The 72,089-nt window shown below is 35.7% G+C and overlaps 2 protein-coding genes across 2 annotated transcripts in view; both read left to right on the top strand.

The window, feature by feature from the left end:
• Positions 1-16,381, top strand: part of LOC142234052 (esterase B1-like) — a 21,961-nt gene extending 5,580 nt beyond the window's left edge. Inside the window, exons 3-6 of the mRNA XM_075305123.1 lie at positions 6,150-6,300; positions 14,531-15,082; positions 15,167-15,336; positions 15,640-16,381. Of these exons, the coding sequence (XP_075161238.1) occupies positions 6,150-6,300; positions 14,531-15,082; positions 15,167-15,336; positions 15,640-16,179 (1,413 nt within the window). The 3' untranslated portion in view covers positions 16,180-16,381. The remainder of the gene's footprint in view (positions 1-6,149; positions 6,301-14,530; positions 15,083-15,166; positions 15,337-15,639) is intronic.
• Positions 16,382-20,112: 3,731 nt separating this feature from the next.
• On the top strand, positions 20,113-51,922 carry LOC142235835 (esterase B1-like). The gene is made up of 6 exons (XM_075307090.1): positions 20,113-20,135; positions 29,070-29,385; positions 37,320-37,470; positions 41,168-41,719; positions 41,787-41,956; positions 51,254-51,922. Exons 1-6 carry the CDS (start codon positions 20,113-20,115, stop codon positions 51,800-51,802), a joined length of 1,761 nt encoding a protein of 586 aa, XP_075163205.1. The 3' UTR covers positions 51,803-51,922.
• Positions 51,923-72,089: the final 20,167 nt, after the last annotated feature.

Genomic DNA, 72,089 nt, shown 5'->3' with positions numbered 1-72,089 from the left:
ATTGATCGGTTCAGATTTAGATATGGTTAGGTTAGGTTATGTGGCAGCCCGATGTATCAAGCTCACTTAGACTATTCAGTCCATTGTGATACCACAGTTGTGAACTTCTCTCTTTAGATATAGCTGTCATATATATTTATATTTTATTAACGTATTTTCTCAAAATTTCTGGAAGCCAAATATTTTGGGGCTTTCGTAGGATATGCAAAATATCAGCCAAATCGGTTTAGATTTCGATATAGCTCCCATATATATCTTTCGTCCGATTTGAACTTATATGACCAAAAAAGCTAGAGTTTTGTCCTGATTTGCACAAGGAGTACGTTTAATAGTATTGTTAATTGTGCTAAATTTGGTTGAAATCGGTTCAGATTTAGATATAGCTCTCATATATATCTTTTGTCCGATTTTGACTAATATGGTCTCAAAAGCCAGAGTTTTGCCCTGATTTTCTTCAAATTGCACAAGGAGTACGTTTAGGAGTATCGTTCAGTGTGCCAAATTTGGTTAGAATCAGTTCAGATTTAGATATAGCTCCCATATATATCTTTCGCCCGATTTAGACTCATATGGTCTCAAAAGCCAGAGGTTTGCCCTGATTTGCTTCAAATTTTGCACAAGGAGTACGTTTAATAGTATCGTTAAGCGTGCCAAATTTGGTTGAAATCTTTTCAGATTTAGATATAGCTCTCATATATATCTTTAGCCCGATTTCGACTAATATGGTCTCAAAAGCCATAGTTTTGCCCTGATTTGCTTCAAATTTTGCACAAGGAGTACGTTTAAGAGTATCGTTCAGTGTGCCAAATTTGGTTGAAATCGATTCAGATTTAGATATAGCTCCATATTTCCGATATTCCCCGATTTACACCCATATTACCACGGAGGCCAAAATTATTCTGCCATTTACGTTTTTTGCTGAGATAGCAGGATTATTATTCTAACTATGCATATCAAATTTGGTCAAAATCGGTTCATATTTAGATATAGCTCCCATATATATGTACGCCAGAGTAGGGGAAATATGGTAGAATATTTCATATTTTAGACCCATTTTCAATGGGAGTTTCCTCCAATTGACTCGATAGTTTCCACAGAGAATACATTTAATATGCTATTTAAGTGTGTCATCTTGATCTAATATGGCCAAAATACCCACATTTTACACAAAATTCTGTGATGATTTCCCCATATCGTAGTCATACTCTACACACTGTAATGCCAAACTTTCCACAGAATGGTCGAATTTTAAATAATATATCACAACGCACAATTGACCACAAATCTTGACGAGATTTAACCAATATCCTTATAAAATCGCCACTGCTGAGTAGGAAAAATTTTAAATATTACTCAAATTGTCCTATATCTCGAATACATATGTATCGCCCGATAAATCATAAATGCTCGTTTGTACAATTGCATCAAAATTGCTCTAGCTTTATATTTCCCATATTTTTATAACCTGCTCCACACTGTGGAACAGGGTATTATAAGTTAGTGCATATGTTTGCAACACCCAGAAGGAGACGAGATAGACACATGGTGTCTTTGGCAAAAATGCTCAGGGTGGGCTCTTGAGTCGATATAGCGATGTCCGTCTGTCCGTGAACACATTTTTGTAATCAAAGTCTAGGTCGCAGTTTTAGTCCAATCGACTTGAAATTTGGCACAAGTATATGCTTTGGCTCAGAATAGATCCCTATTGATTTTGGAAGAAATCGGTTCAGATTTAGATATAGCTCCCATATATATATTTCGCCCGATATGGACTTATATGGCCCCAGAAGCCAGAGTTTTACCATAATTTGCTTAAAATTTTGCACAAGAAGAACAATTAGTACTATAGTTAAGTGTGACAAATTTTATTGAAATCGGTTCAGATGTAGATATAGCTCCCATATATATCTTTCGCCCGATATGGACTAATACGGTCCCAGAAGCCAGAGTTTTACCCCAATTTGGTTGAAATTTTGCACAGGGAGTAGAATTAGCATTGTAGCTATGCGTGCCAAATTTGGTTGAAATCGGTTCAGATTTAGATATATCTCCCAAATATAGCTTTCGCCCGATTTACACTCATATGACCACAGAGGCCAATTTTTAACTCCGATTTAGTTGAAATTTTGCACAGGGAGTAGAATTAGCATTGTTGCTATGCGTGCCAAATTTGGTTGAAATCGGTTCAGATTTAGATATAGCTCCCATATATATGTTTTTCTGATTTCGACAAAAATTGTCAAAATATCAACATTTTCCTTGTAAAATCGCCACTACTTAGTCGAAAAGTTGTAAAAATGACTCTAATTTTCCTATACTTCTAATACATATATACCGAGCGATAAATCATAAATAAACTTTTTCGAAGTTTCCTTAAAATTGCTTCAGATTTAAATATTTCCCATATTTATACCCTGCTCCACACTGTGGAACAGGGTATTATAAGTTAGTGCATATGTTCGCAACACCCAGAAGGAGACGAGATAGACACATGGTGTCTTTGGCAAAAATGCTCAGGGTGGGCTCCTGAGTCGATATAGCCATGTCCGTCTGTCCGTCTGTCCGTGAACACATTTTTGTAATCAAAGTCTAGGTCGCAGTTTCAGTCCAATCGACTTCAAATTTGGCACAAGTATGTGTTTTGGCTCAGAATAGATCCCTATTGATTTTGGAAGAAATCGGTTCAGATTTAGATATAGCTCCCATATATATAATTCGCCCGATATGGACTTATATGGCCCCAGAAGCCAGAGTTTTACCCTAATTTGCTTAAAATTTTGCACAAGAAGAACAATTAGTACTATAGTCAAGTGTGCCAAATTTTATTGAAATCGGTTCAGATTTAGATATAGCTCCCATATATAACTCCCATATATATGTTTTTCTGATTTCGTCACAAATAGTCAAAACACCAATATTTTCCTTGTAAAATCGCCACTTCTTAGTCGAAAAGTTGTAAAAATGACTCTAATTTTCTTAAACTTCTAATACATATATATCGAGCGATAAATCAAAAATAAACTTTTGCGAAGTTTCCTTAAGATTGCTTCAGATTTAAATGTTTCCCATATTTTTTTACTAACATTGTGTTCCACCCTAGTCCATTAGCCGACTTAAATTTTGAGTCTATAGATTTTGTAAAAGTCTATGAAATTCTGTCCAGATCGCGTGTTATTTAAATGTATGTATTTGGGACAAACCTTTATATATAGCCCCCAACACATTTGACGTATGTGATATGATATTGAAAATTTAGATCTACAAAGTGGTGCAGGGTATAATATAGTCGGCACCGCCCGACTTTAGACTTTCCTTACTTGTTTTTTACTAACGTTATGTTCTACCCTAGTGCATTAGCCGACTTAAATTTTGAGTCTATAGATTTTGTAGAAGTCTATCAAATTCTTCCAGATCGAGTGATATTTAAATGTATGTATTTGGGACAAACCTTTATACATAACCCTCAACACATTTGACGGATGTGATATGGTATCGAAATTTAGATCTACAAAGTGGAGCAGGGTATAATATAGTCGGCCCCGCCCGACTTTAGACTTTCCTTACTTGTTTTTTACTAACATTGTGTTCCACCCTAGTGCATTAGCCGACTTAAATTTTGAGTCGATAGATTTTGTAGAAGTCTATCAAATTATGTCCAGATCGAGTGATATTTAAATGTATGTATTTGGGACAAACCTTTATATAGAGCCCCCAACACATTTGACGTATGTGATATGATATTGAAAATTTAGATCTACAAAGTGGTGCAGGGTATAATATAGTCGGCCCCGCCCGACTTTAGACTTTCCTTACTTGTTTTTTACTAACATTGTGTTCCACCCTAGTGCATTAACCGACTTAAATTTTGAGTCGATAGATTTTGTAGAAGTCTCTCAAATTCTGTCCAGATCGAGTGATATTTAAATGTATGTATTTGGGACAAACCTTTATATATAACCCTCAACACATTTGACGGATGTGATATGGTATCGAAATTTAGATCTACAAAGTGGAGCAGGGTATAATATAGTCGGCCCCGCCCGACTTTAGACTTTCCTTACTTGTTATACCCTGCATATTTCCCACATTTTTATACACTGTGGAACAGGGTATTATAAATTAGTGCATATGTTTGCAACACCCAGAAGGAGACGAGATAGACACATGGTGTATGTGGCAAAAATGCTCAGGGTGGGCTCCTGAGTCGATATAGCCATGTCCGTCTGTCCGTGAACACATTTTTGTAATCAAAGTCTAGGTCGCAGTTTTAGTCCAACCGACTTCAAATTTGGCACAAGTATGTGTTTTGGCTCAGAATAGAACCCTATTGATTTTGGATTTTCGCTATTTTGATTTTTTGCTTAAAATTTTGCACCAGAAGAACAATTAGTACTATAGTCAAGTGTGCCAAATTTTATTGAAATCGGCTCAGATTTAGATATAGCTCCCATATATATATCTTTCTCCCGATATGGACTAATACGGTCCCAGAAGCCAGAGTTTTATCCCAATTTGGTTGAAATTTTGCAATAGGAGTACAATTAGTAGTGTAGTCAAGTGTGCTAATTTTTATTGAAATCGGTTCAGATTTAGATATAGCTCCCATATATTTCGTTCGCCCGAATTACACTCATATGACCACAGTGGCCAATCTTTTACTCCGATTTAATTGCAGTTTTGCACAGGGAGTAGAATTAGCATTGTAGCTATGCGTGCCTAATTTTGTTGAAATCGGTTCAGATTTAGATATAGCTCCCATATATAGCATTCGCCCGATTTACACTCATATGACCACAGAATCCAATTTTTTGCTCCGATTTAGTTGAAATTTTGCACAGGGAGTAGAATTAGCATTGTAGCTATGCGTGCCAATAGGAAAGATTATTCAACCTAAATATTAGGATACCTTATTTAAAGAAAAATGGGAAGAAATAATCTTTAAATTATATGTACTCAAAAAAAGTTTACTTGGATCCAAAGATGGGAAGGTCAAAATCTTTGGATCCAAGTAAACTTTAAGGATTTTGGTATCGATTCCGAGCCAAACATCCGGCTTCTTAAAATAAAGAAATGTTTTAGACACTTATCTGGCTTTAAATCTAGGATCAATAAAATTTTTCTCATTGATCGAATTGTCATTCTCTTTTCCCGGTATATTATAAAGGATACTTCAAAGTAAAAATTGTTTTCTTAATCCCCCCAAAAAAAAAAGGCTTTAAACCAAAGATGCAAAATCCTCAAAATTAGTCTTATGGCCTGTTCCTGTATATCGTACGAAAGCTTTCTTTCGTATTTCAAACGAAAGAAAATTGATTTTTGTTCTTCTATTTCGAAAGGCAAGTCAATTCATATTTTGTTGTCGAGCAATAAATGAACATATACAACAAAAAAAGTGAAAAAAGTAAAAACATTATTAACATTTGAATGAATTCCCAGACCAAAAATTTGATAATACTCATTTTTGATATTCAATGTCTTCTCATACAACCGAAACGAACTTTCAAAAATATAAAAACTCAAATTCATTCGAATTCGAGTGACTGCCTTTCTTTCGAATGGGTTTTCGTTCGATATACAGGAACAGGGCATTAGTCTATATTTGAAGCGTTTTTATCTTAAATCTAAAGATACAATATTTCAGTTACGATTTCTGTAAATTAAAAATTAAGGGAAATTAGCCTTAGTTCAAAGAAATACGACTTTAACGAAGGGACGCAAATTTCCAAAACAAAAATGTTTGAAGCATAGATAATAAACTTTCTTTTATTTAAAATTTCATTATTTTAAGGAAATTTGTTCATAATATTATGTAAAATGCGCATCCTAAAATTTAGGTTGCGTAATCTTTAATACCACGTAAATATGTATGTGAGATATACCCAGCAAAAACTGGTTAACCACTAGGGCACCGAAATATTTTCCTCCAATGACATGTCTGTGTAGAAGTTAAATTTGTGTGTATAAGTGTTTACTGAATTTTGCGCAGGCTTACCTTAACTCATACCTGGTGTTTTTGCTGGGTTGAATCTTTGGATTGAAGATAAGAAAGCATCATAAACAAGCTAATACTTATATTGAGGATTTTGCAATTAGTTGTCAAAAACATTTCAATTTGTCAAAACTAATATTTTGTTTTATTTGTTTTCCAGCTCAAACCAACTAAACCTCGACCCATAATGTTTTGGGTTCATGGCGGTGGTTTCTGGTTTGGAGAAGCTAACACAGAATGGTATGGTCCGGATTATTTCATTGAAAAAGATGTGATTTTGATAACATTTCAATATCGCCTTGGAGCCTTAGGTAAGTTTCATAACTTCATGAATATAGTTGAAAGTGGCTATCCATATAAAGTATATAAAACCGAAAGTTTGACCAAATAAACACCACCATGGATCGCATAAAATATTTTTCGTAACGAACTACATGAGCATCTATATGTCGGCTTTTGTTACGTATGCCGTTTGACTTTTTTCATTTCCTTGGAAGTTCTTGGTTTACAAAATTACGAAAATTATATATATTTTTTTTGGTTTAATTTAAATACAAACAAGTATATTCGGCTGAAAGTTCGAGCAGGTCGACTCTTATGTACCCTTCACATGAATTGCGTAGAAAGTTGTATCATAGACTGTCATCCATAATCAATTTTCGCATGGCAATTACAAAGCTAAATTTCAAACGGAAATCAAATCTGGGTATCGGTTCATATGGGAGCTATTTATAATTATGAACCGACATGGACAAATTTTTACATGGTGTTTAAAGGTCACATACTAAACCAACGTAGCGAATTTCAACCGGAACGGATTAAATTGAAGTGGATAGCTTTTTTCGTTCGGAAGTTGTGACAGCGTGATTTCAACAGTGGAACAGACGAACATCGCCAGGTCAACTCAGAATTCCACCACGACCCAGAATATATATAATTTATGGGATCTTAGACCAATATTTCTATGTGCTAAAAACGGAATGACAAAGCAAAACAAGTACATACGGCCGCAAGTTCGGCCAGGCCGAATCTTATGTACCCACCACCATGGATTGCGTAGAAACTTCTACGAAAGACTGTGATTTAGTCCATACATGGTATATATTAGACAAAAAAGTTATGTATAGTTAAGTCTACAAATAAATATGGGGGTCGCTTATTTGGGAGCTATATACAATTATGAACTTGATATGGACCAATTTTTGTGTGATTGGGGATCGATTTATCTGAGGGCCATATATAACTATAGACCGTTATGGACCTAGTTAGGCATGGTTGTTAACGACCATATACTAGCACAATGTACCAAATTTCAACTGACTCGAATGAAATTTGCTCCTCCAAGAGGCTCCAAAACCAAATCTCGGGATCGGTTTATATGGGGCTATGTACGATTATGGACTGATATGGACCACTTTTGGCATGGTTGTTAAATATCATATACTACCACCACGTACCAAATTTCAAGCAGATCGGATGAATTTTGCTTCTCCAAAAGGCACCGGAGGTCAAATCTGGGGATCGGTTTATATGGGAGCTATATATAATTATGGACTGATAGGAACCAATTCCTGCATGGTTGTTGGATACCATATAGTAACATCACGTACCAAATTTCAACCGAATGGCAAGAATTTTGCTCTTCCAAGGGGCTCTGGAGGTCAACTCTGGGGATCGGTTTATATGGGGCTTATATATAATTATGGACCGATATCGACCAATTTTAGCATGAGAGTTTGAGGCCATATATTAACACCACATACCAAATTTCAACTGAATCAGATGAATTTTGGTCTTCCAAGAGGTTCCGGAGGTCAAATCTGGTGATCGGTTTATATGGGGGCTATATATAATTATGAACCGATGTGGACCAATTTGTGCATGGTTGCTATAGACCATATACTAACATCACGTACAAAATTTCAGCGGGATCGAATGAAATTTGCTTCTCTTAGCGGCCTCGCAAGCCAAATCGGGGGATCGGTTTATATGGGGGCTATATATAATTATGGACCGATGTGGACCAATTTTTGCATGGTTGTTAGAGACCATATACTAACACCATGTACCAAATTTCAGCCGGATCGGATGAAATTTGCTTCTCTTAGAGGCCTCGCAAGCCAAATTTTGGGATCCGTTTATATGGAGGCTATACGTAAAAGTGGACCGATATGGCCCATTTGCAATACCATCCGACCTACATCAATAACAACTACTTGTGCCAAGTTTCAAGTCGATAGCTTATTTCGTTCGGAAGTTAGCGTGATTTCAACAGACGGACGGACGGACGGACATGCTCAGATCGACTCAGAATTTCACCACGACCCAGAATATATATACTTTATGGGGTCTTAGAGCAATATTTCGATGTGTTACAAACGGAATGACAAAGTTAATATACCCCCATCCTATGGTGGTGGGTATAAAAAGCATACCCGGTTCCCGGATTAACCCGGATTAACTTTGTCATTCCGTTTGTAACACATCGAAGTATTGCTCTAAGACCCCATAAAGTATATATATTCTGGGTCGTGGTGAAATTCTGAGTCGATCTGAGCATGACCGTCCGTCCGTCCGTCTGTTGAAATCACGCTAACTTCCGAATGAAACAAGCTATCGACTTGAAACTTGGCACAAGTAGTTGTTATTGATGTAGGTCAGATGGTATTGCAAATGGGCCATATCGGTCCACTTTTACGTATAGCCCCCATATAAACGGACCCCCAAATTTGGCTTCCGATCGCTCTAAGAGAAGCAAATTTCATCCGATCCGGCTGAAATTTGGTACATGGTATTAGTATATGGTCTCTAACAACCATGCAAAAATTGGTCCAAATCGGTCCATAACTACATATAGCCCCCATATAAACCGATCCCCCGATTTGGCTTATGGAGCCTCTAAGAGAACCAAATTTTATCCGATCCGGCTGAAATTTGGTACATGGTGGTAGTATATGGTATCTAACAAGCATGCAAAAATTGGTCCACATCGGTCCATAATTCTATATAGCCCCCATATAAACCGATCCCCCGATTTGGCTTGCGGAGCCTCTAAGAAACGAAAATTTCATCCGATCCGCCTGAAATTTGGTACATGGTGTTGGTATATGTTCTCTAATGACCATGCAAAAATTGGTCCATATCGGTCCATAATTATATATAGCCCCCATATAAATCGATTCCCAGATTTGTCCTCTGGAGCCTCTTGGAGGAGCAACATTCATCCGATCCGGCCGAAATTTGGTACATGGTGTTAGTATATGGTCTCTAACAACCATGCAAAAATTGATCCATATCGGTCCATAATTATATATAGCCGCCATATCAACCGTTTCCCAGATTTGATCTCCGGAGCCTCTTGGAGGAGCAAAATTCATCCGATCCGGTTGAAATTTGCAACGTGGTGTTAGTATAAGGCCGCTAATATCCATGCCAAAATTGGTCCATATCGGTCTATAGTTATATATAGCCGATCCCCAATCATACAAAAATTGGTCCATATCGGGTCATATTCATGGTTGCCACTCGAGCCAAAAATAATCTACCAAAATGTTATTTCTATAGAAAATTTTGTCAAAATTTTATTTCTACAGAAAATTTTGACAAAATTTTATTTCTATAGAAAATTGTGTAACAATTTCATTTCCATAGAAAATTTTGTCAAAATTTTATTTCTATAGAAATTTTTTCCAAATTTTATTTCTATAGATTTTTTTTCCAAATTCTACTTCTATAGAAAATGTTGTCAAAATTTTATTTCTATAGAAACTTTAAACTTAATTATATACGTATTTAATCGGCCTCTTTTAGTTTAATATATACTACTTATGGACTACCTTGTAATTTAGAAGACGGTGTTAGGAAGTTTTAAGATACCTTGCCATCGGCAAGTGTTACCACAACCCAAGTAATTCGATTGTGGATGACAGTCTTCAGTAGAAGTTTCTACGCAATCCATGGTGGAGGGTACATAAGCTTCGGTCTGGCCGAACTTACGGCCGTATATACTTGTTTGGTATTGATTCTGAGCGGAGAATTGAAGTAAGGATACCTTTAAGACACAATTCTCTTTTAAATTTGAGTTTTGCGTACTTGATTCTAGGAAACAAATTTTAATTTATTACTGTTTTCAATTTGTTTCTTCACACTGAAAAAACAAGTTAATGTATAAGTTAATGCTTATGTTTGCAACACCCAGAAGGAGAGGAGATAGACACATGGTGTCTTTGGGTGGGCTCCTGAGTCGATATAGCCATGTCCGTCTGTCCATGAAAACATTTTTGTAATCAAAGTCTAGGTCGCAGTTTTAGTCCAATCGATTTCAAATTTGGCACAAGTATGTGTATTGGCTCAGAATAGCCCTATTGATTTTGGAAGAAAAAAAAAACAAGTATATACGGACGTAAGTTCGGCCAGGCCGAAGCTTATGTACCCTCCACCATAGATTGCGTAGAAACTTCTACTGAAGACTGTCATCCACAATCGAATTACTTGGGTTGCGGTAACACTTGCCGATGGCAAGGTATCTTAAAACTTCCTAACACCGTAATATATACCATATAGTCCATACGTGGTATATATTAAACTAAAAAGGCCGATTAAATACGTATATAATTAAGTTTAAAGTTTCTATAGAAATAAAATTTTGACAAAATAAAATTTGGAAAAAAATTTCTATAGAAATAAAATTTGGAAACAATTTTCTATAGAAATAAAATTTGGAAACAATTTTCTATAGAAATAAAATTTTGACAAAATTTTCGATAGAAATAAAATTTTGACAAAATTTTCTATAGAAATAAAATTTTTACAAAATTTTCTATAGAAATAAAATTTTTACAAAATTTTCTATAGAAATAAAATTTTGACAAATTTTTCTATAGAAATAACATGTTGACAATGTTTTCTATAAAAATAAAATTTTGGTAGATTATTTTTGGCTCGAGTGGCAACCATGATTATGAACCGATATAGACCAATTTTTGTGTGATTGGGGATCGGCTATATATAACTATTAACCGATATGGACCAATTATGGCATGGTTATAATCGGGCTTATACTAACACCACGTTGCAAATTTCAACCGGATCGGATGAATTTTGCTCCTCCAAGAGGCTCCGGAGATCAAATCTGGGGATCGGTTTATATGGGGGATATATGTAATTATGGACCGATATGGACCAATTTTTGCATGGTCATTAGAGAACATATACCAACACCATGTACCAAATTTCAGGCGGATCGGATGAAATTTTCGTTTCTTAGAGGCTCCGCAAGCCAAATCGGGGGATCGGTTTATATGGGGGCTATATAGAATTATGGACCGATGTGGACCAATTTTTGCATGGTTGTTAGACACCAATACTAACACCATGTACCAAAATTTCAGCCGGATCGGATGAAATTTGCTTCTCTTAGAGCAATCGCAAGCCAAATTTGGGGGGGGGGTCCGTTTATATAGGGGCTATACGTAAAAGTGGACCGATATGGACCAATTTTTGCACGGTTGTTAGAGACCATATACGAACACCATGTACCAAATTTCAGCCGGATCGGATGATATTTGCTTCTCTTAGAGCAATCGCAAGCCAAATTTGGGGGTCCGTTTATATGGGGGCTATACGTAAAAGTGGACCGATTTGGCCCATTTGCAATACCATCCGACCTACATCAATAACAACTACTTGTGCCAAGTTTCACGTCGATAGCTTGTTTCGTTCGGAAGGTAGCGTGATTTCAACAGACGGACGGACGGACATGCTCAGATCGACTCAGAATTTCACCACGACCCAGAATATAGGTATACTTTATGGGATCTTAGAGCAATATTTCGATGTGTTACAAACGGAATGACAAAGTTAATAGGCGACCGGACATATCCCCCAACGGACATTTCGGCCAAAATGATTTTTGGGCGTTATGACCTCCAATAGGGCGGTCACATCGCCCAATTTTAGTTTGGGCTTTATGTCCTCCCTTATCGCGGTCATATGTCCCAAAAAATAGGCTGTCAAAACGCCCAATATTTTATGGGGAAAATAATGTCGGAATACAAATCAAAAACTGTCCTAAATGAAGTAGTTTTGATCCCCAATTTTGGTTAACTAAATACGTACGGTATTTAATTCAAAATGCCGTAACTAGAAAGACAGTGCAGATCTCGTCGTTCCATTTTATCTTATGGGTACAAGAAATTACTAATATTTACGAAGGTTACAAACGACATGTCAGTATAACTGTGTTAATTTTTTAAATCAAGTTAATAAAACGAAAGATGCAAGAACTTGAGGACAAACTGAACGTGATGAATTTCTCGTCGTCCTCAAATACTAGCAACTTTCAGTTTATTATCTTGTTCTAAACATTAAAATTGGAAAGAGATGAAATGATCGACGTGCTGCTGATGGGTACGTGAAAAAAAATCGCGCGCGCGATTTATTTCAAGTACCCATTTAAAAAAAATCAGCAGCAAATCGATCAGCTCATCTCACACAAAAAAATATTTTTCTGATTCAATCACGAAATTAATTGATCCAATTAATTTTTTTATTGAAATGTCTTCAATCACAGAAATGATAGTATCAATTAAAAAATTAATTGACAGTCAATTAAAAACTTAATTGATCCAATTAAAAAATTAATTGATACTATTAATTTGTGTGATTGATTTTTATTTCAATTAAAAAATTTGTTGATTCAATTAAATTTTTAATTGAATATTTTTTAAAACTCAATTAAGAGTTTAATTGGAAAAATTTTCGTGAAATTTCTTTCTGTGCTTGTTCCAATTTTCAGTTTAAAATACATAATTTTCAATTCAGCATTTGTCTGGTTTGTTCAAAAGAAAAAATTATCAATTTCCGAATATTCATGTTTCAATATATAAATTCAAATGTCTTGGAGCTTTAACCGACCTATTTCACGAGCGAAATAGGTCTTCGTAGTGCCACTTTAGCCGCTTTTCCATTTCAATCATACGCTGAGAAGAAAAATAGTCAAAAATTATGTTCCAGTCAAAAACAATTAAAACAAACGATGAAGCCAAGATATGCTAGTTTTACATCTTCTTCCAGCATACACAATAAAAGCAGGATTCGATATTTGTCAATAAGAGGCATATCTATCTATTAAATATTAAAAAAAAAATATATGGATTGATGAAGTAATCATATATAGCTTTTGAATGATTTAAAAAAAATATATTTTGTTATTTTAAACTACTGTTTATATTCAATTATATTCAAACGGTCATAACACCTACATTTTTTTATGGGGCTTATGACCGCGATGAGGGAGGACATAAAGCCCAAACTAAAATTGGGCGATGTGACCGCCCCAGTGGAGGTCATAACGCCCAAAAATCATTTTGGGCGAAATGTCCGTTGGGGGATATGTCCGGTCGCCAGTTAATATACCCCCCATCCTATGGTGGAGGGTATAAAAAGTGTTGTTCCACCAAGACAACGCACCGTGCCGCAAGTCATTGAGAACGATGGCAAAAATTCATGAATTGGGCTTCGAATTGCTTCCCCACCCACCGTATTCTCCAGATCTGGCCCCAGCGACTTTTTCTTGTTCTCAGACTTCAAAAAGATGCTCGCAGGGCTGCAATGAAGAGGTGATTGCCGAAACTTAGGCCTATTTTGAGGCAAAGCCGAAGGAGTACTACCAAAATGCTATCAAAAAATTGGAAGGTCGTTATAATCGTTGTATCGCTCTTGAAGGGAACAGCGTTGAATAATAAAAACGAATTTTGACAAAAAAAAATTGTTTGTCTTTGTTAGACCGGGGACTTATCAGCCAACCTGTTAGCTCCCATATACAGCTTTCGCCCTATTTATACTCATATAACCACAGTGGCCAATTTTTTGCTCCGATTTAGTTGAAACTTTGCACAGGGAGTATAATTAGCATTGTAGCTATGCGTGCCAAATTTGGTTGAAATCGGTTCAGATTTAGATATAGCTCCCATATATATGTTTTCCTGATTTCGACAAAAATGGTCAAAATACCAACATTTTCCTTGTAAAATCGCCACTGCTTAGTGACGAATGTGATATGGTATGGAAAATTTAGATCTACAAAGTGGTGCAGGGTATAATATAGTCGGCTCCGCCCTACTTTAGAATTTCCTTACTTGTTTTTAAATGACTTTGATAGCATATGAAGAGAAAAAGCCGAAAAAACATGTCCTATTTTTAGACGCTTTTTTGCTTCATTAGTTTTAAATAATATTTTTGATTTATTAAAGCCAAGTTGACCTTAGTCAACTGGAATTTTCTTTCATTTTAAGATACCCATTTCCAAGTTGAATCGCTTAACTGTAAGGAGAAAATAATTTCAAAAAAAAAAAACTTTTATATTAGAGAAATGCGTCTTCTATGTTAAGCAAAATTCGCAATAGTATTTTAAGGCATGAAATATTTGGTCCCACGACAATGTTTTTTCTGTGTATGGTGAAAAGTATGAAAACAACAAAGCTTACTTTTTTATTATGTTTCAAACTGATTCGCTACTCCTCTTCACTTTTCTTCCCACAGGATTTCTCAGCTTGAATGAACCAGGCTTACATACACCTGGCAATGCTGGTCTTAAAGATATGATCTTGGCCCTTAAATGGGTCAAACGAAATGCATACAGTTTTGGTGGTAATCCAGAAAATGTAACCATCTTTGGCGAGAGTGCTGGTGGATGTGCCGTTCACTTGCTCACATTAAGTGAACATGCTCGGGGTCTTTTCCATCGGGTCATTTTGCAATCGGGTATTGCCACTGGCGATTGGGCCATAACTGATTGCTCTTCAAGGACATATGAGTTGGCTCAAAAAGCTGGTTACAAAGGTGAAAATAAGGAACGCCTTATTTTAAAATATTTGCTCAAATTATCAGCCGAAGAGATTGTCCAAGCCGAAAAGCTATGTGTTCAGCGTAATGATAGGGAAACATTTGCTTTCGGACCCTGTGTGGAACCATACTTTACGGCTCATACTGTGATTTATAAGCCAGTTGAAGAATTATTACCTCACGCTTGGGGAAATAGTCTTCCCTTCATTTTGGGAGCAAATTCACTTGAAGGACTTTTCTTTAAACGCCGTAAGTTTAGTTTATCTTAGTTTATCTTATATAGGTATCATCTTTAACAAAATATTTCTGTTATTATTATGTTTTTTTTTCCAGAAGCAACTATAAGCAAAGACTTGATCATAAAAATGTTACAAACTTGTTCACAATGTGTGCCAAAGGCAGCTGCAACACGTCTCGAGAGCCCCGAATGCATTGATAAAGGTTTGAAATTGCGCAAAATCCATGTAAAAGGAGCTGAACCAACATTGGATGACTATTATGAGGTTTGTTCGGCCAATCTTGGTGAAAATGCATAGTTTTGTTTCCCCTGGATTCACATTCAGGCACCTAGGTCTTTCTTGGCCATATGCCATCCATAAGACTCTCAAATCTACGCTAGTGGATATAAGATCTCCGTCCCGGTCGAACTCGAGTCAATAATCCTTTCGGACTTGTTTGAATCCTGGTTGATTGCAATTTTTGCAATCTCAGTTAATTCGACCACATCACACCACCTTTTTTTTTGTTGTTTTGAGTTGTTAAACCTCATTGAATGCATTTGACCACCATTGTAAATTTCTTTACAGATCATTTCGTTTGTTTATTATTGGCATCCCATACAGAAAGCCATTGAGGCGCGGTTAAAGTATGCACGCAAATCTTCAACGTTTTTATATCGTTTCGATTTCCACACAAACAAACTTACAAGTCCATTTCGCTATATGTACACCGAGAGGGGAGACACTGATGCCCATTGCGGTGTGGCACACACCGAGGAACTAACATTTCTTTTCAGCAGTGCCTTGGCAAAACCAATGGAACGTCAGACACGCGAGTATCAGTGTATGAAACGCATGATTACACTGTGGACACAGTTCGCTGAGACAGGAAATCCAAATAGTGCTAAATTGCCAGATATCAAATGGCGTGGAGTGCAAAATCCTCGCAGCATTCCGAACTCTGAGCCATTCAAATGTTTAAATATTGGCGATGAATTGAGTTTCATTGATTTGCCGGAAATGGAAAAACTTAGGGTTTGGAAAAGTCTCTATGAAATTCACCGTACAATACCGAAAAGTACCAAGGAAGACATGGCAGTAATAGCTTATGTCCAATCCTCCCTGTAAGAGAAGGCAATGGGGGAAGATATGCAACATTTTGCTGTTACCAGAATACATCCATAGATTTTTAATTTAAGATTTTTTTACCTAAAAGACAATTGTAATTTTTTATATTTATTTAGTTTAATAAAGCAACCAAATGCAAATAAATGGTCGACAGAAAGTATCAACACTCACAAAAAAGTTTACTTGAATTCAAAGATTTTTACCAAAACCAAAGATGCTGATCCTTTACAATAAAGACATTTTTAAGGAGCTATTTAGGTTTAACTCTAGACTCTATAAATTTAAAATTAGGATACAGATCTCATTTATCGAATTTTTGTTCTCTTTTTGCAAAATATCAGCAAAGGTATTCATGTAAAGGGTGATTCTTTTGAGGTTAGGATTTTCATGCATTAGTATTTGACAGATCACGTGGGATTTCAGACATGGTGTCAAAGAGAAAGATGCTCAGTATGCTTTGACATTTCATCATGAATAGACTTACGATCTGCCACAACGTCGAATTTTCAGTGAATGGGCCCTAGAAAAGTTGGCAGAAAATCTGCTTTTTTATCGACAAATTTTGTTCAGCGATGAGGCTCATTTCTGGTTGAATGGCTACGTAAATAAGCAAAATTGCCGCATTTGGAGTGAAGAGCAACCAGAAGCCGTTCAAGAACTGCCCATGCATCCCGAAAAATGCACTGTTTGGTGTGGTTTGTACGCTGGTGGAATCATTGGACCGTATTTTTTCAAAGATGCTGTTGGACGCAACGTTACGGTGAATGGCGATCGCTATCGTTCGATGCTAACAAACTTTTTGTTGCCAAGAATGGAAGAACTGAACTTGGTTGACATGTGGTTTCAACAAGATGGCGCTACATGCCACACAGCTCGCGATTCTATGGCCATTTTGAGGGAAAACTTCGGAGAACAATTCATCTCAAGAAATAGACCGGTAAGTTGGCCACCAAGATCATGCGATTTGACGCCTTTAGACTATTTTTTGTGGGGCTACGTCAAGTCTAAAGTCTACAGAAATAAGCCAGCAACTATTCCAGCTTTGGAAGACAACATTTCCGAAGAAATTCGGGCTATTCCGGCCGAAATGCTCGAAAAAGTTGCCCAAAATTGGACTTTCCGAATGGACCACCTAAGACGCAGCCGCGGTCAACATTTAAATGAAATTATCTTCAAAAAGTAAATGTCATGGACCAATCTAACGTTTCAAATAAAGAACCGATGAGATTTTGCAAATTTTATGCGTTTTTTTTTTAAAAAAGTTATCAAGCTCTTAACAAATCACCCTTTACAAGTAAATGTCAGTTTAAAATTCCAAATTATAACAGATAATTGAAAACAAAAAAAAAATGTTTCCTTAATTTCAACAAAAACTTTAAACCAAAGTTGAAAATTCCTCAAAATAAAAATTAGCCTACACAAAAAAAAAACTAATTCAATCACGAAATTAATTGATCCAATTAATTTTTTAATTGAAATGTCCTCAATCACAGAAATTATAGAGTCAATTAAAAAATTATTTGAAAATCAATTAAAAAACAAGTGTATACGGCCGTAAGTTCGGCCAGGCCGAATCTTATGTACCCTCCACCATGGACTGCGTAGAAACTTCTACGAAAGACTGTCATCCACAATCGAAATACTTGGGTTGTGGTATCTTAAAACTTCTTAACATCGTTTTCTAAATTGTGAGTTAGTCCATACGTGGTATATATCAATATGGACTTTGTGCACGGTACGTAGAGAGCCAGAATTTAAATATGGGGGTCGCTTATATGGAGGCTATATACAATTATGAACTTGATATGGACCAATTTTTGTGTGATTGGAAATCGCTTTATCTGAGGGATATATATATAACTATAGACCGATATGGCATGGTTGTTAACGACCATATACTAGAACAATGTACCAAATTTCAACTGACTCGGATGAAATTTGCTCCTCCAAGAGGCTCCAAAACCAAATCTCGGGATAGGTTTATATGGGGCAATATATGATTACGGGCTGATATGGACCACTTTTGGCATGGTTGTTAAATATCATATACGATCACCACGTACCAAATTTCAAGCAGATCGGATGAATTTTGCTTATCCTAAAGGCACCGGAGGTCAAATCTGGGGATCGGTTTATATGGGAGCTATATATAATTATGGGCTGATAGGAACCAATTCCTGCATGGTTGTTGGATACCATATACTAACATCACGTACCAAATTTCAACCGAATGGGAAGAATTTTGCTCTTCCAAGGGGCTCTGGCGGACAAATCTGGGGATCGGTTTATATGGGGGCTATATATAATTATGGACCGATGTTGACCAATTTTTGCGTGGTTGTTAGAGACCATATACTAACACTATGTACCAAATTTCAGCCGGATCAGATGAAATTTGCTTCTCTTAGAGGCCTTGCAAGCCAAATCGGGGGATCGGTTTATATGGGGGCTATATATAATTATGGACCGATGTCAACCAATTTCTGTATGGTTGTTAGAGACCATATACTAACACCATGTACCAAATTTCAGCCGGATCGGATGAAATTTGCTTCTCTTAGAGGCCTCGCAAGCCAAATCGGGGGATCGGTTTATATGGGGGCTATATATAATTATGAACCGATGTGGACCAATTTTTGCATGGTTGTTAGAGACCGTATACTGACACCATGTACCAAATTTCAGCCGGATCGGATGAAGTTTGCTTCTCTTAGAGGCCTCGCAAGCCAAATCGGGGGATCGGTTTATATGGGGGCTATATATAATTATGGACCGATTTGGACCAATTTTTGCATGGTTGTTAGAGACCATATACTAACATCATGTACCAAATTTCAGCCGGATCGGATAAAATTTGCTTCTCTTAGAGGCCTCGCAAGCCAAATTTGGGGGTCCGTTTATATGGGGGCTATACGTAAAAGTGGACCGATATGGCCCATTTGCAATACCGTCTGACCTACATCAATAACAACTACTTGTGTCAAGTTTCAAGTCGATAGCTTGTTTTGTTCGGAAGTTAGCGTGATTTCAACAGACGGACGGACGGACGGACGGACGGACATGCTCAGATCGACTCAGAATTTCACCACGACCCAGAATATATATGTACTTTATGGGGTCTTAGAGCAATATTTCGATGTGTTACAAACGGAATGACAAAGTTAATATACCCCCCTTCCTATGGTGGATGGTATAATAATTGATCCAATTAAAAAATTAATTGATACAATTAATTTTGGTGATTGATTTTTGTTTCAATTAAAAAATTTGTTGAATCAATTACATTTTTAATTGAATATTTTTTAAAACTCAAATAAGACTTTAATTGAAAAAAACTTTCGTGAAATGTTTTTTCTGTGAAGGTTAGAGTATTCAGTCCATTGTGATATAACAACGTTCAACTTCTCTCTTATCAATGAGTGCTGCCCGCTTCTATGTTCAGCTCAATGACAAGGAACCTCCTTTTTATAGGCGGGTTCGAACGGCGTTTCACATTACGGCAAAATCACTTAGAGAAGTATGAAATACTTAGAAATGCCACCAGCATTACTGAGGGGGAATAATCCACCACTGAGAAACTTGTTGGTGTTTGGTCAAAGCTTTTGCCATAGCGCTTAGTATTCAAGGCAGACATACTAACCATTGCACTATGGTGGCACCCGAAAATTTTTGGAAAAAAACCGAAACATTTGGAAAACAATATTTTTCGTCCATTTGGCCTATATACTAAGATATGCAGAATACGTTGTTCCACTAATGCCAAAACTATCTTAAGAAATTTTCTTAGAAATTTTCTCCGGACTAATGAAATTTTCTTCCTTCCAAGTATGTCTCAAAAATTTTATGGACTAAACGTTGGTATAAATTTCAATAGCCGTACAAATAAGTTCAATAACTACTAAACTAGAAAAAAATTAGACCGTCGCAGTAAAAATGAACTACGGAGTAGCAATGCGGTAATGATTTGACACCAATGATGTTTTTTCTACTTTAAGTTCATTTTTGCATTCGTGACAATGAAGAATTTCGTGCATGGTAGTTAAAAATTGAAAAATCACAGTAAATATGCGTTATTTTAACAACACATTAATGAAATCTCAATAAATGGAATTCAATTTAGTTCAATTCTTGCACGAGCTAGTCTATTCTTCCAATGAAACAGTTCACATTTTTATACCCTCCTCCATAGGATGGGAGGTATATTAACTTTGCCATTCCGTTTGTAGCACATGGAAATATTGCTCTAAGACCCCATAAAGTACCTGGAAAAAAAATTGGAAGTTGTTCCACAAACATTTCTTTTAAAGCCCATCCCAGAATCCCCCATCGATTTTTTTCAACTTCCGATGCAGTCCTTTGGACAAGTCCTCAAACACTTCTTCAAAAGCGCATCGTGGGATCCCCCAATGATTTTTTTCCACTCCCGATGCAGTTCTTGTGGACAAGTATTAGAAAGTACGCAATGAGGCTATTTTAATACAAATTTTGGACAATTATATTTTACAAAAAAATAGAAAATTAATAAAAAAAAGTAAACAAATAATAATAATAAAAAAATAAATTTCATCCCGCTGAGATTTGAACCTGTGCCGTTTGACTTTTTCACTTCCATGGAAGTTCTTATGAGAAGGTTTTGCAAATTACGAGAATTTTTTTTTTTTTTCTTTTTAATTTTTAATAGAAACAAGTATATACGGCCGCAAGTTCGGCCAGGCCGAATCTTATGTACCCACCACCATGGATTGCGTAGAAACATCTACAAAAGACTATCATCCACAATCGAATTACTTGGGTTGTGGTATCTTAAAACTTCTTAACATCGTTTTCTAAATTGTGATTTAGTCCATACATGGTATATATTAGACAAAAAAAGTTATGTATAGTTAAGTCTACAAATAATTACGAATCGATATGGACTTTTTGTAAGTAGAGAGACAGAATTGAAATATGGGGATCGCTTATATGGGGGCTATATACAATTATGAACTTGATATGGACCAATTTTTGTGTTATTGGGGATCGATTTATCTGAGGGCCATATATAACTATAGACTGATATGGACCTAGTTAGGCATGGTTGTTAACGACCATATACTAGCACAATGTACCAAATTTCAACTCACTCGGATGAAATTTGCTCCTCCAAGAGGTTCCAAAACCAAATCTCGGGATCGGTTTATGTGGGGCTATGTACGATTATGGACTGATATGGACCACTTTTGGCATGGTTGTTAAATATCATATACTACCACCACGTACCAAATTTCAAGCAGATCGGATGAATTTTGCTTCTCCAAAAGGCACCGGAGGTCAAATCTAGGGATCGGTTTATATGGGAGCTATATATAATTATGGACTGATAGGAACCAATTCCTGCATGATTGTTGGATACCATATACTAACATCACGTACCAAATTCCAACCGAATGGGAAGAATTTTGCTCTTCTCTGGAGGTCAAATCTGGGGATCGGTTTATATGGGGCCTATATATAATTATGGACCGATATCGACCAATTTTTGCATGGGAGTTTGAGGCCATATATTAACACCACGTACCAAATTTCAACTGAATCAGATGAATTTTGGTCTTCCAAGAGGTTCCGGAGGTCAAATCTGGTCAAATATGGGGGATATATATAATTATGAACCGATGTCGACCAATTTTTGCATGGTTGTTAGAGACCATGTACTAACATCACGTACAAAATTTCAGCCGGATCGGATGAAATTTGCTTCTCTTAGAGGCCTCGCAAGCCAAATCGGGGGATCGGTTTATATGGGGGCTATATATAATTATGAACCGATGTCGACCAATTTTTGCATGGTTGTTAGAGACCATATACTAACACCATGTACCAAATTTCAGCCGGATCGGATGAAATTTGCTTCTCTTAGAGGCTCCACAAGCCAAATCTGGGGATCGGTTTATATGGGGGCTATACGTAAACGTGGACCGATATGGCCCATTTGCAATACCATCCGACCTACATCAATAACAACTACTTGTGCCAAGTTTCTAGTCGATAGCTTGTTTCGTTCGGAAGTTAGCGTGATTTCAACAGACGGACGGACGGACGGACGGACGGACATGCTCAGATCGACTCAGAATTTCACCACGACCCAGAATATATATACTTTATGGGGTCTTAGAGCAATATTTCGATGTGTTACAAACGGAATGACAAAGTTAATATACCCCCCATCCTATGGTGGTGGGTATAAAAATATATTTATATATATGCCGAAAAAAAAAAATAAAAACGATGTAAAACGTAAAAAAATATTTTTTTTTGAAAAATATTTGATAACAAAAATTGCCGCTGGTGAGATTTGAACCTGCGTTTCTTATTTTTTCGTTCATACTAATAAAGAACATCTCGAGAAGCAATAAGAATGTTATTATTTGGTGTCGTATTACGATCATATCACAAACATTTGAATTGACATTTGGACGCTTTATGTTCAATGGCGTTTGTGGCTGAGTGTGCTAAGGCGTTCTGTTATGGTGCCATCAAACCCAGGTTCAACCCCTGGTCGGAGCAACCCTAGATAATAGGAAAATAATAGTGTAATAAAAAATATGGTTGAAAAAAAAATTAAATTGGTTAAATTTTTTTTTTCTTTTTAAATTTCTTCATTCAAATTAACTTCCAGGGCACAACTTCTAAAGAAATGCAAAGGATCCAAAAAGAGAGTACTTCCGTCCTATGACAAGCCCATGTAAAATTCATTGGAGATGATCCAAGTTTGCACTACTTCCGGATCACAGATTGGGGATCCAAACTACTTTTTTGGAAGCTCTTTTTTGCTGGGTATATATTCTGGGTCGTGGTGAAATTCTGAGTCGATCTAAGCATGTCCGTCCGTCCGTCCGTCCGTCTGTTGAATTCACGCTAACTTCCGAACGAAACAAGCTATCGACTCGTTATTGATGTAGGTCGGATGGTATTGCAAATAGGCCATGTCAGTCCACTTTTACGTATAGCCCCCATATAAACGTGCCCCCAGATTTGGCTTGCGAATCCTCTAAGACAAGCAAATTTCATCCGATCCGGCTAAAATTTGGTACATGGTGTTCGTATATGGTCTCTAACAACCTTGCAAAAACTGGTCCACATCGGTCCATAATTATATATAGCCCCCATAATATAAACAGATCCCCAGATTTGGCTTGCGAAGCCTCCGATTCGATCCGGCAAAAATTTGGTACATGGTGTTAGTATATGGTCTCCAACACACATCCAAAAATTTATCTATATCAGCCCATAATTACATATAGCACCCATATAAACCGATCCCCAAATTTATTTGGCTTGCGGATCCTCTAAGAGAAGCAAATTTCATCCGATCGGGTTAATATTTGCTACGTTGTGTTAGTATATGGTCTTTAACAACCATGCAAAAATTGGTCCATATCGGTTAATAATTATATATAGCCCCCATATAAACCGATCCCCAGACTTGCTTTCAGATCCTCTAAGAGAAGCACATTTCATCCGATCCGGTTAAAATTTGGTACGTTGTGTTAGTATATGGTCTTTAACAACCATGCAAAAATTGGTCCATATCGGTTAATAATTATATATAGCCCCCATATAAACCGATCCCCAGACTTGCTTTCAGATCCTCTAACAGAAGCACATTTCATCCGATCCGGTTAAAATTTGGTACGTTGTGTTAGTATATGGTCTTTAACAACCATGCAAAAATTGGTCCATATCGGTTAATAATTATATATAGCCCCCATATAAACCGATCCCCAGATTTGACCTCCGGAGCCTCTTGGAGGAGCAAAATTCATCCGATCCGGCTAAAATTTGGTACATTGTTTTCGTATAGGGTCTCTAACAACAATGCCAAAATTGGAACATATCGGTCCATAATTATATATAGACCCCATATAAACCGATCCCCAGATTTGACCTCCGGAGCCTCTTGGACGAGCAAAATTCATCCGATCCGGTTGAAATTTGGTACGTGGTGTTAGTATATGGCCGATAAGAACCATGCCAAAATTGGTCCGTATCGATCTATAGTTATATATAGCTCTCATATAAACCAATCCCCAATCACAGAAAAATCACCATTGCCATTCGAGCCAAAAATAATCTACCAAAATTTTATTGCCATAGAAAATTTTGTCAAAATTTTATATTTCTATAGAAAATTTTGTCAATATTTTATTTCTATAGAAAATTTTGTCAACATTTTATTTCTGTAGGAAATTTTGTAAAAACATAATTTCTATAGAAAGTTTTGTCAGAATTTTTTTTCTGTAGAAAATTTTGTCAAAATATAAATTTCTATAGAAAATGTATTAAGTACCTCATAGTTGGAGAGGAAATTTTGCAAAATCTTCCAAAACATCAAGAATTATACTAATCTACAAAACAGTAAAAAATATGCCATTTTTGATAGACTCATGTTCATAATTGCATATAGTCCCTATAAGCGACCCCCGTATATCAATTCTGCCTCTATAGTTACCGCACAAAAGTTCATATCGGTTCGTAATTATTTCTTTCCTATATATACCGGTCAAGAATTGAATATATACGTATTTAGTCGACCTTTCTTATGTCTAATATATACCCGCATGGACTAACTTACACTTTGGAAGATGATGTTAAGAAGTGCCATCGGCCGCTACCCAAGTAATTCAATTGTGGATGACCGCCTTTAGCAGAAGTTTCTACGCAATCCATGGTGGAGGGTACATAAGATTCGGCCTGGCCGAACTTACGGCCGTATATACTTGTTCTGTATACATTCTCGTATGTATGGTAAAATGATAAAAATTGACTTTTTTTCTCATAACAGAAATTTGCACTACTCGTAAACATTAGGTGCAGCGGGCACAAATTGTATATTGAAGTATATTCAACAAAAAATGCTGGTATATTCAGGCAAAGGTCTTGAGCTAATATTAAATGATATACCATAAGCCGATAGCCTTAGCTGCTAGAGCTTTTTATTTTCTACAAATTATATGTTATAATTTGTTATTATTATACGAGATTAATAAAAACATAAAATAAAACAAGTATATACAGTAGTAAGTTCGGCCCGGCCGAAGCTTAAATACCCACCACCATGAATCATATATAATAATTTCCTTTGAAAATTTCAGGGATGTTTGATGACATATATTTTCCCAAGCAGATCAGTTCAACCAGTACGCTTCGCGAAAATAAATGCAAAGATTTTACCTATGAAAACTAGAATAAATTCTGGATTTATAAGAACCATATTTTGTTTGGGTTTTAGAGGAATCATAAACTAGTATAACATGTTTGGGACATATATGTTGGAACATCTTATGTTTGGGACATTACATATTCTTAAATATAATGTCTTTGGATGCAAACATATATTAATTTAGAAATTTCGTATAAACATATATATGTTTAGAAACGCCAGAGAGAGCGAGTGAGAATAGAGGAAAAATAAAGATGGCGACGGAGATAGATAACGAAAACCATGTAAAGGTATGTAAAACATCAAGTTTAATTGCAACAATTAAAAGCTTCGGTTGATTAGTAAATGTGCTTATCGACTTGCATATTTTGTATATAAATAAATGTTTTTATTTGTATACCAACACAATTATATTTAAGACATTTTTCTGCAAGCAAACAAATATTTAGCTTTTTGGGGCCTTAAAACAGATATGCATAGGATGAAATATCATATGTTTACAAAGTGCAAACAATTTCTTTTTTGTACACATTCTGAAATTATATATACTGGAAGCAGAATATGTTTCCAAGTATATGTTACCAAGGCGATCTTTTGAGGGTATGGCGGCTATCCTAAGTATATGATCCAATTATTGTAGGGTATCACATAATCGGCCCCTTCCGACTTTCGACCTTTCTTAATTGTTTTCTATAGCTTTATAGTTTTAACATAGTGATAGAGTAATGCGTAGGTTTAAGAACTAAAATTTCAAAAACAGTAAAATTCCACGAATGCGGGTGGAAATTGATTAGTTTTTTACCAGACACACAAGTTGAACCATCGTCAAATGGATTACGATTTATTAAAACTTAAGTAAGTATATTATGGTAAATATTATAATGTCAAATTAGTTAGCATGATTTTAACTGATGAAAGGTCATAACTAGATCCTCTTAGAATTTCAAAAAGAAACAAAAATAAATTCAAATAAGGTTTTTATATCCTCCACCATAGGATGGGGGTATATTAACTTTGTCATTCCGTTTGTAACACATCGAAATATTGCTCTAAGACCCCATAAAGTATATATATTCTGGGTCGTGGTGAAATTCTGAGTCGATCTGACCATGTCCGTCCGTCCGTCCGTCCGTCCGAACGAAACAAGCTATCGACTTGAAACTTGGCACAAGTAGTTGTTATTGATGTAGGTCGGATGGTATTGGAAATGGGCCATAAAGGGTGATACGGTCAAAATTTGGTCAAGGGAAAACGCGTGTAAATCGGTGAAATCGTTTATTTAAAAAATCAAATTCAATTTCTTTTTCAAGTTCAATTAGTATAAAATTCAGGAAAAATATTCAGTTACGCTTTCGCTTTTCCAAATCAGAATTGCCGGGCCTCACGCTTGACACCTGCCATCAGATTTTGTACAGCCACCTTGTCCACCTTCTTCGCCGCAGAAAGCCAGTTTGCCTTGAACTGCTGCTCGTCCTTAGCAGTTTTTTGGTCTTCTATAGGTTCCGCTTGACAATAGCCCAGTATTTCTCAATTGGGCGGAGCTCTGGTGTGTTGGGAGGGTTCTTGTCCTTGGGAGCCACCTGCACGTTGTTGACGGCGTACCACTTCATGGCCTTTTTACCGTAATGGCAAGATGCCAAATCCGGCCAAAACAGTACGGAACAACCGTGTTTCTTCAGGAAAGGCAGCAGACGTTTATTCAAACACTCTTTCACGTAAATTTCTTGGTTGGCAGTCCCGGAAGCTATGAAAATGCAGCTTTTCAAGCCACAGGTACAGATGGCTTGCCAAACCAGATATTTCTTTGCGAACTTTGACAGTTTTATGTGCTTGAAAATATCTGCTACCTTTCCCCTTCCTTTTGCCATATAAAACTCCTGTCCCGGAAGCTGCTTGTAGTCGGCTTTGACGTAGGTTTCGTCGTCCATTACCACGCAGTCAAACTTCGTCAGCATCGTCGTGTACAGCCTCCGGGATCGCGATTTGGCCGTCGTATTTTGTTTATCATCGCGATTTGGAGTCACTACCTTCTTGTAAGTCGATAGTCCGGCTTGTTTTTTGGCTCGATGCACGGTTGTAGACGATACACCCAGCTTATTTGCGGCATCTCGGAGAGAGAGGTTAGGGTTTCGCTTGAAACTACCGGCAACTCTCTTTGTCGTCTCAGCGGCTTCCGGTTTTCGATTTCCCCCCGATCCAGACTTCCTGGCTGTCGACAAACGTTCTCCAAACACTTTAATTACATTTGTAACGGTTGATTTGGCAACTTTTAGCGATTTTGCCAGCTTTGCGTGCGAGTAGCTCGGATTTTCGCGATGCGCGAGCAAAATTGTGATACGCTGCTCTTCTTGCTTGGACGGCATTTTGACAACTGAAGAATCAATTCCAAAATCAAAATAGGAGCAACATTCTACACACACACACCTTCAAAATGAGGGGTGTTCACGTTTTTTAAATGCAAAATTGAAAGAAATACGTCAAGTTTATATTGACCAAATTTTGACCGTATCACCCTTTATCGGTCCACTTTTACGTATAGCCCCCATATAAACGGACCCCCAAATTTGGCTTGCAGACCGTCTAAGAGAAGCAAATTTCATCCGATCCGGCTGAAATTTGGTACATGGTGTTAGTATATGGTTTTTAAAAACCATGCAAAAATTGGTGGAAATCGTTCCATAATTATATATAGCCCCCATATAAACCGATCCCCAGAGTTGACCTCCGGTGCCTTTTGGAGAAGCAAAATTCATCCGATCTGGTTGAAATTTGGTACGTGGTGGTAGTATATGGTATCCAACAACCATGCAGGAATATCATATCATATCAGTCCATAATTATATATAGCCCCCATATAAACCGATCCCCAGATTTGACCTCCGGTGCCTTTTGGAGAAGCAAAATTCATCCGATCTGGTTGAAATTTGGTACGTGGTGGTAGTATATGATATTTAACAACCATGCCAAATGTGGTCCATATTAGTCCATAATCATATATAGCCCCCTTATAAACCGATCCCGAGATTTGGATTTGGAGCCTCTTGGAGGAGCAAATTTCATCCGAGTCAGTTGAAATTTGGTACATTGTGCTAGTATATGGCCGTTATCAACCATGCCTAAGTAGGTCCATATCGGTCTATATAGTTATATATAGCCCTCAGATAAATCGATCCCCAATCACACAAAAATTGGTCCATATCAAGTTCATAATTGTGTATAGCCCCCATATAAGCGACCGCCATATATCAATTCTGGCTCCCTACGTACCGTGCAAAAGTCCATATCGATTCGTAATTATTTGTAGACTTGCGTACACATACCTTTTTTGTCTAATATATACCACGTATGGACTAACTCACAATTTAGAAACCAATTTAAGATACCACAACCCAAGTAATTCGATTGTGGATGACAGTCTTTCGTAGAAGTTTCTACGCAATCCATGGTGGAGGGTACATAAGATTCGGCCTGGCCGAACTTACGGCCATTTATACTTGTTTAATTTCACACAAGTTGGATCAAGTATTCCAGCTCAGGAACTCAGTACAAAAATCGGAAAACCTCACCATTACCGTTACTAGTGGAACTGGTTGAACTATGTATAAGACATCCAAATATCAATTTTTACCTATAGTAGTTATATATAAATCATAATTGATTTTATGTATATAATAATTTGTTTTTTTCTTAGAACATTGGAATTTAAGGTGAATCAATGGTATAATCGCCTCAACGATGAAGATGTTATTGCCCAAATTAGTACTGGTCAAATTAGAGGCTCTAAATGGTTAAGTGTCTATAATAAAGTCTATTATAGTTTTGAACGAATCCCATATGCTTTACCACCCGTTGGTGAGTTACGATTTCGTGCTCCTAAGCCCATGACACCTTGGAAAAATATTAAAGATTGTTCATGGTATGGACCAAAATGTATGCAAATTAATCCTTTGAATGGAAATCTTGAAGGATCTGAAGATTGCCTTTTTATTAATGTGTATACAAATAATGTAAGTATGGAATATATTTTTATTATGTACAATTAAGTAACGTCGGCCAGTCGATTCAGCCATAGCGAATATTATATTGTATCACCTCCCATGTATATCTGATTATAGCCTTATGTAATATAACCCATTTTTGTTCAGTGTTGTGAGAGTCATTTATACGAAATATCTGACCATATATTTTTGTCAGAAAATATTTTTTAATTGGTTCAAATGGCAAACATCTTTGGATGTTTGTCTCGACGGTCCCTTCATACTGAAAATCTGACACGAAGCGTTACTAAATCAAATGACCATATATGTTTTTATACCAACCACCATAGGATGGGGATAGTTAGTATACACTAACTTTGTCATTCCGTTAGTAGCACATCAAAATATTGGTCTCAGACTCCATAAATGTGTGTGAAAATAAATTATAATGGATTTCGTTATAAAATCACAACATGAGCGTCCCCTATATGTCAAATTTGGAACTAAAGTTACATTATAATGGATTTATGGTGAAAAAAAAATAATTGTAAAAAAAATGCACAAAACGCGCAAATTAGTTAATATAACATATCACATTCTATAATATTGGCCGAGCTCTATCCAAAAAGGCGTACCAATACTCCATTACAATCAGTGGTGTCGAGATATGGCCACTTTTATACAGTGGGTCACAGACTCCAAACAAACAAGCGTGGGTTGGCAAAATGGGGAATGGAAGTACAAACCGAGATCTACTCAAAAACGTCCTTCATATGTTCCAGACCAACTGGGGAGTCGAGATATTGTCCACTTTGTGCTATGGGCCACTCATTCTGGCGAGAAATTTCCAAACTTCTTCCAAATGGAAATATGTGCGCTAACCAACCCAACGTGGAATGGGAGTAGAAATCGAGATCTACTCAAAAAAAAAAAACTCATGTGTTCCAGACCCGCTGGGGAGCCGAGATATTATCTACTTTGTACTATGAGCCACTCATCCTGGAGAGAAATTTCCAAATTTCTTCCGATGGAAATATGTGGGCTGACAAAACCAACGGGGAATGGAAGTAGAAATTGAGATCTAAAGGGTGATACGGTCAAAATTTGGTCAAGGGAAAACGCGTGTAAATCGGTGAAATCGTTTATTTAAAAAATCAAATTAAATTTCTTTTTCATGTTCAATTAGTATAAAATTCAGTTAGGCTTTTCCAAATCCGAATTGCCGGGCCTCACGCTTGACACCTGCCATCAGATTTTGTACAGCCACCTTGTCCACCTTCTTCGCCGCAGAAAGCCAGTTTGCCTTGAACTGCTGCTCGTCCCAGCAAAAAAAGCGTCGCCAAAAAAGTAATGAAAATGTTCTTTTTGGATCCGGAAGTGGTGCAAAATTGACGCAGAAGCGATGAATTTAACATGGGCTTGTCATAGGACAGAAGTCCTCTATTTCAACAGCCGTTGCACTGAATTTGCATCACTTCTTTAGGTGTGATCCAAATTCAATGTTTTGGATGTATATTAAACAATTCTGTGATATTTTGTGAAATAAATAATTTTTATAATTTTTAATGGATTCTAACGCTTGTCGGAAACGTTTGACCTCAAATATTTTCAAAAATTCACAATTTTTTCAGATTGGATTTAGCATTTTTTTCGACAAAATTTAAATGATTTATACCATTTTATGAATTCTTACTCTGGTTTTAACCTATTTGAAACAAAAAAACTTTAAATTACCTATTAAAAGTATGAAAAAACCAAGATATAACAAATTGAATTAAAAGAACTTCCTGGGTAGTTAAAATAAAGAACATCATTGGGAGTGCATCTTCTGGAAGTGATTTTAAAGTTGTGCATTTGAAAGAACTTCCAAATTTTTTTGCTGAGGTCCTTAGCAGTTTTTTTTTGGTCTTCTTTAGGTTCCGCTTGACAATAGCCCAGTATTTCTCAATTGGGTGGAGCTCTGGCGTGTTGGGTTCTTGTCCTTGGGAACCACCTGCACGTTGTTGGCGGCGTACCACTCCATGGCCTTTTTACCGTAATGGCAAGATGCCAAACCCGGCCAAAACAGTACGGAACAACCGTGTTTCTTCAGGAAAGGCAGCAGACGTTTATTCAAACACTCTTTTACGTAAATTTCTTGGTTGGCAGTCCCGGAAGCTATGAAAATGCTGCTTTTCAAGCCACAGGTACAGATGGCTTGCCAAACCAGATATTTCTTTGCGAACTTTGACAGTTTTATGTGCTTGAAAATATCTGCTACGTTTCCCCTTCCTTTTGCCGTATAAAACTCCTGTCCCGGAAGCTGCTTGTAGTCGGCTTTGACGTAGGTTTCGTCGTCCATTACCACGCAGTCAAACTTCGTCAGCATCGTCGTGTACAGCCTCCGGGATCGCGCTTTGGCCGTCGTATTTTGTTTATCATCGCGATTTGGAGTCACTACCTTCTTGTAAGTCGATAGTCCGGCTCGTTTTTTGGCTCGATGCACGGTTGTAGACGATACACCCAGCTTATTTGCGGCATCTCGGAGTGAGAGGTTAGGGTTTCGCTTGAAACTACCGGCAACTCTCTTTGTCGTCTCAGCGGCTTCCGGTTTTCGATTTCCCCCCGATCCAGACTTCCTGGCTGTCGACAAACGTTCTCCAAACACTTTAATTACATTTGTAACGGTTGATTTGGCAACTTTAAGCGATTTTGCCAGCTTTGCGTGCGAGTAGCTCGGATTTTCGCAATGCGCGAGCAAAATTTTGATACGCTGCTCTTCTTGCTTGGACGGCATTTTGACAACTGAAGAGTGAATTCCAAAATCAAAATAGGAGCAACATTCTACACACACACCTTCAAAATGAGGGGTGTTCAGGTTTTTTAAATGCAAAATGGAAAGAAATACGTCAAGTTTATACTGACCAAATTTTGACCGTATCACCCTTTACTCAAAAACATAATTCATGTGTTCCAGACTTTAACGTGGCTTACAATTTAGGATAAGATTTGGAATCATTCCAAATAACACGTCTTAGGACAACATAGTAGGATTAACCCATAGGACCTCATGCACCAGTCCGGGACAAAATCGTACGAGTACCAGAAAGGAATAACATGATTTTGCACTCAAACCTCCCAAAAAAGTTATATACCAAAGTTTAAAAATTGAGATAAACGAAAATATCGGTACTAGCCCTGTGATAGGCCTGTCAGTGGCAATTTACTCCAAATTTCCGTTGAGAAACGATAAATTTCAGAGTCACGACATTTTTGAACTGAAACAAAGCATGTCCACTTCCAGAGATGTTGTCTTAGACTATTGATTTTGATATTGATTCCGAGCCAAAGAAGGGGAGAATTGAGGTAAGAATATCATATACTATTAAAAAGTGTTAACGATAACTTAAATTTCCAAATTCAGACTCGACTACAAGTAGAAATTATGCTATGTTTCAAGTAAAAAACATCTTTAAAATAAAGTATTGATAAACATATCCTTTGTTTTTGTACTTTGCAGTCAAGATACAAAAAGTCAACAAATTTAAAGATCATTTCATTAATTTTGAAGAATTTTTCTGGATACCCAATTTTAAGTCGATTCAATTAACTATAAGGACAAATCGACTTCATTGAAAAGTTTAGCGACTTTTGGACAAGGAAAAATTTTTATATCAGAGAAATGACGTAGAAGACGTTCTATGCTAAGCGAAATTCGTATTCGTATTTTAAAGACATGAAATCTTTGGACTCACGACAATATTTTTATACCCTCCACCATAGGATGGGGGGTATATTAACTTTGTCATTCCGTTTGTAACACATCGAAATATTGCTCTAAGACCCCATAAAGTATATATATTCTGGGTCGTGGTGAAATTCTGAGTCGATCTAAGCATGTCCGTCCGTCCGTCCGTCTGTTGAAATCACGCTAACTTCCGAACGAAACAAGCTATCGACTTGAAACTTGGCACAAGTAGTTGTTATTGATGTAGGTCGGATGGTATTGAAAATTGGCCACTTTTACGTATAGCCCCCATATAAAGGGACCCTCAGATTTGGCTTGTGGAGCCTCTAACAGAAGCATATTTCATCCGATCCGGCTGAAATTTGGTGTATGGTGTTGGTATATGGTCTCTAACAACCATGCAAAAATTGGTCCACATCGGTCCATAATTATATATAGCTCCATATAAACCGATCCCCAGATTTGGCTTGCGGAGCCTCAAAGAGAAGCAAATTTCATCCGATTCGGCTGAAATTTGGTACATGGTGTTAGTATATGGTATCTAACAACCATGCGAAAATTGGTCCACATCGGTCCATACTTATATGTAGCCCTCATATAAACCGATCCCCCATTTTGCACAGAGCTTCCGCATATCCAAATATTGATGAATGATATGACCAACACGTTCCTTTGATATCTTTAAGGCCTCTGCTATCTCGATCAACTTCATTTTACGGTCATTCAAAATCATTTTGTGGATTTTTTTGATGTTTTCGTCGGTATCCACCTCTTTCGGGCGTCCACTGCGTTCACCGTCCTCCGTGCTCATTTCACCACGCTTTCATTTTTGCATACCAATCAATTATTGTTTTTCCCTGGCTCAGAGTCCGGAAACTCATTATCAAGCCAAGTTTTTGCTTCCACCGTATTTTTTTCCTTCAGAAAACAGTATTTTATCAAAACACGAAATTCCTTTTTTCCATTTTTTTCACAATAACAAAAGTTGCTTCACAAAAGACGCTCTATCTCGCAAACTAATTGACTTACAGACGTCAAATTTTGACACGAATCATTTGAACGTTGGTACTATATAACAAGTAAGGAAAGTCTAAAGTCGGGCGGGGCCGACTATATTATACCCTTCACCACTTTGTAAGTCCACATTTTCGATACCATATCAAATCCGTCCAATGTGTTGGATGCTATATGAATCCATACACATATATTCTGTATATCTCAGGAGATCTGTTCTGCAATACTTATAGATTTTACATTTAAGTCGGCTAATGCGCTGAGGTGGAACACAATGTTAGTAAAACAATATAGGAAACATTTAAATATGAACCAATTTTGAGGCAACTTCGCAAAAGTGTATTTATGATTTATCGGTCTATAGATGTGTAATAGAGTAGTAGGAAAATTTGAGTCATTTTGATAAGTTTTCGACTTAGCAGTGGCGATTTGATAAGTAAAATGTAGGTATTTCGGCCAGTTTTGCCTAAATCTGAAAAACATATAAAGGGTGATTTGTTAAGAGCTTGATAACTTTTTTTTTTAAAAAAAAAACGCATAAAATTTGCAAAATCTCATCGGTTCTTTATTTGAAACGTTAGATTGGTCCATGACATTTACTTTTTGAAGATAATTTCATTTAAATGTTGACCGCGGCTGCGTCTTAGGTGGTCCATTCGGAAAGTCCAATTTTGGGCAACTTTTTCGAGCATTTCGGCCGGAATAGCCCGAATTTCTTCGGAAATGTTGTCTTCCAAAGCTGGAATAGTTGCTGGCTTATTTCTGTAGACTTTAGACTTGACGTAGCCCCACAAAAAATAGTCTAAAGGCGTCAAATCGCATGATCTTGGTGGCCAACTTACCGGTCCATTTCTTGAGATGAATTGTTCTCCGAAGTTTTCCCTCAAAATGGCCATAGAATCGCGAGCTGTGTGGCATGTAGCGCCATCTTGTTGAAACCACATGTCAACCAAGTTCAGTTCTTCCATTTTTGGCAACAAAAAGTTTGTTAGCATCGAACGATAGCGATCGCCATTCACCGTAACGTTGCGTCCAACAGCATCTTTGAAAAAATACGGTCCAATGATTCCACCAGCGTACAAACCACACCAAACAGTGCATTTTTCGGGATGCATGGGCAGTTCTTGAACGGCTTCTGGTTGCTCTTCACTCCAAATGCGGCAATTTTGCTTATTTACGTAGCCATTCAACCAGAAATGAGCCTCATCGCTGAACAAAATTTGTCGATAAAAAAGCGGATTTTCTGCCACTGATTTTGGTAATAAAATTCAATGATTTGCAAGCGTTGCTCGTTAGTAAGTCTATTCATGATGAAATGTCAAAGCATACTGAGCATCTTTCTCTTTGACACCATGTCTGAAATCCCACGTGATCTGTCAAATACTAATGCATGAAAATCCTAACCTCAAAAGAATCACCCTTTACATACGATGACAAACAATTAACAGCAGCTATACTAAAGAAATGTTAAAGGGTGATACGGTCAAAATTTGGTCAATATAAACTTGACGTATTTCTTTCAATTTTGCATTTAAAAAACCTGAACACCCCTCATTTTGAAGGTGTGTGTGTGTAGAATGTTGCTCTTATTTTGATTTTGGAATTCACTCTTCAGTTGTCAAAATGCCGTCCAAGCAAGAAGAACAGCGCATCAAAATTTTGCTCGCGCATCGCGAAAATCCGAGCTACTCGCACGCAAAGCTGGCAAAATCGTTAAAAGTTACCAAATCAACCGTTACAAATGTAATTAAAGTATTTGGGGAACGTTTGTCGACAGCCAGGAAGTCTGGATCGGGGAGAAATCGAAAACCGGAAGCCGCTGAGACGACAAAGAGAGTTGCCGGTAGTTTCAAACGAAACCCAAACCTCTCTCTCCGAGATGCCGCAAATAAGCTGGGTGTATCGTCTACAACCGTGCATCGAGCCAAAAAACGAGCCGGACTATCGACTTACAAGAAGGTAGTGACTCCAAATCGCGATGATAAACAAAATACGACGGCCAAAGCGCGATCCCGGAGGCTGTACACGACGATGCTGACGAAGTTTGACTGCGTGGTAATGGACGACGAAACCTACGTCAAAGCCGACTACAAGCAGCTTCCGGGACAGGAGTTTTATACGGCAAAAGGAAGGGAAAAGATAGCAGATATTTTCAAGCACATAAAACTGTCAAAGTTCGCAAAGAAATATCTGGTTTGGCAAGCCATCTGTACCTGTGGCTTGAAAAGCAGCATTTTCATAGCTTCCGGGACTGTCAACCAATAAATTTACGTGAAAGAGTGTTTGAATAAACGTCTGCTGCCTTTCCTGAAGAAACACGGATGTTCCGTACTCTTTTGGCCGGATTTGGCATCTTGCCATTACGGTAAAAAGGTCATGGAGTGGTACGCCGCCAACAACGTGCATGTGGTTCCCAAGAACAAGAACCCTCCCAACACGCCAGATTTTTGATTTTTTAAATAAACGATTTCACCGATTTACACGCGTTTTCCCTTGACCAAATTTTGAACGTATCACCCTTTAAACAAATTGGAAGGTCGTTATAATCGTTGTATCCCTCTTCAAGGGAACTATGTTGAATAATAAAAACGAATTTTGGCAAAAAATGTGTTTTTCTTTGTTAGACCGGGGACTTATCAGCCAACCTGTTATATATAGCCGATCCCCAAAAATAGTCTACCAAAATTTTATTTCTATAGAAAATTTTGTCAAAATTTTATTTCTATAGAACATTTTGCAAACTGAATTATTTACGTTTTTAATCGGCCTTTTTTTGTGGACTAACTTACAAATTAAAAGACGGTGTTAAGTAGTTTTAAGATATCTTGCCATCGGCAAGTGTTACTGCATCCGATGATGGATGACAGTTTTTAGTACAAGTTTCTATGCAATCCATAGTGAGGGTACATAAGATTCGGCCTGGCCTAACTTACGGCCGTATATACTTTCAACTCACGGAATTTCTCCTCACTTACGGAACCTCGTTAAAATATCCGCGACTCACGACAATTGTCGTGCATTAGATAACCATTGTAACTATTAGTTGCAATAAGTCAAAATAACTATACCCGATTCAATTTTATTTTAGCTCATGAAAATTAATGAAATTAATAAATTTTCGTACAAAATAGTTCATATTTTCTAAAATGAGTAAATCTTACTTAAAAGTGCATTCATGGCTTTCTAAAATAAGTAAATTTTATTCATTTGTTTTTTTTTTCAGCTGAAGCCATGTAAGCTTCGTCCGGTAATGTTTTGGATCCACATTGGCGGACTTCAGTCTGGAGCAGCTAACAGGGAATTCTATGGTCCAGATTATTTCATTGAGAAAAATGTGATTTTGATTACGGTGCAATATCGTCTAGGAGCCTTAGGTAATATCGAAATACAAATCACACAATAAAGTAAATTTATTTCGAGGAGATTGAGTTAGGTTTCCAGTTTGTTTCTTTGTCCAGCTTCATTTCGACAATTTGGTATATTGTGATACCTTATTAGCTAAAACATACCTATTACATATAGAGACTTCCAGTTTTTACAATTGGACACAGCGATATGGTAACAGCGTGCTTAACTTCAAAGTTATTAGGAGCAACAATGTGGACTTCAGAACATTAAACTTTAATCCAACGTGCCCCTTAAGATAAGATGGGGTCACATTTGCTTGGTTTCCTCGCAGCACTTGCATTTTACGCAGTATAAGCTTGTCAATAGCTGGAAACACGCCATTATGTTACATTTAGAGTGTGAAATTTAAGTTTTTATACCCTCCACCATAGGATGGGGGTATATTAACTTTGTCATTCCGTTTCTAACACATGGAAATATTGCTCTAAGACCCCATAAAGTATATATATTCTGGGTCGTGGTGAAATTCTGAGTCGATCTGAGCATGTCCGTCCGTCCGTCTGTTGAAATCACGCTAACTTCCGAACGAAACAAGCTATCGACTTGAAACTTGGCACAAGTAGTTGTCATTGATGTAGGTCGGATGGTATTGCAAATGGGCCATATCGGTCCACTTTTACGTATAGCCTCCATATAAACGGAATCCCAAATTTGGCTTGCGAGTCATCTAAGAGAAGCAAATTTCATCCGATCCTGCTGAAATTTGGTGCACGGTGTTAGTATATGGTCTCTAACAACCATGCAAAAATTGGTCCACATCGGTCCATAATTATATATAGCCCCCATATAAACCGATCCCCCGATTTGGCTGAAATTTGGAACATGGTGTTAGAATGTGGTCTCTAACAAACACGCAAGAATTGGTCCATATCGGTCCATAATTATATATAGCCCCCATATAAACCGTTCCCCAGATTTGATCTCCGGAGCCTCTTGGAGGAGCAAAATTCATCCGATCCGGTTGAAATTTGCAACATGGTGTTAGTATAAGGCCGCTAATAACCATGCCAAAATTGGTCCGTATCGGTCTATAGTTATATATAGCCGATCCCCACTCACACAAAAATTGGTCCATATCGGTTCATAATCATGGTTGCCACTCGAGCCAAAAATAATCTACCAAAATTTATAGAAAACATTGTCAAAATGTTATTTCTATAGAAAATTTTGTCAAAATTTTATTTCTATAGAAAATTTTGTCAAAATTTTATTTCTATTGGAAATTTTGTCAAAATTTTATTTCTATAGAAAATTTTATTAAAATTTTATTTCTATAGAAAATTTTATCAAAATTTTATTTCTATAGAAAATGTTGTCAAAATTTTATTTTGTCAAAATTTTATTTCTATAGAAACTTTAAACTTAATTATATACGTATTTAATCGGCCTTATTTAGTTTAATATATACCACGTATGGACTATGTGGTATATATTACTGTGTTAGGAAGTTTTAAGATACCTTGCCATCGGCAAGTGTTACCGCAACCCAATTAATTCGATTGTGGATGACAGCCTTCAGTAGAAGTTTCTACGCAATCCATGGTGGAGGGTACATAAGCTTCGGCCTGGCCGAACTTACGGCCGTATATACTTGTTATTTTTCGTCTACTTTTCGGACGCGATGCAACGCTGCCAATACCACGATAACGAGAAGCAAACGATTTCTAGACATTTAAATGATTGGTGTCTATATCATGCTTGAATTTCATCACGAATAACTTTATTTCATAAGTTTGCACAGAAAAAAATGTCCGTAGTTAAACTAACGCTAAATTTAACTTATTTTTATTGGAAACAATTTATTTTCTTGTAGTTAAATTTTATTACTTTTATCGAAATTTTCCACAGCTTAATGAAATCTTACTTTTCTTAAGTATGTCTCAAAAATTTTATGAACTAATCGTGAGTATAAAGTTCAATGACCGTACACATAAGTTCAATATGAACTAAAGCAAAAGAAGATTTTCGTACGATTCCCAAAAATAGTAAGAATGAACTACTTTATGGTTAAAATGGTCATGATTTAACATAGCCCCAAAGATTTTCTTCTTTACTTTTAGTTAATATTTTCTTCTATGAGATGATGTAATTTCGTGAACTGTTAAAAAGTACAACAGGGCATTAAAATTTCCTGGTTTTTACAACGCTTTGTGGTAATCTCAAAATGTGGAGTAAAATTTAGTTTAATTTTCGTGTGAGGTAGTTCATTCTTCCTATAAAACAGTTCACTATTTTTTCGGTGTGTAAACAATCAAACGAACTGGCACTGAAGTTGAAATAATAGCATCATGTGGTTTGTTGCAATACATATCAACCACACTGTACATACACATCAACCTGACACATTTTGTGCGACACACCACATGCGCTTCCATTGCACGCTCACAAAAAATCGCTTCTGTAACATATACTCCCAAACATATTTTGCTTCAAGCATATATATTTTTGGGTATTGCCCAAACATTTATATGTTTGATCTCTTCCAATATATAATATGTTTGAAAGCATATTGGTATAAACAATATATGTTTGGGTAGTCTAAGTTCCAAACATTTTGTATTTTTGCATCCAAATTCAATAATGTTGTCTTCCAAAAAACATTATGTTATTATGTGAACATATAATATGTTTGGAAGCATTTTGCACCCAAAAATATTATATCCCAAACAATATTGTGCTCAAAATTTTATTTATTTATTTATATATTTACAATCATAATGAATTATGAAAATAAACAGGTAATATACACAGTCTCACATAAGTTTACATACCCCTGAGTTTTTAACTCCTAACTAAACATGTTTCTTGTTGTTGTTTATAATCCATATCAATAAAATCTTCTTGAAAATTAACAATTACTTTGATTTTCAAATTAATTTACTAAAACGAAATGTTATATATATGTATATTTTTTTAAAATTTGATTATTTAATGAAAATACAAATTCTTTAACCGTATGTAAACTTGTGTGAGACTGTGTAGGTGCTAACAACATAGGTTTTCGACCTGAATGCTCAAAATTTTGTTTCTGCCCAATTGTATATTCCCCCACATCTTTCTCACTTCCACGAGATTTTTTAGTTCTTAGCACCTTTTTCTGTAATACAAACATTGTAGAAGAAATTATCCAATTGTATGATTTTTTTATTTTAATTTTACCTTTTGACGGACGGGGATTCGAACAGCGGACCACACAGTTTGTAAGGATCAAAGAAGTAGCTGATCAATTGCCCAAGGAAAAATAAAATGTTAATTTTGTAATAACAAGAAACAACCACCAACTTAATTCAATATCGCTCCCTGTTAAATAGCGCTCCAAGCTACTAAACACATATATGTTTATAGGCTATTTCTAAATTAATATATGTTTGCATCCAAGCATATTATATTTACAAACATTTTATGTCCCAAACATAATATGTTCTAACATATTAACATATATGTCCCAAACATGTTATGCTAGTTTATGAACATTATATGCTTGCACTCAAAAATATTGTGTTTAAAAATTTGTGTTCCAAACATACATATAATGTTTATAGCCAAACATATGAAAAACAGTCTTTTTCATCCGTGTGGAGAATCATAAATTTACTCTTTCGCTAAATTCGTTTTGCCTAACTTGCTACATTGTGACGTCTTTATTTTATTTTCCTCTCATAGGTTTTCTCAGCATGCAGGATATTGCTTTACAAACACCGGGCAATGCAGGTCTGAAAGATATAATTCTTGCACTTAGATGGGTCAAAGAAAATGCAACCTGTTTTGGTGGTGATCCCGAAAATGTAACGGTATTTGGTGGAAGTGCTGGAGCTGTCGCTGCCCACTTACTCATGATGAGTGAAAATGCACGGGGTCTTTTCCACAGAGTTATTTTACAATCTGGCTTTGCAACATGTGAAGAGTCCGTAGTGGAGTGCTCCTCAAAAACATATGAATTGGCACAGAAATCTGGTTACAAAGGAGAAAACAAGGAACATCTCATATTGAAATATCTTCAGCAATTACCAGCCGAGGCTATAGTTATAGCCGCATCTAAATGTGAAAAGTCCAATGGTGGCGGATTCTTTAATTTTGGTCCATGTATAGAACCATATCTTAACTCACAAACTGTGATATATAAGCCGGTGGAAGAGTTATTGATTGATGCTTGGGGAAATAATATACCACTTATCTTGGGAGGAAATTCATTCGAGGGACTTTTCTTTAGACGAAGTAAGTATTGCTCTACGATATTCTATATAGGATTGTTATACTTAATGGTTTCTTTATATCTCTCCAGAAGGTCTTAAGAATGCGAAGGAATATCTTGCGTTATTAGAGACATGTGCCAAATATGTTCCAAAGGAAGCCTGTAATAGTCATGATAGACCCGATTGCATTGCTAAGGGTTTGAAGCTCCGAAGAATCCATGTTAAAGGTGATCAACCAACTATGGACGATTTTTACGAGGTTTGTTCTAAACTAATAATAGATGAATTTTTAGGGATTCGACTATTTGATTTGTTGAGGCCAAAGATTGCATGTCCTCAAAATAAGAATGCGGTTTTTGTTTCGCATAGAATGAGTATTTCTCCGACATAAAGTCTTTTCCTTGTCCAAAAGTCCATAAAGGTTTGAATGAAGTCGGTTTATCCTTAAAAATTGGTATCTTTACATGAATGAAAATTTAGTTTGACTAAGGTCAATTAATCAATTATTAATGTCATAATTCTGAAAAATTCTTCAAAAGTAATGAAATCTTCTTTAAGTTTGTTGCATTTTTGTATCAGTGTACAAAAGCTTTCAAAAAAATCAAAGACGTTTTTAACGTTATTCAAACATTGCATATTTTTTACTTGAAGTCCAGTCGGCATTTGGAAATTTAAGTTGTTGTTAATAAATTTGTGAAGGACTTTGATTGTATGTGAAGAAAAACTTAATGAATCACAATTCGTTTCGTAGTATCAAGTACGCGAAACTCAAATTTAAAAGATAATTGTGTCTCAAAAATATCCTTACTTCAAGTGTCCCCTTTTTTGAGTTCGGAATCAATTCCAATCATTAGTGTAAGGAGAAAATCTTTGCAACCAGGCATGCTTTTTTTCAGTGTAGATTGCTTAGAAAGTTATACTAAAGCCTGCCATCCACAGTCGAATTTCTTGACTTGACGATGGCAAGATATCTAAAACTATCTTAACATTGTCTTCTAAATTTAAAGTTAGTCCATATGGACACCAAGAGAAATTGATACAAATTGCCACTGACGGACCTATCACAGGTCTAGATCGATGCTCTGGTTTATGGTTTTTTATACCCTCCGGTTTATGGTTTTATACCAACATGCAAAAACTGGTCCACATCGGTTCATAATTATATACAGCTCCCCATATAAACCTAAAGGGTGATTTGTTAAGAGCTTGATAACTTTTTAAAAAAAAAACGCATAAAATTTGCAAAATCTCATCGGTTCTTTATTTGAAACGTTAGATTGGTCCATGACATTTACTTTTTGAAGATAATTTCATTTAAATGTTGACCGCGGCTGCGTCTTAGGTGGTCCATTCGGAAAGTCCAATTTTGGGCAACTTTTTCGAGCATTTCGGCCGGAATAGCCCGAATTTCTTCGGAAATGTTGTCTTCCAAAGCTGGAATAGTTGCTGGCTTATTTCTGTAGACTTTAGACTTGACGTAGCCCCACAAAAAATAGTCTAAAGGCGTCAAATCGCATGATCTTGGTGGCCAACTTACCGGTCCATTTCTTGAGATGAATTGTTCTCCGAAGTTTTCCCTCAAAATGGCCATAGAATCGCGAGCTGTGTGGCATGTAGCGCCATCTTGTTGAAACCACATGTCAACCAAGTTCAGTTCTTCCATTTTTGGCAACAAAAAGTTTGTTAGCATCCAACGATAGCGATCGCCATTCACCGTAACGTTGCGTCCAACAGCATCTTTGAAAAAATAAGGTCCAATGATTCCACCAGCGTACAAACCACACCAAACAGTGCATTTTTCGGGATGCATGGGCAGTTCTTGAACGGCTTCTGGTTGCTCTTCACTCCAAATGCGGCAATTTTGCTTATTTACGTAGCCATTCAACCAGAAATGAGCCTCATCGCTGAACAAAATTTGTCGATAAAAAAGCGGATTTTCTGCCAACTTTTCTAGGGCCCATTCACTGAAAATTCGACGTTGTGGCTCGTTAGTAAGTCTATTCATGATGAAATGTCAAAGCATACTGAGCATCTTTCTCTTTGACACCATGTCTGAAATCCCACGTGATCTGTCAAATACTAATGCATGAAAATCCTAACCTCAAAAGAATCACCCTTTATTACCAAGATTTGACCTCCGGAACCTCTTGGAGGAGCAAAATTCGTTCGATTCGGTTGAAATTTGGTACGTAGTGTTAGAATATGGTCTCTAACAACCATGCCAAAATTGGTATATATCGGTCCATAATTATGTATAGTCCCCATAAAATCGATCCCCAGATTTGACCTCCGGAACCACTTGGAGGAGCAAACTTCATCCGATTCGGTTGAAATATGGTACGTAGTGCTAGAATATGGTCTCTAACAACCATGCCAAAATTGGTCCATATCGGTCTATAGTTATATATAACCGATCCCCAATCACACAAAAATTGGTCCATATCGGTTCATAATCATGGTTGCCATTCGAGCCAAAAGTAATCTACCAAAATTGTATGGTTCTGTCTACCAAAATGTTATGGTTCTGTATTATGTTATGGTACTTTTCCTCTGTTGATTAAGCAACTCTTGTAGTTTAGTCAACGCAATTGTTTTAAGCTGAGATCAGAACAAAAAATATGATTGAAGTAAAAACCAACAATAACAAAACAAAATTTTATTTCTACAGAAATTTTTGTCAAAGTTTTATTTCTATAGAAAACTTTTTTAAGATTTTATATCTATTGAAAACTTTTTCAAGATTTTATTTCTATAGAAAATTTTGTCAAAATTTTTTTCTATAGAAAATTTTGTCAAAATTTTATTTCTATAGAAAGTTTTGTCAAAATTTTATTTCTATAGAAAACTTTGTCAAAATATTATTTTTATAGAAAATTTTGTCAAAATTTTATTTCTATAGAAAACTTTGTCAAAATTTTATTTCTATAGAAAATTTTTTCAAAATTTTATTTCTATAGAAATTTTTGTCAAAATTCTATTTCTATATAAAATTTTGTAAAAAAAATGTTTATAGAAAATTTTGTCAAAATTCTATTTCTATAGAAAATTTTGTCAAATCTTTATTTCTATAGAAAATTTTGTCAAAATTCTATTTCTATAGAAAATTTTGTCAAATCTTTATTTCTAGAGAAAATTTTGTCAAATTTCTATTTCTAGAGAAAATTTTGTCAAAATTCTATTTCTATAGAAAATTTTGTCAAAATTTTATTGACGGAATTTTACAAACAGAATGACAAACTTTTATAACCCATAACTATCCTAGGAGGTGGGTTTAAAACGCCAGGTTTAATAACTATATGAGCCAGGTAAGTTCTTGATTAGATTCTAAAAATAATTATGAACCAATTTTCGCATGGTTCTCACAGGGCAAAATGTAAACCGGTTCGGATGGAATTTGTTCCACCATGACGCTCCAGACGTGACATTTTTCATTTGTAGTTTAGTCAATGTATGGTTTTAAGTTGAAATCAAAAACACATCAACAAAATTTTATTTCTATAGAAAATTTTGTCAAAATTTTATTTCTATAGAAAATTTTGTCAAACTGAATACCCTGTTCCACAGTGTTAGTGCATATATTTGCAACACCCAGAAGGAGACGAGATAGACACATGGTGTCTTTGGCAAAAATGATCAGGGTTGGCTCTTGAGTCGATATAGCGATGTCCGTCTGTCCGTGAACACATTTTTGTAGTCTAGGTCGCAGTTTTAGTCCAATCGACTTCAAATTTGGCACAAGTATGTGTTTTGGCTCAGAATAGAATCCTATTGATTTTGGAAGAAATCGGTTCAGATTTAGATATAGCTCCCATATATATAATTCGCCCGATATGGACTTATATGGCCCCAGAAGCCAGAGTTTTACCCTAATTTGCTTAAAATTTTGCACAATTGCTTAAAATTTAACACTATAGTCAAGTGTGCCAAATTTTATTAAAATCGGTTCAGATTTAGATATAGCTCCCATATATATCGTTCGCCCGATTTACACTCATATGACCACAGTGGCCAATCTTTTACTCCGATTTAATTGAAATTTTGCACAGGGAGTAGAATTAGCATTGCAGCTATGGGTGCCAAATTTGGTTGAAATCGGTTCAGTTTTAGATATAGCTTCCATATATAGCTTTCGCCCGATTTACACTCATATGACCACAGAGGCCAATTTTTTGCTCCGATTTAGTTGAAATTTTGCACAGGGAGTAGAATTAGCATTGTAGCTATGCGTGCCAAATTTGGTTGAAATCGGTTCAGATTTAGATATAGTTCCCATATATATGTTTTTCTGATTTCGACAAAAATGGTCAAAATACCAACATTTTCCTTGTAAAATCGCCACTGCTTAGTCGAAAAGTTATAAATATGACTCTAATTTTCCTAAACTTCTAATACATATATATCGAGCGCTAAATCATAAATAAACTTTCGCGAAGTTTCCTTAAAATTGCTTCAGATTTAAATGTTTCTCATATTTTTTACTAACATTATGTTCCACCCTAGTGCATTAGCCGACTTAAATTTTGAGTCTATTGATTTTGTAGAAGTCTATCAAATTCTGTCCGGATCGAGTGATATTTTAATGTATGTATTTGGGACAAACCTTTAGCCCCCAACACATTTGACGGATGTGATATGGTATCGAAAATTTAGATCTACAAAGTGGTGCAGGGTATAATATTGTCGGCCCCGCCCGACTTTAGACTCTCCTTACTTGTTTAGTTTAATATATACCATGTATGGACTAACTTACAATATAAAAGACGGTGTCAGGAAGTTTTAAGATACCTTGCCATCGGCAAGTGTTCCCGCAACCCAAGTAATTCGATTGTGGATGACAGTCTTTAGTAGAAGTTTCTACACAATCCATGGTGGTAGCTTCGGCCTGACCGAAGTTACGGCCGTATATACTTGTTATTTATTTATTTTTTTTTTAATTTAATTTAAAAGCAATTAAAAAACAATTGTTCCAAAGCTTATATTTTATATCAAGACATGGACATGTGGTATATCTCCTTGTGGACCAAAAAATAAAGATTTAAAATTTCAAGCAAATTAAATTTTCCAACTTGTACGTACGAGTTATATTGAAACATGGACTGATATATCGCATCCCAATATGGACTGATATATCACATCAAGAATACATAGTACACATATTCTTGACGGAAATCGATATTTCGATGTATTACAAACGGAATGACAAATTTTTATAACCCATAACTATCCTAGGAGGTGGGTTTAAAACGCCAGGTTAAATAACTATATGAGCCAGGTAAGTTCTTGATTAGATTCTAAAAATAATTATGAACCAATTTTCGCATGGTTCTCACAGGGCAAAATGTAAACCGGTTCGGATGGAATTTGTTCCACCATGAGGCTCCAGACGTGACATTTTTCATTTCAAAAAAGTAGCGATATAGCAATTAATTTGATAATAAATTTTGTGGGCTATTTATAATGTTATTGAATATAATGAATTTATTAATTTTAGATATTCATTTGATTTGAAAAAAGTTTCAAGTGAAATGGTTAGGATGTATCACATCGGGCTGCCACCTAACCTAACCTAGACACTTAGATTATTCAGTCTATTGTGATACCACATTGGTGAACTTCTCTCTTATCACTGAGTGCTGCCCGATTCCATGTTAAACTCAATGACAAGGGACCTCCTTTTTATAGCCGAGTCCGAACGGCGTTCCACGTTGCAGTGAAACCACTTAGAGAAGCTTTGAAACCCTCAGAAATGTCAACAGCATTACTGAGGTGGGATAATCCACAGCTGAAAAACTTTTTGGTGTTTGGTCGAAGCAGGAATCGAACCCACGACCTTGTGTATGCAAGGCGGGCATGCTAACCATTGCACCACGGTGGCTCCCAAATGCTATATATACTTTATGGGGACTGAGATCAATATTTCGATATTTTCCCCCTTCCTATGCTGGAGAGTATATATACATTGCTTTCTTCGACACCTTCAATTGATTTTTTTATTGATTCAATTAAAAATGTAATTTATTCTTACTCTTATATTTAAATGTCATACTGCATCTATTGCCTTTAGACATTTTGGCCAAACAGTCAGCTGCAACAACGGTTGTGCGGTTGCGCGAGCTATCGCTGTGGTCGGAAAAAATTACGGTCACAGTTCGGTCCTCAAAATAACGCCAGATGTGCCTAACGTAGTGGATTACACTTTGGCGAGACCACTTTTCGACAAAAAGTTTGAGACTCTAATTCCCAACAGTGAGGCGTGGTGTACACGGACCCCGGGGAATAAAAGATATATAGATTTCTACAATGATGGCTCCAAATTGGATGGCAAAGTGGGTTTCGGAGTACACTCAAAAAAAAGTGAACTCTCTATTTCACTAAAGCCAATTTAACTTTATCTTAGTTCATGGAATTATTATGTTTGGAGAAAGTTGCCTTTACTTTAATAATTTTTTGTTTACGTTAGTTAAATTAACTAAAATGGAGGAAAAAATATACTCAAATGAAGCATAAAGATTAACTAAATTCGTGTATTCCACAAAATAGTTCAGAATTTCTTTAAATTTGTAAATTTTACCAAAAAGGCGTCCATCATGAACTTCGTATGTCACTAAAGACATTCTTGCAATTTTGAACTCCAAGTTTTTCCTTCAAACAACAAAATTTTCTTTAACAAGTGAAAAAACTTAGCTATGTCTAATAAATTTTCTTGAATTTGTCGAAAAATATTTACTTATTTTTATGACATCGGCGTGATGCCAACGTTTGTAATACTGTTTAGTTAAAATTTTCTACAAATATTCAAAATGTTCTAAAATTAACCGAAAGTTTTCTTCCTGGTGGGTTCACTTTTCGAATAGCGAAAAGATTACCTGATCACTGTAGTGTTTTTCAGGCTGAAATATTAGCAATAAGAGAAGTGGTGAATTGGCTGAGAAGTAATGCCCCAAGCAATATTGGCATTAATATATACTCAGACAGTCAACCTGCAGTAAAATCCTTGGACTCTGTGTTCCTCAACTCGAAAACGGCCATCGACCAGAGAATGAAGCCGCCGAGTCGCGCCGCCGATTTTAGCCGTCGCCGACCCGTTTTTAGCAGTCGACGCCGCCGCCGAATATGTCGACTCATCTCGACTCAAATTTAGCCGCCAATTAATCTAAAATATTGATTTATATCAGAAAAATTTAATATTATTTGTTATAGTTTTTGCCAATATTTTGAACTTTCCACCTTCAATGAATTAGTATCAAGTTGCTATAATAGTTTTACAAAAATTTAGCTCAAAAAAATTGAATGAAATGTAAATTTGATTGTAGGATTGGTTGTACAACTAATCTCATTACAATTCGGAAAACTTCAAATTGATTTTATAATAGATAATTTTGCGCCGCCGAATAGATAATTTTTTATCGGCTTAGCCGTCAAGCCGCCGCCGCCGGAGGCAAATATTTAGTGTCAGCCGCCGCCGACAAAAATGGGTCGGCTTCATTCTCTGCCATCGACTGCCGCAAATCTCTCAATGAGATGGCTGAGCAGCACAATATTCACCTAATATGGGTGCCTGGCCATAGAAACATACCAGGGAACTGCGAAGCAGATGAGCTAGCAAGGCTAGGAACTACCTTACATATTCCAGGGGAACTAGAATCTGTTGGTATGCCTCTGGTTACCTGCAAGCTCTTACTGCGTGAGAAGGCTGTCATGATGGCAAATGTTCGATGGGAGAATTGCAAGGGTTGTAACGACACCAAGCAAATATGGCCCCATTTAAACTTAAACCGCACACTAGATATGCTAGTGTTCTCGAGACGCCAGATATCACTCCTGATATCTGCTATAACGGGTCGCTGCCTGATAGGCGATTTTGTAAAAACTATTGGTGCGAAGTATAATGACTATTGTATGAGCTGTCATAATGCGGAGGAAAAGGAATCAATGAAACACCTCTTGTGTGAGTGTCCTGCATTTTGTATAAGGCGTAAGCAAATTTTAGGGGCATATAGCTTCAGATTACTGGCGGACCTGGCAAACGTTAACTTAAGCAGTCTGCTAATGTTTTTGGAACAATCTGGTTGGTTCAACAGAAGAACATAATCGAGAAGGTTCAGCGGTTAAAACTAGAAGTGCCCATATGTAATAGGTACTTTTAGTTAATGTGGTATCACAATGGACTGAATAGTTTAAGTGAGCCTGAATCTTAATCGGGCTGCCACTTTAACCTAACCTAACCTATATTTAAATTATTTAAACACATTTTTATGTCATTTGAAGAGGTATTGACAGACTAGTCGAATGGTGCGCTTCTAATTGTATGGTACTTAATCTTTTAAAGTGTAAGAAGATGACTCTTTCCCGCGGAGCTTGTGAACAGACTGAGTACTGCATTGAAAACTATAAGCTTGAGAATGTGCTGAGATTTAATGATTTAGGCGTTTTGTTGGATTCCCGACTTGATTTCGGTCCTCATATTGAGGAATGTGTGAATAAGGCAATGAGTGTTTTGGGTTTCATTAAGAGATGGTCTAAGGAATTTGTTGATACTTATTTGACGAAAAGGCTCTTTACGACTCTGGTTAGGCCGATATTGGAGTACGCATGTGTTGTCTGGTCACCAAGTTATCCCCATTATATAGATCGTGTTGAATCTGCCCAGAAGCAGTTTCTTATTTTTGCTTTGAGAGGGCTTGGCTGGAATAATTTATACGACTTGCCTCCTTATTGTAGCCGTCTTTTATTAATTGATCTTCCATCTCTTGAGCGTAGAAGGTTCATGCATGGTATCGTATTTCTCATTAAACTAATTAAAGGTGATACTGATTCACACTACCTAACCTCGAAAATAATGTTCCTAATTGCTTAACTAGGAACTTTGTACTCTTAAAGACTGACTTTTGTAGACACAACTATGAATTATTTAATCCGCTTAACGTTTTGTCTAGAAACTATAACTCGGTGTATACATTGTTCTCGTTATCTGAGTCGATTCCTGCCATAAAGGAAATTATACTTAAGTTGGACAATAATGTTGCTTAGGGTTGTAGCCTTCTAATTTTCAGGTATACATTTGAGTCTGCTTTATTCATCTAACGGCGGGAGTCCCTATAATACGGTGGCACTTACTGGCCTAAAGGCTCGGAGGGTCCTTTCTGGCCCATTTCTAAAACACACGATGCGCCCATACTCTGTCTTCTGGAACTTTAAGCCTTTTTGGCTCAACGGAGTATATGGAGTCCCTTCTGACCCATTTGTTGATATATGTTGAACCCTATCGAGTTCCGCGGAGCCCTTACTGGCTCAACGGGGTCCCTCCTGACCCATCTCGACTAACTAACTTGGAGTCCCTTCTGACTCGCTGTGGTCCTTACTGACCTATAGGGTCTCTTCTGGCCCAATTGTAATATAGAATTATATTTAATTGAATTGTTATATTTTGTAATGTCCCGGCTGCTATTAGCCGTGTAAATAAATAAATAAAATTTCTTCGTGTCAGCTACCCTATTTATCCTGTGTATATATAAAATAGTGTTACTAACTACCGTCTACTTAATTTTCTTTACAGATCATTTCATTTTTTTATTATTGGCATCCACTACAGAAAACAATTATGGCCCGTTTAAAATATGCCCGTAAATGGTCAACATTCTTATATCGTTTCGACTTCTTTTCAAACAAACTCATTAATCCTTATCGCTTAATGTATACGGATAGAAAAGACGATACGAATGCCAATAATGGAACTGCACATACCGAAGAGCTTTCATTCCTTTTCTCTAGTGTTCTGACAAAACCAATGTTACCGCAGAGTTATGAGTATAAATGCATGAAACGCATGATTTCATGGTGGACACAATTTGCGTTAACTGGAAATCCAAATGCTGGTAGACATCCAGACATCAAGTGGGACACAGTGTGGAACCCACAACGAAGTATTCAGGATAATACGGCATTTAAATGTCTAAATATTGGTGATGAGTGGAAATTCATCGATTTGCCAGAAATGGAGCAACTTAAAGTGTGGCAAAGTCTATATGCAAATTGTAATAATCCAGAGACGGAAAATCGCCTGAAAACAAAGGACACAACCGCATATGCTAAATCTTTATTATAAGTGTATTGGGTATTGGGATTAGCAGTTACTCTCGGATGGTAGATAATTACTTGTTTATTGCGGAGGTATTGGTTTATGTAAAAACAAAAAAAAAAACAAATAAATAAAATTCTAATTGAATTTTTACACGGACAAAAAGACTGTTATACCCTTCACCACTACTGTGGTACAGGGTATAATAAGTTTGTGCATTTGTATGTAACGCCAAGAAATAATTGTCATAGACCCATCTTTTAGTATACCAATCGGCTTAGAATTAAATTCTGAGTCGATTTAGCGATGTCCGTCTGTCTGTCTGTCTGTCCGTCTGTCTGTATATGTAATTTTGTAAGTCGATCGTCTGTCCGTGAACACATTTTTGTAATCAAAGTCTAGGTCGCAGTTTTAGTCCAATCGACATCAAATTTGGCACAAGTATGTATTTTGGCTCACAATAGAACCCTATTGATTTTGGAAGAAATCGGTTCAGATTTAGATATAGCTCCCATATATATCTTTCGCCCGATGTGGACTTATATGGCCCCAGAAGCCACAGTTTTACACTAATTTGCTTAAAATTTCGCACGAGAAGAACAATTAGTACTATAGTCAAGTGTGCCAAATTTTATTGAAATCGGTTCAGATTTAGATATAGCTCCCATATATCTTTCGCCCGATATGGATTAATAGGGTCCCAGAAGCCAGAGTTTTACCCCAATTTGGTTGAAATTTTGCACAGGGTGAAGAATTAGCATTGTAGCTATGCGTGCCAAATTTGGTTGAAATCGGTTCAGATTTAGATATAGCTCCAATATATAGCTTTCGGCCGATTTACACTCATATGACCACAGAGGCCAATTTTTTGCTCCGATTTAGTTGAAATTTTGCACAGGGAGTAGAATTAGCATTGTAGCTATGCGTGCCAAATTTGATTGAAATCGGTTCAGATTTAGATATAGCTCCAATATATATCGTTCGCCCGATTTACACTCATATGACCACAGAGGCCAATTTTTTGCTCCGATTTAGTTGAAATTTTGCACAGGGAGTAGAATTAGCATTGTAGCTATGCGTGCCAAATTTGGTTGAAATCGGTTCAGATTTAGATATAGCTCCCATATATATGTTTTTCTGATTTCGACAAAAATGGTCAAAATACCAACATTTTCCTTGTTAAATCGCCACTAATTAGTAGAAAGGTTGTAAAAATGACTTCAATTTTCCTAAACTTCTAATACATATATATCGAGCGATAAATCATAAATAAACTTTTTCGAAGTTTCCTTAAAATTGCTTCAGATTTAAACGTTTCCCATATTTTTTTACTAACATTGTGTTCCACCCTAGTGCATTAGCCGACTTAAATTTTGAGTCTATAGATTTTGTAGAAGTCTATCAAATTCTTCCAGATCGAGTGATATTTAAATGTATGTATTTGGGACAAACCTTTATATATAGCCCCCAACACATTTGACGGATATGATATGGTATCGAAAATTTAGATCTACAAAGTGGTGCAGGGTATAATATAGTCGGCCCCGTCCGACTTTAGACTTTCCTTACTTATTTTTTTTTTTTTTTCATAAAATGAAAAATCTTTATTTATGCTTAAATTTCAACCCCTTCAAAGTAAAGAGTACAGTTATGCCAACGTATTTGGAATTCTGCAAAACATGCCAAAAAGTCCCTTTCCATTATAGCTTTCAGCAAGATTCCGGTCGCAATTATTAACCGATTTTGATGTAGTTTGGTACAGGGTGTATTTTTGGCATGAGGATGAACGTCATTGATTGTGAAAAAAACAGATGCAATTTAGATATAACTCCCATATACATGTATTGTCCGATTAGTCTAACACCTATAAATCAAGCGGATGATATACAAATTATTTTATAGTACAGCCTTAAATGTTTTGAAATAATGGCCTATAAATAATATTATAGCATCAGCTATAATTCTTATTGTGATTCCTTTACAAAAGGACATTTACGAAATTCAATTTTAATGGATGAACTTGACAGAAATCCCATTTTATAAGGGGATTTCATTTATCTGTGTCATTGCAGAAAGATACAAATTATACTTACTTTAGGCAAAGAGTATATATTTAGAAAGAGATTGCATCAAGTTCAAATCGAAAATTCGAAGTTTGCGAGCTCCGTCCAACATTGGATCCCGTAACTTTGGGGTACAGTGTTGCATTGTGGGCTTAGAAAATATTAATGTCGTTTGTTTTTTTACGAAATCAGATTGGCACTACATTGCCATTTACATGACATCAACATAGCATAGAAAAACCTACCCATATACATACGATGACAAACAATTAACAGCAGCTATACTAAAGAAATGTTAAAGGGTGATACGGTCAAAATTTGGTCAATATAAACTTGACGTATTTCTTTCAATTTTGCATTTAAAAAACCTGAACACCCCTCATTTTGAAGGTGTGTGTGTGTAGAATGTTGCTCCTATTTTGATTTTGGAATTCGCTCTTCAGTTGTCAAAGTGCCGTCCAAGCAAGAAGAGCAGCGTATCAAAATTTTGCTCGCGCATCGCGAAAATCCGAGCTACTCGCACGCAAAGCTGGCAAAATCGCTAAAAGTTGCCATATCAACCGTTACAAATGTAATTAAAGTGTTTGAGGAACGTTTGTCGACAGCCAGGAAGTCTGGATCGGGGGGAAATCGAAAACCGGAAGCCGCTGAGACGACAAAGAGAGTTGCCGGTAGTTTCAAGCGAAACCCTAACCTCTCTCTCCGAGATGCCGCAAATAAGCTGGGTGTATCGTCTACAACCGTGCATCGAGCCAAAAAACGAGCCGGACTATCGACTTACAAGAAGGTAATGACTCCAAATCGCGATGATAAACAAAATACGACGGCCAAAGCGCGATCCCGGAGGCTGTACACGACGATGCTGACGAAGTTTGACTGCGTGGTAATGGACGACGAAACCTACGTCAAAGCCGACTACAAGCAGCTTCCGGGACAGGAGTTTTATACGGCAAAAGGAAGGGGAAAGGTAGCAGATATTTCCAAGCACATAAAACTGTCAAAGTTCGCAAAGAAATATCTGGTTTGGCAAGCCATCTGTACCTGTGGCTTGAAAAGCAGCATTTTCATAGCTTCCGGGACTGTCAACCAAGAAATTTACGTGAAAGAGTGTTTGAATAAACGTCTGATGCCTTTCCTGAAGAAACACTGTTGTTCCGTACTGTTTTGGCCGGATTTGGCATCTTGCCATTATGGTAAAAAGGCCATGGTACGCCGCCAACAACGTGCAGGTGGTTCCCAAGGACAAGAACCCTCCCAAATACTGGGCTATTGTCAAGCGGAACCTAAAGAAGACCAAAAAAACTGCTAAGGACGAGCAGCAGTTCACGGCAAACTGGCTTTCTGCGGCGAAGAAGGTGGACAAGGTGGCTGTACAAAATCTGATGGCAGGTGTCAAGCGTGAGGCCCGGCAATTCGGATTTGGAAAAGCGAAAGCCTAACTGAATATATTTCCTGAATTTTATACTAATTGAACTTGAAAAAGAAATTTAATTTGATATTTTAAATAAAAGATTTCACCGATTTACACGCGTTTTCCCTTGACCAAATTTTGACCGTATCACCCTTTATGATGAAATTCCCATTTTGAATTTGGAAATATGTTAATACCTAATAAGAAAAATTTAATTTTGTCCCTAAAGGAGGTGCTTCTTGTATAAAGGCAAATAAATTCAAAATTGCAATCTAACTAATTTATTATTGTGTACAACAACAACATTGGATTGAAATTGAAATCAAAGACCATAGAAAAAGAAGACATGAATTGGGCATGTTGTTATTCTTTTTTCTCAAGAACCAGAGATTAGCCCCATACATGTTCGATGAGAAGTTTCAACTTTTTTTCGGTTTCTCTTTTCATTTTGCATTCGTAACAAAACCTAATTCTCTTATTTTAGCAATTTTTTTAACTTTTAAAAGAACAAAAACACTTCATGAAACATTTAATTAATAATTTAGTGCAAACGACACAGAAATTGGCAGGAACTTTTGAGAAAATAGCAAAATAAAAATTGTCTGTATCAAACCAGTAAGTTCGAAGCGCTTTTCCTACAAGTATGGGGCTAATCTCTGGTTCTTAGCACTAACACTATCAAAGCCCAATTCATGTCTTCTTTTTCTATGGTCTTTGGATGTCATGTAAATGGCAATGTAGTGCCAATCTGATTTCGTAAAAAAACAAACGACATTAATAGTCTCTAATCCCAAAATACAACACTGTACCCAAAAAGATACGGGATCCAATGTTGGACGGAGCTCGCAAACTTCGAATTTTCGATTCGAACTTGATGCAATCTCTTTCTAAATCTCTTTGCTTTAGGAATGTAGAAACGAAGGTATCATAATAAAACGACTTTTTATCATGGTCACGAACCTTACTGCACTTATAGGGATATATTGAATATACTTACAATATGTATCAATTTTTAACCCCACAGGAAGCTCTAGAAGTAAAATGGACCAATTTTGCTTGGATATTACTGACATCGCGTACCTCGCCAATTGAAAAATTTCCTTGGAAGTACCACTTCGGTTTATGACCATGGTATAATTTCCTACTATTTTATAGTAGGAAATTATACCATGGTAGTGCGTTTCTACATTTTTCATATCTTACCGAAATGCCTTAGATAAATAAAATCCCCGTAGAACAACGGGATTTCTAATAAGATTTCATCCCTTAATACCCAAATTCCGAAAATGTCCTGGACCCACAAAAAAATAATGAATTCACAATAAGAATGATAGAAAACGCTATAATATTATCGATGGACTATAATTTTCAGCATTTGAAAATGAAGTATAAATGATAAATTTGATTTATGGGTCATCATCAAAATTATGCTGTGTAAAAATCGGTTAATATTGGGAACGTAACGTATGGATCTATGCAGATCAGCCGTGCAACACTAGAAAATCTGCTGTTTAAAAACAATCAGAGAAAATAAGTGAAATCTTACATTTTTAATGTATGAGATGCTCAAATATATTAATTACTATTTAGTGATGTGATTATTCGGATATGTTCTGGATTTCCTTTCAAATAGATTTCCCCTTCCAATTTGATTTCCCCCCAAAGTTTTTTGATTGTTCTTGGTTTCCCGTGAAACAAGATTTTTCGAAATCGTTTGCCAAAAAATCAAAGTCTGCAAATCATATGATTTGCAGAGGAAAATGTACACATATAATCAAATATGTGGCTTAATTCTTTTATTTCTAAGTTTATAGTAAAATGTTAGGGAAATACGAAGGAGCACATATAGTGCAATCTAAAGAAAAACTACTGAATTGTAAAATATTATGAAATCGTTCTTACATTTTTGACCAATTATTGTTTGTTTACTATTGCAAGAGTTCAGAGCCAAGCTCCAAATTTGAGGAACTAGGACTGTACGCAAAACATTTAACACCTTTAGAAAAAAATATTTATATTCGCAATAAAATCTATTGCAAATGTAATTTATGAATTTTCATCGTCTTAAAATCCAAAATTGGGGATTATTATACCTTCCACCATAGGATGGGGGTATATAAACTATGTCATTCCGTTTGTAACACATCGAAATATTGCTCTAAGACCCCATAAAGTATATATATTCTGGGTCGTTGTGAAATTCTGTGTCGATCTGAGCATGTCCGTCCGTCCGTCCGTCTGTTGAAATCACGCTAACTCCCGAACGAAACAAGCTATTGACTTGAAACTTGGCACAAATAGTTGTTATTGATGTAGGTCGGATGGTATTGCAAATGGGCATATCGGTCCACTTTTACGTATAGCCCCCATATAAACGGACCCCCAAATTTGGCTTGCGATTGCTCTAAGAGAAGCAAATTTCATCCGATTCGGCTGAAATTTGGTACATGGTATTAGTATATGGTCTCTAACAACCGTGCAAAAATTGGTCCATATCGGTACACTTTTACGTATAGCCCCCATATAAACGGATCCCCAAATTTGGCTTGCGATTGCTCTAAGAGAAGCAAATTTCATCCGATCAGGTTGAAATTTGGTACATTGTGTCAGTATATGGTCTCTAACAACCATGCAAAAATTGGTCTATATCGGTCCATAATTATACATAGCCCCAATATAAACCGATCCCCAGATTTGAACTCCGGAGCCTCTTAGAGGAGCAAAATTCATCCGATCCGGTTGAAATTTGGTACGTGGTGTTAGTATATGGTCTCTAACAACCATGCAAAAATTGGTCCATATCAGTCCATAATTATATATAGTCCCCATATAAACCGATTCCCAGATTTGGTTTGCGGATCCTCTAAGAGAAGCAAATTTCATCCGATCAGGCTGAAATTTGGTACATGGTATTAGTATATAGTCTCTAAGAACTATTCAAAAATTGGTCCATATCAGTCCATAATTATATAAAGCCCCTATATAAACCGATCCCCAGATTTGAACTCCGGAGCCACTTGGACGAGCAAAATTCATCCGATCCGGTTGAAATTTGCACCGTGGTGTTAATATATGGCCGCTAATAACCATGCCAAAATTGGTCCATATCGGTCTATAGTTATATATAGCCGATCCCCAATCACACAAAAATTGGTCCATATCGGTTCATAATCATGCTTGCCACTCGAGCAAAAATAATCTAGCAAAATTTTATTTCTATAGAAAATTTTGTCAAAATTTTATTTCTATAGAAAATTTTGTCGAAATTTTATTCCTACACCCAGAAAAAAGTGCCTTCGAAACTAAAGGAAAATTTTTTCATCAATATAGTTTATCCATTTTATTTCCATCAAGGTAAATTTTTGTGAAAAATAATAAAATTTACTCGTTTCAGTAAAAAAATCCTAAACTGTAAGCAGTTAGGAATAGTTCATTAACTAGAATAAGGCATGGAATTTTACTCATACTATTTTCTTCGCTGGGTATAAGAATTTACTACTGAAAAAGAAAATTTTATTCACCGATAACAAAGCATTCGTAAAAATAAACAAAAACCGAACTAAAACCAAGTTTCCTCAAAATTAGTAAAATTTCTTATAAAATGATAATTGCGACTTCCTTTATATTAGAAAGTTTTTCATACATACGAACAACACTTGGCATAGAAAAATATTTTAGTTCATCGTACTAAGAAGTATGCAATCCTTTCAAAACTTAAGGAAACACACTTGTTAGAATATAGGAAATTTTCCTAAATTTCTATTGTCTACCTGTAATCGATACCTGTCATCGTAATCGATGTGTTTGCGCGTGGGTGTAATCGATATGTTTGCGCGTCGGTTGTTTTTTCTAGTTGGAATCGCGTTGTTTTGGTATACGGAGAGATTGTTAAAAAATAATATGGTAAAATAATATAATAAATAACAAATAAAATATATAAAATATTTGTTATTTTAAATTAGTGAGAAAAATTTTCGTTTTTTTAAATAAATCTATCAATGTTCGTGATAGGCTATAAAGAAAGAAAACACCAGCAGAATAACAACCCTTTCATTTGTCTTCATTTTGGAATCTTCAATTATCAGGTAATATTCAGTGACGCTAACCTTTTGGAACAAAAATGTTTTATGATTATTTATATTTGTAGGTATTGAAATTGTAAAAGGAGGACAAAATCGTTAGGCAGCAACTTATTAAAAGTGAAAAGTACAAGAAGAAGAAAAAGTGCGTTTTACAGTTGATAATATCACACGGAAATTGGAAATAGTGGAATAATAAACTAATATTTCAAAGAGATTCGATGCTGTTGATTCTTAATAAATATATTCAATATATTAATAAAACATGTCTTTTATTGAAGATAAAGTTGCTTATAGAAATAAATAAAATTGTATTTAAAAACGAAGGTAAGCAGTTCTAATTATGAAGTAAAATTTTTACCACAAATGTGTAAGATTTGTCGAAATGAATGAAAAAAATTCAATAAAATCATTCCATATATGAATTCAAATTAGTTACATTTTTTCATTCTGTAGTATAGTGGTATATAAATATAGGAAAATGTTAACTAATATATGGAATGCATTATTCCTAATTTCTACGAAAATCACATCGTTCAAACAAATAAAAATGGCTTTGGCGCTATACGAAGTTCAACTTTCTTCACAATGAGTTCATTTTAACTTAAAGAAGGGGTCACTTTTTTCTGGGTGTATAGAAAATTTTGTCAAATTTTATTTCTATAGAAAATTTTGGCAAAATTTTGTAAAACGCACTTTTTCTTCTTCTTGTACTTTTCACTTTTAATAAGTTGCTGCCTAACGATTTTGTCCTCCTTTTACAATTTCAATACCTACAAATATAAAAAATCATAAAACATTTTTGTTCCAAAAGGTTAGCGTCACTGAATATTACCTGATAATTGAAGATTCAAAAATGAAGACAAATGAAAGGGTTGTTATTCTGCTGGTGTTTTCTTCCTTTATACACTATCACGAACATTGATAGATTTATTTTTAAAAACGAAAATTGTTCTCACTAATTTAAAATAACAAATATTTTATATATTTTATTTGTTATTTATTATATTATTTTACCATATTATTTTTTAACAATCTCTCCGTATACCAAAACAACGCGATTCCAACTAAAAAAACAACCCACGCGCAAACATATCGATACACCCACGCGCAAACACATCGATTACGATGACAGGTATCGATTACAGGTAACAATAGAAATATAGGAAAATTTCCTATATTCTAACAATTGTGTTTCCTTAAGTTTTGAAAGGATTGCATACTTCTTAGTACGAATGAACTAAAATATTTTTCTATGCCAAGTGTTGTTCGTATGTATGAAAAACTTTCTATTATAAAGGAAGTCGCAATTATCATTTTATAAGAAATTTTACTAATTTTGAGGAAACTTGGTTTTAGTTCGGTTTTTGTTTATTTTTACGAATGCTTTGTTATCGGCGAATAAAATTTTCTTTTTCAGTAGTAAATTCTTATACCCAGCGAAGAAAATAGTATGAGTAAAATTCCATGCCTTATTCTAGTTAATGAACTATTCCTAACTGCTTACAGTTTAGGATTTTTTTACTGAAACGAGTAAATTTTATTATTTTTCACAAAAATTTACCTTGATGGAAATAAATTGGATAAACTATATTGATGAAAATTTTTTCCTTTAGTTTCGAAGGCACTTTTTTCTGGGTGTATAGAAAATTTTGTCAAAATTAATTATATACGTATTTAATCGGCAATTTTAAGTTTAATATATACCACGTATGGACTACGTGGTATATATTACGGTATTAGGAAGTTTTAAGATACCTTGTCATCGGCAAAAGTTACCGCAACCCAAGTAATTCGATTGTGGATGACAGTCTTCAGTAGAAGTTTCTACGCAGTCCATGGTTGAGGGTACATAAGCTTCGGCCTGGCCGAACTTACGGCCGTATATACTTGTTTTTTTTTTTTATTTTATGCTTCTAAATAATAACAAGTATATATGGCCAGGCCAAATCTTATGTACCCTCCACCATGGATTGCATAGAAACTTCTACTAAAGACTGTCATCCACAATCGAATTACTTGAGTAGCGGTAACACTTGCCGATGGCAAGGTATCTTAAAACTTCTTAACATCGTCTTCTAAATTGTAAGCTAGTCCATACGGGGTATATACACCCAGAAAAAAGTGACCCCTTCTTTAAGTTAAAATGAACTCATTGTGAAGAAAGTTGAACTTCGTATAGCGCCAAAGACATTTTTATTTGTTTGAACGATGTGATTTTCGTAGAAATTAGGTATAATGCATTCCATATATTAGTTAAAATTTTCCTATATTTATGTACCACTATACTACAGAATGAAAAAATTTAACTGATTTGAATTCATATATGGAATGATTTTATTGAAATTTTTTCATTCACATGGACAAATCTTACACATTTGTGGTAAAACTTTTACTTCATAATTAGAACTGCTTACCTTCGTTTTTAAATACAATTTTATTTATTTATATAAGCAATTTTATCTTCAATAAAAGACATGTTTTATTAATATATTGAATATATTTATTAAGAATCAACAGTATCGAATCTCCTTGAAATATTAGTTTATTATTCCGCTGTTTCCAATTTCCGTGTGATATTATCAACTGTAAAACGCACTTTTTCTTCTTCTTGTACTTTTCACTTTTAATAAGTTGCTGCCTAACGATTTTGTCCTCCTTTTACAATTTCAATACCTACAAATATAAAAAATCATAAAACATTTTTGTTCCAAAAGGTTAGCGTCACTGAATATTACCTGATAATTGAAGATTCCAAAATGAAGACAAATGAAAGGGTCATTATTCTGCTGGTGTTTTCTTTCTTTATATACCATCACGAACATTGATAGATTTATTTTCAAAAAACGAAAATTTTTCTCACTAATTTAAAATAATAAATATTTTCTATATTTTATTTGTTATTTATTATATTATTTTACCATATTATTTTTTAACAATCTTTCCGTATACCACAACAACGCGATTCGATTATCGATTACACCCACGCGCAAACACATCGATTGCGATGACAGGTATCGATTACAGGTAGACAATAGAAATATAGGAAAATTTCCTATATTCTAACAAGTGTGTTTCCTTAAGTTTTGAAAGGATTGCATACTTCTTAGTACGAATGAACTAAAATATTTTTCTATGCCAAGTGTTGTTCGTATGTATGAAAAACTTTCTATTATAAAGGAAGTCGCAATTATCATTTTATAAAAAATTTTACTAATTTTGAGGAAACTTGGTTTTAGTTCGGTTTTTGTTTATTTTTACGAATGCTTTGTTATCGGTGAATAAAATTTTCTTGTTCAGTAGTAAATTCTTATACCCAGCGAAGAAAATAGTATGAGTAAAATTCCATGCCTTATTCTTGTTAATGAACTATTCCTAACTGCTTACAGTTTAGGATTTTTTTACTGAAACGAGTAAATTTTATTATTTCTCACAAAAATTTACCTTAATGGAAATAAAATGGATAAACTATATTGATGAAAAATTTTTCCTTTAGTTTCGAAGGCACTTTTTTCTGAGTGTATGTTATTAAACAAAACAAGTATATACAGCAGTAAGTTTGGCCGGGCCGGATCTTAAATACCCACCACCATGAATCAAATATTATAGTTTCATTTGAAATTTTAGTACGCTTCCCGAAGATTAATTTAATGATTTTACCTATTAAGACTAGATCAAATTCTGGATTTATAAGAACCGTTTTTGTTAGAGTTTTAGAGGAATCATAAACATCTCTTGTAAGTTTGCAAGAAAATGATGAAATAACGCTTTTATTTGAAGTCTAAAATCTGTAGATTTCTCCCCCCATTATTTAAATGACTACGTAAAATCTGGAAATTTTAAGAAATTTAAAGAAGTGAAATCGGTATATAAATCCGATACACGTTTTTGTGGGTCTAAAATACCAGTATATTTACAATATCAGGCAAATCGGATAAAAACTATGGTTTCTATAAACCCAAGGAGTTAAATCGGGAGATCAATCTTATGGTGACTATACCAAAAGCATGGACCTGTGTGTATCGGCACATCTAATTGTACTTCTAGAATCTAGACCTCAAATCGGAGGGCCGGTTTATAAGGAGGCTGTATCAAAAACTGTACCGATACACAATATATTCTGCAAAACCTATTTATGGTCCTAAACAATCTCTAGATTTCCACTTTCAAACAAATTTGATAAAAACCACGGTTTCTAGAACCCCAAAAAAATAAAATCATTTCTGGCACACCTCTTTATAGTCCTAAAAAAACTCCATATTTTAAATTTTGGGCAAATTGGACAAAAACTATGGTTGGGAGATCGGTTTATATGGGGGCTATACGAAAACATGGATCGATACTCACTATTTTCGGCGAACATCTTTATGGTCTTAAAATACCTCTAGATTTCAGGAAAATTGGCTAAAAACTACGGTTTCTACATGCCCAAGACGAGATCGATCTATATGGGGGATATATCAAAACATGAACCGATAGACGCCATTTTCGGCACACGAATTTGTGGTCATACAATACCTCTAGATTTCCAATTTCAGGCAAAGTGGACAAGGCCGTAGCCAGGATTTTAATTCGGGGGGGGTTCAACTTTAAAAAAAAATATTCATATAATCTCATGTGTAGAAAATTTTATTTATGCATAGGTATGTATACAATATTTATACCCTGCGCCACACTGTGGAGCAGGGTATTATAAGTTAGTGCATATGTTTGTAACACCCAGAAGGAGACGAGATAGACACATGGTGTCTTTGGCAATAATGCTCAGGGTGGGTCCCTGAGTCGATATAACCATGTCCGTCTGTCCGTCCGTCCGTCCGTCCGTCCGTCCGTCCGTCTGTCTGTGAACACATTTTTGCGATCGAAGTCTAGGTCGCAATTTAAGTTCAATCGCCTTCAAATTTGGCACATGTTCCTAATTTGGGTCAGAATAGATCCCTTTTTATTTTGGAAGAAATCGGTTCAGATTTAGATATAGCTCCCATATATATCTTTCGCCCGATATGCACTAATATGGACCCAGCAGCCAGAGTTTTATACCGATTTTCTTGAAATTTTGTACAAACATAACACTTAGACGTATAGTCAAGTGTGCAAAATTTGATTGAAATCGGTTCAGATTTAGATATAGCTCCCATATATATCTTTCGTCCGATATGGACTTATATCGCCCCAGAAGCCAGATTTTTGGCCGAATTTTGTTGAAATTTTGCACAGGGAGTAGATTTAGCATTGTAGCTATGCGTGCCAAATTTGGTTGAAATCGATTCAGATTTAGATATAGCTCCCATATATAAAGGGTGATAGGTCAAAATTTGGTCAAGGGAAAACGCGTGTAAATCGGTGAAATCGTTTATTTAAAAAATCAAATTAAATTCCTTTTTCAAGTTCAATTAGTATAAAATTCAGGAAAAATATTCAGTTAGGCTTTCGCTTTTCCAAATTCGAATTGCCTGGCCTCACGCTTGACACCTGCCATCAGATTTTGTACAGCCACCTTGTCCACCTTCTTCGCCGCAGAAAGCCAGTTTTCCTTGAACTGCTGCTCGTCCTTAGCAGTTTTTTTGATCTTCTTTAGGTTCCGCTTGACAATAGCCCAGTATTTCTCAATTGGGCGGAGCCCTGGCGTGTTGGGAGGGTTCTTGTCCTTGGGAACCACCTGCACGTTGTTGGCGGCGTACCACTCCATGGCCTTTTTACCGTAATGGCAAGATGCCAAATCCGGCCAAAACAGTACGGAACAACCGTGTTTCTTCGGGAAAGGCAGCAGACGTTTATTCAAACACTCTGCCGGAAGCTATGAAAATGCTGCTTTTCAAGCCACAGATACAGATGGCTTGCCAAACCAGATATTTCTTTGCAAACTTTGACAGTTTTATGTGCTTGAAAATATCTGCTACCTTTCCCCTTCCTTATGTCGTATAAAACTCCTGTCCCGGAAGCTGCTTGTAGTCGGCTTTGACATAGGTTTCGTCGTCCATTACCACGCAGTCAAACTTCGTCAGCATCGTCGTGTACAGCCTCCGGGATCGCGCTTTGGCCGTCGTATTTTATTTATCATCGCGATTTGGAGTCACTACCTTCTTTTAAGTCGATAGTCTGGCTCGTTTTTTGGCTCAATGCACGGTTGTAGACGATACATCCAGCTTATTTGCGACATCTCGGAGAGAGAGGTTGGGGTTTCGCTTGAAACTACCGGCAACTCTCTTTGTAGTCTCAGCGGCTTCCGGTTTTCGATTGCCCCCCGATCCAGACTTCTTACTTGGACGGCATTTTGACAACTGAAGAGTGAATTCCAAAATCAAAATAGGAGCAACATTCTACACACACACACCTTCAAAATGAGGGGCGTTCAGGTTTTTTAAATGCAAAATTGAAAGAAATACGTCAAGTTTATATTGACCAAATTTTGACCGTATCACCCTTTATCTTTCGTCCGATATGGACTAATATGGTCCTAGAAGCCGGAGTTTTCGTCCAATCTGTTTGAAATTTTGCACTAGGAGTAAAATTAGTAGTGCAGTTAAATGTGAAAAATTGAATTGAAATCGGTTCAGATTTAGATATAGCTCCCATATATATCTTTCGCCCGATATGGACTAATATGGTTCTAATAGCTAGAGTTTTGGCCCAATTTGGTTGAAATTTTGCACAGGGAGTAGAATTAGCATTGAAGGTATGCGTGCTCAATTTGGTTGAAATCGGTTCAGATTTAGATATAGCTCCCATATATATGTTTTTCTGATTTCGACAAAAAAGCTCAAAATACCAACATTTTCCTTGTAAAATCGCCACTGCTTAGTTGAAAAGTTGTAAAAATGACTGTAATTTTCCTAAAATTTTAATACATATATATCGAGAGATAAATCATAAATAAACTTTTGCGAAGTTTCCTTAAAATTGCTTCAGATTTAAATGCTTCCCATATTTATACCCTGCGCCACACTTTGGAACAGGGTATTATAAGTTAGTGCATATGTTTGTAACACACAGAAGGAGACGAGATAGACACATTGTGTCTTTGGCAATAATGATCAGGGTGGGTCCCTGAGTCGATATAACCAAGTCCGTCTGTCCGTCCGTTACCTTTTGTGTAGACATTTTTGAGTCGATATCAGATTTATGGTACAATAGCTTTGACAAAATATTTTAATATTTTGAGAAAGTCTTTGTCAACCTTATTTGCTAATAGTCTTTTACAAATATGGCAAAACAGACATGTTCATGTGGGAAGAAAATCTCGATTTTGTAAAAGACACAGTCAAAAACAGGATTTTATTGAACTTCAAGAATGTTTTAGTCGAAAAAAGAATGCGATTCTATATTATCGATTTTTTATTTCGGTAGAAAATGTTGTCAAAATTTTATTTCTATATAGAATTTTTGCAAAATTTTATTTTTATAGAAAATTTTGTGAAAATTTTATTTCAATTGAAAATTTTATAAACATTTTATTTCTATAGGAAATTTTTGCAAAATTTTATTTCTATAGAAAAAATTTTGCAAAATTTTTTTTTCTATAGAATTTTTTGCAAAATTTTATTTATATAGAAAAGTTTGTCAAAATTTTATTTTCTTTAAAATTCAGTCTCTTGACAATAATCTTCCAGTGAAATTTTTGTTGAAATTTAGTAAAAAGTACCTTTCCGCTCAAAAAATACCTTTTTTGTACTTTCTTAAAAATTGTATTTTCCATCCCTGACTAACTGGCAAAGTGACCAAAATTTTTAAAAGAATATGCACGTTTGGAAATATCTCTTTATTGCACTCTCCAAGTGCTTCCATCGCTGAATTAGGCAGGTTCTTTTCGCAGGTTTTGCGCCATTTCATTTACATATGTGTGTTTGGCTGTTTCGTTGTTGTTGCTATGGCCAAACAAAGCGAGCCATGTTCACAAAAAGAACAACAAACACACATAAAAAGCAGAAATACATTTTCCAAAAATGAAATTTGTGGTGTGAGAACAAAAACAATTTGTTTTTTTCGACCGTCTTTTCAACTAGTATTCTATGATTTGTGCATGTTTTATAGGTAAGCGTTTTTCAAAATAAAACCTCCAGCTTTTCTTCAACATCTTCGATAAGATTTTTTTATGCAGCTAAAAATATATATATTTTTTTATATAAAAATATTCATTCATTTCGGGGGGTTTGATCCCCCTCATCCCCCCCCCCCCCTGAATACGGCCTTGAAAGTGGATAAAACCTACGGTTTCAAAAAGCCCTAGAAGTAAAATCGGGAGATCGGTCTATATGGGGGCTATATCAAAACATGACCCGGTACTCACCATTTTCGGCACACCTCTTTATGGTTCCAAAATATTTCTAGATTTCAAATTTCAGACAAATTGCATAAAAGCTACGATTTCTACAAGCCCACAAAGTAAAATCGGGAGATCGGTCTATATATGGGGCTATACGAAAACATGGACCAATACTCACCATTTTCGGCACACCTTTTTATGGTCCTAATATAACTCTAGATTTTCAATTTCAGGCAAATTGGATAAAAACTACGGATTCCAGAAGCCCAAGATGTAAAATCGGGAGATCGGTATACATGGGGGCTATATCAAAACATTGACCGGTACTCACCATTTTCGGCACACCTCTTTATGGTCTTAAAATACCTCTGGATTTCTAATTTGAGGCAAATTGGATAAAGACTACGGATTCTAGAAGCCCAAGAAATAAAATCGGGAGATCGGTCTATATGGGGGCTATATCAAAACATGACCCGGTACTCACCATTTTCGGCACACCTCTTTATGGTCTTAAAATACCTCTGGATTTCTAATTTGAGGCAAATTGGATAAAAACTGAGGTTTCTATAGGCCCAAGGCCCCAAATCGGGAGGTCGGTTTATATGGGGACTATATCAAAACCTGGACCGATATAGCCCATATTCGAACTTGACCTGTTTGGAGCCAAAAAACGATCTTGTGCAAAAATTAAGCAAGATAGCTTTATTATTGAAGGCTGTAGCGTGATTACAACAGACATCCAGACAGACAGACGGACATGCTTATATCGTCTTAGAATTTCTCCCTGATCAAGAATATATACTTTATATAGTCGGAAATCGATATTTCGATGTGTTACAAACGGAATGACAAAGTTATTATACCCCCATCACCATTCTATGGTGGTGGGTATAAGAAAGACCGATTAAATACGTATATATGTTAATTCAGTTTGACAACATTTTCTATAGAAATAAAATTTTGACATCATTTTCTATAGAAATAAAATTTTACAAAATTTTCTATAAAAATAAAATTTTGACAAATTTTTTTATAGAAATAAAATTTTGATAAAATGTTCTATAGAAATAAAATTTTGACAAAATTTTCTATAGATATACAATATTGACAAAATTTTCTATATAAATAAAATTCTTTATAGAAATAAAAGTTTGACAAAATTGTCTATAGAAATAAAATTGTGGCAAAATTGTCTATAGAAATAAAATGTTGGCAAAATTCTCTGGAAATAAAATTTTGACAAAATTGTCTATACACACAAAAAATTATCACCAACATTTTTTCAATTAAACACTTAATTGAATTTGGAAACGGATTCAATTAATATGTTAATTGATTCAATTAATTATTTAATCAAATCCGAATAAAAACCAATTAAAAAAATGATTGATATTTGTTACGTTTCCAATTAAAATATTAATTGATTCAATCAATTTGTTAATCAATTCGGAAATAATTTTCAATTACAAACGTGATTGAAATTTTTTCCGTTTCCAATTACACATGTGATTGATCCAATCACCTTTGTGATTGAAACTGAATAATTTTGAGCAATGGAAAGAGCGAAAAGAGAACAAGAGAATGGGTATTTATTCAACAATGTATGATGGAGAGATCAGTCTGTGGAAGTAACTCGTAACGAACGGTTGGGTTTTTGTTTTTCGCGTAAGTTGAAAAACATAATTGGCGACATTCTGTCTGCTGCATTCAAAATGTGTGCATAAATATTTTGAACGCAACAACAAATCATAGCAAAGGGTTGAAATAAATAAAGTGTGCAACAAGAAACGGCCACGTGGTAAAGGTTTGAAAAAAATATATGAGAGAACGCATTTGAAATTATCTGTGTTTGTGGTATTGTAAAAATGGAAAACAATCTACGTTTATTGAAGGTAAGAAATTGTGAAATGTGAATACCGTTTTCCATTGAAGCCTGTTTACATTAAACGGACTAAAATAATATATTTTTTATTCATTTCTTTTAGTGACCAATTTTATTTCGTGAAATTGACCAATCAATCCCATCAACTCCATCATTTTATCAAATATATAAGTATATGTTTGCAATAAAAAAGTGGGTACCGTATTGATGTTTTAAAATTAAAAATTTTTTTCACTCCTAGTTTTCTTAAAACCAAGAGCGGTATGGGTTTGTTGGAAGATTCACCTTGAAGTTGCGAAGTGGCGTTGGCATTAAATTGCATTTTTGTTTTACCTTCCTTTTTCAGTTTGAACCCAAATAGAGAGCAGTATATCTGTGCTGAATTATGTAATGGTAAAAAAGTTCTTTCTTTTGGATTTAAAAATATGAAAAATATCCGAAAATAATAAAAATATGTATTTTCCATTTATATTTTTTTCTATTTCCAGAATTTGCAAAGTATCATCAATATAATACCAAATATTACATTGCTTTCCCATTATTTTTGTCTTTGATTGGTTCAAATTTTAATAGATGATTTTAATGTGTGGACATTTTGGAAAGGAATTGTTACTAAAATTAAATTACCATGCTCCTTAATACACCTTTTTATGCTAAAAGACCACAACTGCAAAAGAAGATTATAAATCTGCAACCTGGAACTAAGAATTGAACTTGATATTCTATGCAGGTAATGTTTAACAAAATTAACTTTTAATTGAACAAAATTAAATACGAATTATTCTGTTTACTTTCAGAAAAACTAATTTAGCTTACAGGCTGCAGATTTATTGGAAATCTAGGCGCATCTACATATTAGAAGGAACATGCTAACTTGGTTATTATTATAAGGAAGATCATGATTTATATAATTTATTTTTTTCACCCTATAGTTGTTGTGGATATTAATTGTATTTGTAAGTTATGTTAGAACAAAACACAAATGACAAGAACCAACTTTATTTGTCTATTGCATAATTCAAAAAATAATAAAATATTAAATACGTTTTATAAGAAACACATATTTTCTTTTATTTCAAAGGAATAAAAAACAAGTATATACGGCCGTAAGTTCGGCCAGGCCGAAGCTTATGTACCCTCCATCATGGATTGCGTAGAAACTTCTTCTAAACACTGCCATCCACAACCGAATTACTTAAGTTGCGGTAACGCTTGCCGATGGCAAGGTATCTTAAAACCTCCTAACACCATCTTCTAAATTGTATGTCCATACGTGGTATATATTAAATCAAAAAAGATCGATCCAATACGTATATAATTCAGTTTGACAAAGTAGACATACAATTTTGACAAAATTTTCTACAGAAAGAAAATATTTAAAAATTTTCTATGGAAATAAAATTTTCACAACATTTTCTATAGAAAGAAATTTTTGACAAACATTTCTACAGAAATAAAATTTTGACAACATTTTCTATAGAAATAAAATTTTGGTAGATTATTTTTGGCTCTAGTGGCAACCATGATTATGAACCGATATGGACCAATTTTTGTGTGATTGGACCAATTTTGGTATGGTTGTTAACGACCATATACTAACACCACGTTCCTACTTTGAACCGGATCGGATGAATTTTGCTCCTCCAAGAGGCTCCAGAGGTCAAATCTGGAGAACGTTTTATATGGGGGCCATATATAAAAATGGACCCATATGGACCATGTTCCAAATTACAACCGGATTGGATGAAATTTGCTTCTCTTGGAGACTTCGCAAGCCAAATCTGGAGATCGATTTATATGGGGTCTATATATAATTAAGGACCGATATGGACCAATTTTTGCATGGTTGTTAGAGACCATATACCAATATCATGTACCAAATTTCAGCCGGATCGGATGAAATTTGCTTCTCTTTGAGGCTCCGCAAGCCAAAATCTGGGGATCGGTTTATATGGGGGCTATATATAATTAAGGACCGATATGGACCAATTTTTGCATGGTTGTTAGAGACCATATACCAACACCATGTACCAAATTTCAGCCAGATCGGATGAAATATGCTTCTGTTAGAGGCTCCACAAGCCAAATCTGGGGATCGGTTTATATGGGGGCTATATATAATTATGGACCGATGTGGACCAATTTTTGCATGGTTGTTAGAGACCATATATCAAATTTCAGCCGGATCGGATGAAATATGCTTCTTTTAGAGGCTCCACAAGCCAAATCTGAGGGTCCCTTTATATGGGGGCTATACGTAAAAGTGGACCGATATGGCCCATTTTCAATACCATCTGACCTACATCGATAACAACTACTTGTGCCAAGTTTCAAGTCGATAGCTTGTTTCGTTCGGAAGTTAGCGTGATTTCAACAGACGGACGGACGGACGGACGGACATGCTTAGATCGACTCAGAATTTGACCACGACCCAGAATATATATACTTTATGGGGTCTTAGAGCAATATTTCGATGTGTTACAAACGGAATGACAAAGTTAATATACCCCCATCCTATGATGGAGGGTATAAAAAACTAAATACGATTTTGGGGGTCGCAATATATCAATTTTTTGATCGAAATTTATAGCCAATTTCAATTAATTATTTAATTGA

This window comes from Haematobia irritans, chromosome 4 (genome assembly GCF_050003625.1).
Source record: "Haematobia irritans isolate KBUSLIRL chromosome 4, ASM5000362v1, whole genome shotgun sequence".
Classification (NCBI taxonomy): domain Eukaryota; kingdom Metazoa; phylum Arthropoda; class Insecta; order Diptera; family Muscidae; genus Haematobia; species Haematobia irritans.
Note: the sequence above shows the minus strand (reverse complement) of the source record. Positions and strands in the feature narration are given on the sequence as shown.

What these genes read in the sequence shown, in the direction of transcription:
- LOC142235835 (XM_075307090.1), top strand. Translation starts at nt 20,113, where the DNA reads ATGAACTACGGAGTAGCAATGCG. An exon ending in ATATCGTCTAGGAGCCTTAG is followed by an intron (nt 37,471 to 41,167) that starts GTAATATCGAAA and finishes TTCCTCTCATAG; the next exon opens with GTTTTCTCAGCATGCAGGAT. An exon ending in GGGACTTTTCTTTAGACGAA is followed by an intron (nt 41,720 to 41,786) that starts GTAAGTATTGCT and finishes ATATCTCTCCAG; the next exon opens with AAGGTCTTAAGAATGCGAAG.